A 71,256-nucleotide genomic window follows, 5' to 3' on the forward strand; every position below is an offset into this window, starting at 1 on the left:
CAATTCCACAGTTTAGAAAGACCAACTTTACACAGAAGAGCAAGGCAAGAAAGCCTGCTCTGAGGGTGGATGCCATGCTAATTACACAATATGCACTGCAGATCACTTCCTATTTGTTGGAAGAAAGAAGAACTGTAAAAGTTGGTAATTGCTGAAGCTAGTGGCCCAGTGAAGCTGTTCAGTTCCTTGCTTAAGAAATAAACCTTCTTTACTTCTAGTATCAAATACTTGGCTTGGCAAGCTACTAACAAGCCAGCGGTTCTCCCACTAGCTGAAAAAACAAAACAGAACAAATGAAACAAAAGCAAAAAATGCCCAAGCCTTTAAGTGCTAGATCTGTTTTGCTGCTACTGAAAAAGCTTACAGTTAAAAAAAGAGAAGTCAATTTTCATCATGATTTCACTATCAATTTTTAGAGAAGACTGATCTCCCCACACACTCCTGCTATTCTGCGGCAATGTGGTCTCCATTACCTAATCACAGCATTAAGACCTGTTACAGAAAAGTTTCCCACATAATAGCGGAAAAGATTGAGGAAACCACAGGGGATGGAGAGCTGGTTGTTCTGCTGTTTTTTTGTTTTTGTTTTTTGTTTTTTGTTTTTTTTTGCATTCACACTTTGAAGAAGCAGACAGTCATATCTCAAAGGCTCTCTGCTTCGTTCTTAGCACTGCAAGTACTGAAATAATTGAATTGAGCTTTGGTCAAAAGTTTTGACTTCATATTCAAACAAATATATACTAATTAAAACAAGAAAACTCCAAGAACTAAAGACCCTATATCCTTCTGATTCTATCCTGGTGCACATAGGGACTATAGATAGTCACAGTTCAGAGAAGATGACAGGAACAAGAAAGTCATACTACTTAAATGCCCAATTACAGTTCTAGTATCTTGCTTTACTCATCAAGTGTGTCATTTGGTGTTTTCTTCACTCACCATATACTTTTCTTAAAGCCTGCAGTGCTAGGCTCCTGAGAAAAGATCAAGTATTACGTATGCAGAGACTGCTTTCTCAGAATGATGCAGCAGGCCTGCAGTACATTCATTTTAGTCAGAATGTGCTTTTTAGCCTAGCAAAAGCCAGTATTTATCCTGTGAGTATGGTGATGACAAATTGTACGAGGATTTACCAAAGTTTAGGAACCTCATGAGCATTAGTCTTATTTGCCCATGAGTTATACTCAGCTCTTTGGACAAAGCTATCCAAAGCCATCCAAAGCCCTGTGTCACTACTGAGAAACCCACTTATACCTTGAACTGGCAGTAAGTAACTCATAGTGTTCTAATCTTCAACACAAGCAGGAATTTTGTCCTTACTCATTTATGTATAACAAACTATCTAGAAGGATTTCTTTATCACTTCTAACAGCAACTAGGTGCACTTTTTTATCTGTAAAGGAAGAAAAGAGCAAATTTTACCTTCTTACTTCCTAGCCACTTCTGCATAATTTTAGATTTTAAAGTCTGCAAATGGCATAATGTACAACAACTCGGTGATAAATTCTAGCTTCCCCTAGGCTTTGCTATTTCATGCCCACTTTCAATAATACAGGGCAGAGGGAACAACAGTGGTACCAGTGCAGACTGAATGGCACTCCATGCTCACAGCCTTCCCTTCTCTTGTCATGCACACACTTTTCCTTCCTGCACCACAATATATGTTGCAGCACGCTCATCCCAAGCAATACGGGCAGGAGCATCTTGCTGTGGAGGGCACTAAGGAAAATTTCCTTTAGATTTGGCTCACTGTCAGGAGCCAGAAGGGAAAATGTGGTACAAACAAGTAGCTGGGACAGAACACAATGGCTAGTTTCCAAGGCTGGTTCCCTGTGGAAGCTCAGATCACCAGCTACATGTGCTCATGGTGAAGATCTCTAACACTTTTAGAGATGCTGCACTAACAAAACAAACAAAAAAAAGCAACAAAAAAACCCCAAACATAACAAAACAAAACAAAACAAAAAAATTAAAAAAAAGATTCAACCCAAAATAAGGTAAAAACTCACTGCATACCTGTTAAGCTGGCATTTAACCACCCTCTCTTCTGCTACAATAAGGCTCACTAGAGTGGGCAGAACAGGGCAGGAGAGAGTCCGAGCCAGCAGTGCCTGCTTGGTTCCATGTGGATATCATGACAGCTCTGCTGCATGCGCAGCTCCCACACAAAGTGTGGAAGCAAAGGGCAAATTCTGCTCCATTACTTTTACAAGGTGAAGGGAACAGGGAGTGAGGCAAGTGAGGAACAGTCCAAAACATTCATTACAGACACAGTTATAGCCCAAAAAGAAACTGTACCTCTGCATTTAAACACAAAACAAGCACAACAAGAAATAAAAACCATACATACCCTTCCCCCCAAACACTCACACCTCTCCCACCTGAAAAGCTACAGTGAACAGAAATGATATTCAAAAAAATCTTTGTTAACAGACACAGTCCCTGAAGTTTTAAGATGCTGTCTTACTGTAGTCATACCACCTCATCTGACTCCAAACCATGTACTTCATAGAGAGTGTCCAAGATATTTAGCTGCTTTTCCATGGCTGGTAAGTAAATGTTGAGGTCCCTCTGCATTGCTTTGTAAAATGTTTCCTCCTGAGGATCACAGTCTTCTACAGACAGAGCTGCTACGAAGTCTTCGTACGTTGGAGCTGCCCTTAAAGCTAACTGGGAAAGGAAAAAAAGCTTTTAGATTTACCAAACAGAACAGGAAAATAAACCCAAGTGAAACTGTGACACCTAGATTGCCTAGATTTAATACACTGACACATATATGGATATGTTAAGTCTATTAATTGATAAAAGAGACTAAACTGTTTATTATCTCTGTGTAGATCCTCATTTTAAGACATCCTCAGAGGTGCCAGATTTATAGGAAGTGTCAGTTTATCGTATTTTGTACAAAGAACATCAGAAGTTACTTAAACAGAAAATCCAACTAAGTCTAGATTGTTAGGGAAGCTCCCAACCCGCTTCAGCACTGAAGTCCCATTCTCAAAATGCTTTTTAGAAAACTCTCCTCACTATTCCTGTTTCTCCCAATCCCAGTTGTGATCAGCTGGCTGAGGCATTCCTTTTTCTTTTTATAGTCTCACTAATAATTTCCAGAGAAAGACACAAGGGGGAGCTGGCAGACAGGACAAAAAATAAACTACTGGAGCCTATACATTCAACTCTGTCACACTGCATCAGCCCTTCTCAAATGCTCATACACAAAGAAAGATGAATCCTCAAACAAGCAATCTCAAAAGTTCGCTTATTTTAACAGGCCTGCAAGACTGAAGTGCAAAACACACGATAAAAAACAATATACATGCAAAAATAATCCATTTCAGGTCCAGAAAACAAGTTCTATCCTGAAAGCTCAGCACTAAATACCTTGATAGCTACAGTGTGCACTCTGAGAATAAGATTCTAAGAAAGGAATCTACTTATTTTAATGTTTCAATTTTTAATACCACATTAATTAAAAATAATAGAAGCTCTCAATAACAAGACCCTCAAGTTTAACAGTAGCTAAGAGAAGCACTTACCGCAAACACCCCACGGACAACCCAACCATGGTGCTGCCGTAATGTCTTTCCATAAGCATTGTCTTAAAGTAAAACAAACAGAACAAGATACATGTATGGCATTTAGTTTTGCATCACCAAAGGATATTGCAGCTTAGGAACAACTAGTCAAGGATATATTATCGCTACCTGATGCAAATGATTGCTTTAAGCATTAAAGTTATGACTCAAAGGAAAGAAAAAAGGAGAGACAGATCAGGATTCTGCACTGGGGTCTCAGCTCAGCTGTCAGTCTCCTATAATGGCAAGTTAGTGTTCTAGCAGACAGGAAGGCAAAGGCAATTACTTGATTAGCTGTGCTTCATGACTAACTTTTCCTCTATTATCTAGTCCTTAGTTCAGTGTAAGTCTGAGAAAATATTGCATGGGATAGAACTATACTGTGAGCAGATCATTAGCCAGCTTCAGCCTACATGGTTAACTCAGATATTGAACGAGAACTTTCTCTTCACATTTGAGAGCCAAGTTTAAGAACCCTCGAAACAGAAAGCAGAGTCTTATTTAAAAAAAAAAAAAACACAAAACAAAACACACAAACTCCGTGCCTCTCTTGTGAGTGCTCCCAAGTGTAGCCTTGGATGAAGGTCCTAATGTTCCTAGATGGCTCCACTTTCATATAGAAAATATTTTATATACAAAATGAACACCTTTGAGCCTCATTTTCCAAGTTTGTTACTGTCAATGTTCAATATCTTTGGCTTTTACTTTAATTTTAAGTATCTGGTGTTGTGTTACAGATTCCCTGAGCTGCATCAAGAAATTATCTCTTTTGCTGCATTTGGATCTTTGCTCAGAGAATTGCAGACAGTTATTCTTACAGAGCATATAAAATCAGTAAAAGCTAGCCACAGTATCTGCTCCAATATGAAATACTCCACAGCTACCAGTCTAATGACTGGCAAATATATCCTTTTTATCTTTACAGTAAGAGATGTATGTGGAAGGTATACAGCAGTAAGAGCAAAGAAATAAGGAGGAAGTAAGTACTGTGTAGCAAATAGTATTGACAAGTCTATTCTCAGCCTTAACAACAAATATAGAGGCAAACTTCTCAAGGAACTGAAGAAATAGAACAGCAACTGTGAATTTGGGAATGCTCTCACTGCATATCAGCGGAGAAAATGGGTTGAGACAAAGAACTTCTCTCCTAAGATATGTCTGCTCCCTTGCCAGAAGTATTCCTATTAAGCAAATATTTATGTGGCACTAAATCATTATTTAGCAATCTGCTTGATGATTGCCACTTTTAAAAAACAGACATTTTCAGAAAAAGTTGTGTCTTGGAGGTTATTCATATTATTAATCACCAAAGAAAAGAAAACACATTCAAAACAAGAAGGAAAATAGCTATGTAAATTCACAAGCACATGAAGAATAAAGCAACTGGTACTTACTCAGAGCTGTTTGGATATTCTTTTCTCCATTCTTCACTTCTGTCAAAAACCCTTTCAAGAACTTTAAGCCTCTTCCAGAATGAAACAACAAAACAAAGAGAAATCATATTTATAACAAAGTAAGTCCCACAGAGTTCAGTACAGTTCTGGAGGTTTTGTAATGTCAGTATACACTCAATTTCTCATTTCCACATATCAGAGGGATATTCTGGAGCCAACTCAACACCCATTGCTTACAAAACTCAGAATTACAGAATCATTTTCAATCTGAACAAAGAAATGGAGCCATGTCCTCCAACCTCACTTCCAGCTTAAGGAAAAAAAATACTGCTGAAACATTTGTGCTGAAGACTGAAATGATCTGCATGATGTACTGTCCCAGCAGGAACAGTCATTCCCTATAACTTGTTCTGTTGTTTGTTTTTTTTTTAATAGAAAAAAAGACTGTCTGTGATTACTTTCTCAGGTCTTTTGGTAAAGTTGCTGTGACACAACTACAGATCATACATTAATCTTGAGCTTAGTCAACTTAGATGGAGCCTGTGAAAGTAACTAGTTTGTCCCATATACATAAGCTTCTGCTGATTCTTTGTTGCACTTGATCGTTTAGAGTTGAAATAGTTATAAAACTGTTACCTTTTCAGCCATAGGAGTGCCTCTGTAGCAGAATTTCTAACTTGAGCTACACCTGCACTGACTTCATGCAGTACTATCTTCTGCAGGGTATCAAACTCTTCTTTGTTGGTTATAAATTTCTGATTTATTTTCTGGAGGAAAGAAAAACAAGAGGCAAAGCTTTGTTTTTGAGATTAAACAACAACTTGTCCCATGCATGCCACTTATTTATCATAATTTTTTCCCACAGAGAGATATTACAGATCCCCCTCCACAATCAGTTCCATCCTCTTATGCTCATTACGTGTCATTTAGATGCTGTACTGAGGGATGTGGTTTAGTGTGAAATACTGCTGATAGGTGGGCACTTGAGCTGGATGACCTTAGAGGTCTTTTCCAACGTTGGAGATTCTGTGATTATGTGGTTGGGCAACTGACAGGCTTATGTCATGCATTCCCCATGGCTGCACACAGCTCCATATACACCTGGCTAGTCACGAGGGGCCACAGATTTGCTGGATCAGCCTTGCACCACAGCACTGCCTGGTTCTACCTGCACCAGGACTTGGCTCCTACTGTGAACCCACCACAAAACGCAAACGAAAGCAAGTGGCTCAGTCAAAGATCTGCATTTTTTTTTTTAAACTGCATTCTTCCAGTGTTTGTTATCATACACTCAGGAGATATGCTTTGCTTTTTCTGTTTTCAGCCTTGAAAGAAAAGCTATGAAGAGTCTCACTCTGAATACATCTTATCTCACAAGTAGCAAACCTTTTCAGACTTAGAACTGGAAGAACTTTCAGGAGAATCTAAGTTGAAGGATTTGTTCCCAATTTGCAGCTGCTGAGAAACTGGTTCTTAGTGAGCTAATTTGCTCCTTCTTGGGTGAGGAAAGGTGTTTATTTCCTGTTTGACCAGCAGTCTAAAGTTAATATTGATATCACCACATTATAACTTATGATCTTTTCAGCCCAGAATCAAAGTCATATAAATTATGTAATAGACTTTTTACTTGGCAGTCAGTTAAGTATTTTTCAAGTTTGCTCATACACGACAGTTGGATTTACTAAATACATGACATCTGTAAGAACAGAATTAGAAATATTTCAGCATTCTGATCAGGCAGATAGCAAAATTATCAAATGTTATAAAGCCTTCCAGAATTGATCACTACGACAAAAATTCTTGGGGTCTGGCAGCTAACGCAGATATTTTGTTTAAAAGGCAGCGTTAAAAAATCAACAGTTACCTTGATGTTACCTACAAAATCCATTTTAACAGGAGCAAAAACAGTTGGTCCCAACTTATCTAGAGGAAAAAAAGGGATACATACTTTAAAATTATTACTCTTTTCAGTCCTCCTGTCCTAGTAACAATTTTATTTACTGTCTTAACAATATCTCTAAAAAGCAGGAGAAGCTAGAAGAACAACATAAACTGAAGTCTTTCTTTGGTGCAGAACAAATCTGTATTGGCTGGAACAAATGTTAAAATACGCAGACTTCCAAATGCTAAGTCCTCAAGATGCACACTTAAAAGGACTTTATACCCACTGTTAGATTTAGGGACAATGGAGGTGAAGGACTGCACCAGCTGGAAACAGAAGTTATTTGGGGCACGGGGGAGAATCAAAGAGTGACAATAGATAGTACAGCTGATGGTACAGCAGACAGCTGTACTGGATGCATAAGGAATTACGTGCTGTTCTTTTGAGGAGAAAAAAAATTACTGTTCCAGACATAGCCATGGATTTCCAGACAGCTTATACACAGGTCCTATCTAATGAGAGAGGATCCTCTATAAAGAGCAAGAATGAGAAACATCTCCTAGTACCAGTCACATTAATTCTGCTGGCAGGAACTACTTACATTACCTTGATTCAGGGAAGTAAACAATTTGCCAGAACAACTGATCCACCTTTTCTCCCAGCTGGTGGCAGATAAAAGGACTCAGAGGCACCACAGCATGAAAAAAAGCTGCTTACCCAGAACGGGCACAATTGCATAACATGACTCCAGAAACTCTTCTGTTGGTATGCCCTCTTCCTCCTGAAGTTCAATATCACTGAACCTGGTATCCAAGACAAGCAGAAAAAATTGTTACTTTAACAATGCCTTTTCTGTAACTACTAAAAACCAGAGCTGTTTCATGCTTACTTAATTTGAACAGAATTAAAATTTATACAGATTAATCCACCAGTATAGCTTTTGTTTTGATAATTTAATGACTGCAGAAAATACACATCTGGTGGCATGTGAAGCATGTAATTACAAACAAGGGAAAAACCCTCCCACTCCTCTCTGTACAACTGATTTTACAAAGGGCATCTTTATCCATTTCTGTGCTTTATGAATTCTTGCTACATATTATTTCAGCAAATTAAGCTTTGCAGACAGAACAGACTTGAAAATGAGTCAATTAAAGGCTTAAAAAGTTTTATCATCCTCATGATTTAAATCTGCAACATGTACTACCTATTGCTCATGACACTGAAGAAAGTAGGAAACCCATTTTCATTTTCATCTTCCTCACACAGAGTCAATCCACTTAAAGAATTTGTTTCTGACTGCAGCAACTTCTGGGCATCAAGGTTTTCTACAGCTTGCAGCTTGTTCTCTCCATCTTCCTTCATGCCTTAAAATTCAAAGGAAACAAAAGAATAAATAAATAGAAAAAGAAAAGCCACATACCCATACTATTACTACTATTCCTCAAGATGTGTCCTATTTGAAGGAAGGCATTAGGATAACTGGTCATGTAAGTTTTCTCTGCCAGCACCATGACACACTTCTACTGCTCTCAGCTACACTAAGACAACATTTAGACCAGTCTCCTTCCCACTATTTTTAATCAGCCAAACGAAGTACCAGGCTGCAATGTCACCAAACTCATGCATCCTCAACAAGGACAGCCTTAAGTAGAGAAGAGCTTTGAAAAAGCTGTTATATGCAGGTCAGTACAGATTGATCTGTTTGAAGGAAAATAGTTCTCACCCAGCTGTAGCTTCCCCAGTACTGGTAAGCAGCACTGCCCATTCTCAGAAGCTGACTTGTTTGCTTTTCTTGGTAAGTAAAGTGCCTGTTTAGGTGGGCAGTGCTATGATATTAAAGGTTGCTGCATTCTCATGATTTGAAATAATAACCTTCAAGTTTCCCAGAAAAAGATCCTGTTCTCTTTTCCCCCAGTGCAGTTTGTTTTATTTCTCCTCTAGGGACAAGTACATCTGCTTAATGTGGAGGACTACAAAATCACTTCCAAAGCCAAACTTATCTAAGTTTTATATACCCAAAGAAAGGTCACATCCATGCATGGCAAGACCACCTGACCTCATAGGAAACTGCAGGCCAAAGCACATCCTACTGCCACACTATTAAATAAACATCCAGAATTTCTCAGGGAACTTGTCTTTCCAGAAAAGGAATATTTGCCAATGCCACTGAAGATTTATAGACCCGAAGTGAAACTGAACTTCTGGCAGAAAAGATTCAGCTGCAACAAACTTTCTTCCTCTGAAGATAGCCTGAAAGCAATTTTGCAGCAATCCCAATCATTTGCAGAACCACTGAATAAGCCTGGAATGTGTGCTGGGTGAAAAGAACCATTCACATCTGGTAACAGCAGCAGCAATGAGACTTCACCCATGATCCCCAGGGCAAAAAAAAAAACCCCAAAAAACCCCCCAAAAACCAACAAACCAACACCACAAAAAAAAAAAAAAAAACAAAAAAAAAACCCAAACAAACAAACAAAAAAAAACAGAGAAAAATGGCCTCAGCCATCACTATATCCCTGCCTTGTTTCCAAGCAAATAAACTCTGGTAAGGAACAAGAGTTTGGAGGATGTCACTGATTTGTCCTGCAAAAAGACAGAGGACTCAGAGAGTAAAGAAACAGCCCGTGTCCACTGTGAGTGCCATGCATCAAGACCAGGGACTTCTGAAATATCTAATTCAAATAGTAAACCCTAAGTGACAAAAGAGCAAAAGCTCTGAGATGAAGACATGTTAAAGTACTTCAAACCTATAGAGAAACCAAATCCACTGAAAAGATTTTAATAGGTTTGATTTCAGGACAGCTGGGAAAAATACTGGGGGTAAACACCTCTTGTCAGGCCAGGAAGTATAAGAGGTGCTTTTAACATACTCTGTTGGAAGGAAAAAAGCTTTAGTTTTCCATAAATATTTGTCAGAACAATCATTAGCAACTACAAGGTCAACCACTCTGACACAGGCACCTAAAACTTCAATATTCTGACACTGCAACCCTATATACTCGCAGAGGTGCTGATTTTCTCAGCAGAGAGCCTCTGGGAATTAAATACTTGTTCACAGATCAAGAAGATCCCATGCTCTGCCAGAACATATTGGTGCTCATGTCTATCAGCATCTAGAGAAGCCTGCACCTGTCTAAAAAAAAAAAAGAGAACATCTTATTTGTTCCCCATTCAGTCCTAAGACCAACAAGGGAAAGAACTAAGCTGAGAAGACTTGACAACAGGCAGGTATCAGACTGAACTACACTGACATTCCCTTTCCCAGGAAGCAAAACATCAGCAGCACTCTCACAGGCAGCCTACAGAGCCCTCCACTTACACTACAAGAATGACAATGCTGGATAAAGATGGTACTCATACTTACCTGCTGAATCTTCTGCAATATGATCCTCAACAGAAACAACACTGCTGCCCTCGTTTGTTTCCAAGTTTAAACATGCTAGACTTTTTATAAAGGTTTGCTCTTGCTGGTTAATTTCTGCTTTTACAGAGCCGTTTTCACAGGGGTTCAATTCCATCTGTCTGAAGAGAGTGAAGGCATGATGGTTAGTATGAAACAGTACTTCTTCCTGAGAAAACACACAAATAACAATACGGGAAAAACAGTTGTCACAAATTACATGCTGTCACAGACTGCTCTGACAAAAATAACTTCTCTACAATAACAAAAGGAACAAGGCCATTTATCCACAGCAAGTATGATATATATGTCAGTTTTCAGAATATCAAATGTACTGACAATAATCTATTAAAAAGAGATGCAATCAAAGAAGTTCAACTGATTACAAAAAATGGAAATCACAGGAGGTATTGTAACCAAAAATCATCCCTGTGTTAGTGCTTTTAAATACTATGCACATAATATATATAGACACTTCTTGCCATTTCATAATATTTCTTGCCATAAATAATATAGCTTGCTCTCCATCAATGATTTAATGAGCTTATGCAGTGGAACCTAAGATGTAGGGAAGAGCATCGAGGTAAAAAGAGATGGCTGGTGACTGGCCAGGAAGTCACATGGTGGATGGCTGGGGAGGAGAAAAATAAAGGGGAAAAGGCTGAGAAAGAAAAGATATGAAGTGGGAAGAGCTAGCTCCTTTTCATTGCATCTGTTCCCAAGTATATGGCTCAGAGCAATATAATTCTACCTGTACTCACTACTGGTAATATCAGAGAAAAATATGGAAAGAACAGACTATCAGAAACAGATTAGAAAAAGATTTATAGTAAAGATCTATTATACCTTTCTGTTGAGGTGTGACTGGACAAGACTGAGTGTTTTATCTGTAAGATAAGAGGGGGTGGGTGGGGAGACGCTCTCTATAATAAGACTGTATTGTGTTTCAGAACTTTGCATTTTAACAAATCCAAACTGCAGCCAGCAGAAAAGCTAGGCACAGACCCAAAAATAATATACAGAGAAATATGAAAAATATGACAACATTATTATAGAAAAAAAAAAAAAAATTACTTCTTTCAGAAGCTAGCTACCTAGCAAGTACCAAGTGAGATGCCATATAGCACATGTACAAAACTAGGGCAAAGTGTTTTCCTTGCAGTGATATTTTTTTTACTTAAAAAAAAAAAACAAAAACAAAAACTGAAAAACCAGGATGAGAAACATGGAGCCAGGCACCAGATAGACTGGAGTGAATTCACTTCCCAGGTGCAGTGAAGAATCTACATTCCTACGTACACCTTAACCAGCTGTTTGCCAGAGATGCTTCAATTTTACACCTGTAGCTATGGATTCAAGATTAAAGAAAGCCATTAAGAAGATAAGCTCATCAGCCCCTGGTGGCACATTAAGACAGATGTGATACTGGTAACTCAGGAGTATTAATTGCTGTGAGCTCCTACAATGGACCATCCTGGGCACACAGTCAGGATATTTTAAACACCTGTAGCTGGATCAGGCCCTGAAAGTTAATGGTTAATAGCTTCTACCTATAATTAAGAGTTAAGAGATTGGCCACCAAAAAAAAAAAAAAAAAAAAAATTCATTATCTGCTTCCACAAATGCTACTTTAAGAAACAGCGCCTTCCACACCAAGACTGATAGAAAAGGGTACTGGTCCCTACCCTGTTTGTTCTGAGAACTGCTAAATGTGGGGATCCTGGAGGGGTCTGATGTAATAACTCAGAAGTAAAGGCAGTATTTGCAATCTGCATACATTCTTCAAGAGTCTTCAGGAAGGTGTCACATGTTGATTTCAACAGAGCTCCCACATCAATCCCACTCTGTAGGAATAAACCAATTGGAACACACAGACACACCACAGAAGATCAGCTTGGATCAACTAACATCTACAAATCCCATAACTGCTACAGACATGATTGTTGCTTGACAAAGCTGTTGTTTGACAAAGTGTCAGCTGCTGAGAGAACTGGCATCCCATATTACTGGCCCTATGCCCCTTTATAGCATTGCTGCTTTCGTCAGTTTTTCTCTACAACAAGCAGAGTAGATTTGTATTATAATATATATATATGTATGTATATTTAATATATATAATATATGCCTTTTAAATTACACATCTCTGATGTTAAAAATACATTAACTGTAAGCTTTGCTGTATTCAATAGCGGTACTCCAGTGGTATCACTGACAAGGGAAACGAAAGTAAACAAACGAGACAGAATAATCTGAAGATAACTTTTGAAGTAACTTCAAAAATCCCACAAGCAAAACAAAAAAATTACACAGAATGAAGTAACACATTGCTAACAACAATACAGTATTACTTCATTTAAACAAGAACTGTTGTGTGGGTATGCAACTTCCCACAGGTCCTCAGCAGAAAGGCAGTGCAACAGTAAGCGTGAACAAATACTGCACTGGCTAACCAGAAGAGTTCAGAAAGCTTAAGTCTTTATTGAAGAGGTCTACACCAAAAATAGAGCTGTACCTCTGGTTCTGATACAGCAGAAATGCTGGCTTCCTTAGTTTTATGCACTTGCTGAACAAGAAGGTTACAGTATAGTCTAAGTTCAGACATTTTAGTCTTCAAGGCTTCTGTGTTTTCAGTGAACTCTAAAAATGAAAAAAATAGTAATGTTGAATTCAGTGTATCCATCTTGCAGTATGTGATTTTGTAAAGCTGCTGAGACATTACTATCCAATCTAATTCAATGAATACTACTATGTTTCAAAGCATTTTCTATAAATTCAAAAAGATGAGCAGGGTTGGCCAAAGATTACACTTGTGACAGGTAAATACGTTTCACTATTTGCTGCCATAGGCTCAGAATGTTCCTAGGCTTACAGCACAGAAAAAAACAAAGAAACAAGTAGACAACATTTGACCTCAAAGGACCTTATGAATAAGACAAAATCCCTACATACTGTATTTTTGTTTGCTTGTTTTCACTAAGTAGCAAACAATTACACTGAGTTAAAGAACTGGGATTCTACCTTCTGAGCAGAAAACACTGGAGGGAAAAGACATTTACTTTCAAGTACAAAACTTAATGTATATCTTTGAGTCATAGAATGGTTGAGGCTAGAAGAGATCAGCAAGTCTGACTCCTCTGTTTAAAGCAGGGACAGCTAGAGCAGGTTGCTCAGGATCAAGTCCAGACAGATCTTGAATACTGCCAATGCTGGACTCTACAACCTCTCTGTGCCACCTGTTCCAGCGCTCCACCATCCTTAAATAAAGACATTTTGTCTTGTATTAATGGCATTTTGTGTACTCTTGTACTCATGGAAGCCATCAGCATAGTTTTCAAAATATTCATACACAGCATGTCTTAAGGAGAAGTATTCAAATCCCTGCAGTGAGAGCTAATGCCTGACATCGCTATCTAGAGCTCCCACATCTTGGTGTTTATCAGCACCAAAGGCCTGAAGCACAGGTTGGACACAGAGATCAAATACTGATTTTGTCATCTTTGTGTTTCATCTACTAGGGGTCGGGGAAATAAAATGCAAACATGTGTGACAGCAGAAGGGATTTCTTGCCTTTTTCCTTTTGTGTCCTGCTGTCTGTCAGACAAGCTTTCGCTGTTCCTAGTGCAACCAGCCACTTTTGCCTCTCAACTGCATTTCTTGCTTTCAGATAGAAGTACTGTTCCCCTGGGATGATCAGGTCCATTCGTGTGTTATCTGCAGGATGAACTAGAAGCAACATAGATTTCAGGCCAGCTCCTCCACCCTTCCCAGCCCAACTGAATATCTCAGCAGATATGCTAGCCTCAAAACTCCCCCACTGCCATTTTGTTACTTCTGAGCAAGGGAATAGACAGGACACGTATACAGCTGTGGGACAAAAGGCTATGAAAAACAGCTTCACAATCAGTACAGTAGCATTCAGGAGCTGTGCCTCCCATGGCAAGTAAACCCATTTGAGAGAGCAGTATCAAAGTTTATTACTCATAATTTTAGTTTTAGCACTTTGTGCATAGGAAGAGTCACTGGAAGCTCTGTGTTCCTCCACTATGGCTCATGAAAGAACAGCGACACACCTCCATGTAGAATACCCACTGTATGAGACTTGCAGCTCTTCTAATATTTTCAAAATACCACCTTGTACATAAATCAAGTTCTTTATTTACTAGAAATACATAGCATCAAGATAAGAGCACAAACAGCTCTCGTGACCCAAAATTTCACCTAAAATGCAATATATGCTTATTAGCCAAACCTTGTGCAATTGCGTCACTGCATCTGACTTACCTTGAATTTCACACACAGCCATTTGGATGCTTCCTTTGCAACCCTTCCAGGCATCTTCCTGAGAATCATAGTAGGACAAGATACCACCACAGAGAAGAAACCAACGAGGCTGCCAGCCTAAGAGACAAAATTGCATTTCTCCGTTACTGCATCCCCTGCAGTTCCACCACCTCTCTAATTCAAGACTTGCTGCAAATAAGGCCCCAAAGATTCTCGGTTCCCCCAGGAAAAATAAATCATTCCAACAGGTAAGATTGTGACAGGTCTGGATGTTGTACTCTACAACCACTGCTTGCCAGCAATTACACATCCTTCCTGCAGGCAGATGGACTTGAAGGCTGTCAGCTACACTCCGGAGGTATATTCCTGAGATGCCACATGTCATTTTCAGTAGTTATACTAGCAAGGTATAACGGACTCTTTCTCTCCTTATAGCACATTCTCAGAACACCATCTTCAGTTTCATCCACTGCTTCTCAATCCACCCCTTCATTCTCTCCAGAAGTCAGCACAGCTGTCTTGCCTTATGTACCTACCTTCCTTCAGAAAGGCCCATTCCAACTACCTTCAGAAACAAAAGGCAAGAAGATCTTATATCAAGGGAAAGAGGGGGAATACAGTGATTTCTGAAAGTTGTCTTTTAACAAAGCTTTTCTCAATAGCTCATGAAACTCCCATGCTGTCCCTATAAAAAGCAGCCTGTAATTAATAACTTGCACTTCTGGATCCATTCCAGGAAAACAATGAAAACACCAGGCTAGACCAAAACAAATCGTTTTGAGCATTGCTTTTGTCCACCCTGCTGCCCAACTTCAGAACTAAACTATCCCTTCCGTTTTCTTCTTTTGGAAGCACTTCTTAGCATGAAAGGATACAAATAAACAAGACCGAGTAGCCACCATTTATTTCTAATTAAAAACTAAAAGCTCGTTAACCTAAGAAGTAAGACAGCAACGTCACTGGAGCAAATCAGCTTTCATTCCTGAGCTGCAACATGCTTCTCTGGACAGGGCCAGAGCTGAGATACCCATATTCCACACTGGGTCAGCAATCTTACATGAAAAAAACATGGCCATGATGCATACAGCACCCCAAGAACCTGAGCACATCTCTTTGGAGGAGTGACTGCTCTTAACCAGCTGGCTTTAAGCCAGTGCTGTAGCCAAGCATTGCTCGGTTCACCCCTAGAAAGCCCTACAGCCCCAGACAAACAGTAGGAGATGGGTTTTGTTTTGTGTATAAGCAGTACCACAGCACGAAGGACAGCTTGGTCTATACATTACCAAACCTTTGGGGAAAGGGGAAAACAAATTAAACATAAAGCCTTCTTCATATTCTTCTAGAGCTCCTCCACTGTTTTCTAGAAGAATATAAAAGCGTTGTAAATGCCGAAGCATTCTCAAAGGTTCTTTATTTTCTTTATTTGCTTGAATGGCAAAAACTACAAAGATTGAAACTTCTAGAGGAAAAAAAAAGAAAAAAAGAGAACAACAAGTTTGGTTCTTATTAGTCTTGTCACCAAAATACAGTAAGTATCCTAAAATCATTATTTGTATGGAGGAGCTCACAAAAAAAAAGGAGATGATTGTTGAGCAGAGAGAAGCAGTTCATTGCTTCAGACACTTGATGGCACAGATCCAATCCCTTAAATAACACAGTGTCACAGTCAATACAGGCCTCTAATTCAGTCTGGAGATCCAGCTGGTGCACGCAAACTATTTCAGCTTTGCTCATGCAGCTGATGCTCTACTAAATTGCATCTCATCAATCAAAGGCTAAGCTATCAATTAGCCAACATGCAAAGCACTCTGCCCCTGTCATTTCAGATGCTGGTTAAAAATGTCATGAGTCAATACATTTTGTGGAGGCTTTTGTTTGTTTGGGGTTCATCTGCAGTATCAGCAATTATCTGTCTTGCTTTGCAGAACCTAAGTCTTCTTTATTAAGAAGGCATTAAAAGTACAGAGATAGACAACTGTTAACTTGAACAGCAGATATTTTCTGAACACAATCATCACTACTCTAATAAAAAATGCATTTTGGTGAAAGTAAACAATTTTAAAAAACCCCAATCACAGCAGGATTCTGCCAGAAGATGCAGTAACCACCTGGTTCTCAATGCCACAGGAAGGTTATCCTAAACAACCAGCTAAAAATAGTGCATGGCTGACAAATCCCGGACAGTGCAACAGGGTTACAATCTTCAATTACAGGCACTTCACATTCACAAACAAAGAGCAGAGAAAGAAAACAACGAAGAGAAAGCAGCAAAAAGATACTTTGATAAGCACAAATCCTGGCTTTATTTGGTTTTATTTTCTACCCATAAACTCCAGTAGGAAGACTGCAACTGCTGGAATGCAGGCTTCATCTGAGATAGAAAGCTAAAGCCAAACCTCTGGCGAGAGCACTAACACAACAGCAGCATTTACTGAGTCCATTCATATTGCTGGTGCACAGGCAGGACAAAATGTAGCACCTGCCTCCACAGCTTGTCTTAGAGGCACAGAGCCATTAACAATAAACACCCAACAGACACTGGTTACTGGTCCTAATAAATACAGCACTTCTTTGTGAAACTTGAAGTTAGTACCTGCAGAGCCTGGAAGACCAAATATTGTCCAGCACAGAAACAAACATTTAAGCAGTTTCCCCAGTCTGAGAGATCTGCCTACTTTCATCACTACCCTTCAGGAAGTCTGGATGTGGCTGTTGCTGAGTAAACTTGACATTTCTTGATAACACCGCTGAAATTTGGACATAATTCAAATTTTAATGTTACACAATTCAGACTCCAGAAAGCTCTGGTTGCAAAGTACCAAGCCTGGAGAAACAAAAAAACAAAAAAACTCCACATTTGAAGACATGTAGATCATGTCAGACATCCATAACGCCAAACCATCTGGGAGAATTACATACTCAAGAAGTCAAACTGATGACCTGGAAAACAAGCTGCAATTAAGAGATGCCAGTTCCAGTTGCATTTCTCAAAGGCACAAAGGCAAGACACATAGGCTTTTATTACTACTTGCTTCCCAGGAGAATTTTCTAAAACTTTATGCTTACTAATTTCTTGAGCTTCAACATAAGTCTTTAGAAAAACATATACAATAAATAAATAATTCTTGGATTTCTTGGACCTGAATTCAGATTTTAAGTGTGGATAGGAGATAACTACAAACCTTCCACATTACAGCAACATCCACCTAATAGGAGCCTACACCACACCCCCATCCCCACTGCTAATATCCCAGCAACATGACTCTGTGGCAGGCCTTTGCACTTCTTCTTTGCAAAGTCACAAGAGACATCTCACAGCAAGTGCAAGCAACATCCATCTCTTCATCCCACCATGGGTAGGGTAAGCAGTGTTCAACATACTTCCACCCATCATTTTATCTCCCAGCACCCAAGGTATCATGTCCATGACTGATAGCCTGATGAGAGCTGCTGGAAAAGTTCAAACAAGCCCAAGGCAGTGCTGTTAGCTTGCAAAACCTAAGTGAAATGCTAAGTTGCCAGTGCTAATGCAAGCCTATGAATGTAATATAAAATTTGGATCTTTGCTAAACCCAGCCTACCCCTCGTTGTTCAGATAGTAGCTATTACCCAGAATACACCATCTTCTTATCATGTAACAGTTACTTACAAAATGCCTGCCTTCCAATGATGAAGAAAACTAGGTTTTCCAGTAAAAGGATGCATCTTCAATGGTCACATTGAATGGTCACATTCAATGGTCACGGATTTGACAACAACACAGGACTGAGTCAAGAGATCTTATTTCCAGCTGCCTGACACCTTGCTGAGCTGCCCCAGGCTGTGCTGATAAACTTCCTCCTCCACTGAGCTCCCTGCACTTCCTCAGCTGCACAACACAAATAACACAAATACTCCATGTCAGCCCACAAGCAACCCTATTGATTTTAACATACTAATATCTGAAGGACATGGCATGGATTTTTCTGTCAAAGAAAGGCAATAAAAATCTCCATGCTGCAAAATGACAAAATGTTTTCAAAACCCCAACTTGTTTGCAATCTCAAATATTAGGAGCATACATGGTAAATCTTAAAGTTCTGATCTTAAGAATTAATTTCTTTTACCTCTTATGAGATTAAATTCAGTTCTCATGTCCAAATATTTAATGTTATCACTCAGGAACAGTATTCAGAGGAAGAGCATTTTGCATAGACAAAGCTTGAAAGTTTCCCTTTTCCCCTGCAGAAACAACGCAGGAATGGGCTATCCTGACAGAGAATCCTGTTGCATTTCCAAACCACCTTACAAAGCTATGAAAGGATTTTGTGAAGGTGCAACCTGAGGCATTGGAATGCATTTTGCAACCTTAACTCTGTAGTGAAACAATTTGCCAGGATAAAAATCCACTCATGAGGGACAGCAGAAATGCTGCAAATGAACCGGTCACGATTCATACAACAACCTTTGAGTTGTTATCCTCTCACCTAGAGAGCAGCTGCCAGGAATGCCTGCAGACTACTTTACTAGGGAGGATGTGCATGGTAACAAAAGGAAGCCATAACAATAGCCTCTAAAAGCCTTGAAATTAACAGACATAGCACTTGAACCATTGTATCACTTTTTGTCATGAATTCATCACTCTTTTGAGGGAGAAAAGTGGTGCAAGTGAAGTACACAGCAGCTAGAACTGGCTTAAATACCCTTTCCCAAATGTTTTTTCCCCCAGAAGTCTCACAAAATCTAGCCCCATTCCAAATATAACTGTTAGCACAATACTTGCAGCACTGGAAAAGCAACCTGCCTTCACAGAGCAACTGTCTGTATGTTTGCAAATGAGCTGGCAAATGCATGGCCAGCTACCCTTAAGAGGAATGGAGAGCATCATCCCAGTAACCAGGCATTTTTAAAAGGGATGGTGAAAGGACAAAGGGCAGAGAAGGGATTGATTGCTGACAGTGATGGAGGCAAAAGTGCAGCAAATCAGCTCACTGCTCAGACACACTAATTTGAGTCTTCTAAGCAACAAAACATTCACCTATCAAAATTCCCCTCCTCTGTTCGCACTTCCCCAGCTTCTGTCTGTGACCTGCACTGTGGTTAACCTGCTAACCGCAGTCAACACAATGACTTTACCAGAACACACAAGACAATCTCTACCGCCATTCTGCCCCACCTTCTGCTTGTGTTCCCTGTGATCGCTTATTTCCGTGCAGAAGGGCAGAATGAAGAGGCACCGGTACTGCAGCATACCTGCTGGGAAGTGCTGTGCTGCTCTGCAGCTCCCTCACCTACAGAGGAGAGAGGGGACACTGCCGGCCTTTCCTGCAGCCTTATCCAACTTCTTTGCTGCAAAGCACGGTGCTCATTTCCAAAAAGGCATGACAGAAGCAAGACTGCTGTGTGAAGGAAAAGCAGGGGAGTGAGAGAGGTGTGCTTGCAGAGAATGGATGGGAAAGGTCAAATCACACAAACAATTACACAAAATGCAAAGACTAACAGCCAGTCTGACAGCAGACATGGTCAGTAATGCTGGTCAGACCACTGCCCTTCTCATTTTATGCAGTCACAAGCTGGACTATAACCAGAGCCTAAAAGAGGGAGAAATATGATAAACAGAAGCTTTTGGGAACCAAATGTTTACTTAATGTGCAGTTTTCAATTACTTCCTCCATCTAAGAAATAGAGGACTTTACTTCCCAGAGCTTCATATCGAATAGATGTGTACATATCCCCCATCCTGAAAGGTCAGATTTCTTAAACTCTGAAATCAAAAACTCATTCTAAGCAATAGCATCCAAATATCCGCAGATCTATGTACCCATAGCTACAAACATTTGAAAGAGCGTCAGTTTTCTTTAAAGTTTCCCCTCAAGTTGTTTAAGGAAGTCTGAATCATTAGAGACATGAGTAACTTCAAGCTCTACATGAAGCCTAAAATCTACTGCTTGGTGCTGGCTCTTGGCATCTTGGAACAAACTGCAAAGAATTCAGAGTGTAATAATAAAATTACAGGGAACAAACCATAAAGGCAGATGAGAGGAGCCAGCTGTGGTATGTGGTGCGATGCAGCCTCACAAGCAGTGGCATGAATGTGAGGTGCCTTAAGGAAGATGAACTTGGTAGGGTTAGAGTTACTCAGCAAAGGGAATATTTAAACACCAGGAAAAGGTTAGAAAAAATAAAACCAATCAAAGCCACTTCCCTAAGCACATAAAGAATGCTAGGCAAATCAGTGGAGGCAGTCAGCATTTTTCTTTCTAATGACTAAGCTGCCTTTGATCCACAAGCCAAGACCTGATACATCCCACCCCTTCCAGAGTCAGCCTCAGTCCTGCCTGGGGCTAGTTAACCCAGGTAAAGCATGCCTTATGCTGAAGATCTGAACTTAATTCAATTTCAGAAGTAAAATTGTAGAAAAATCAATCAGAGTGCCAAGCTGATACACACATAACACATACACACATAAGAAAGTATTCCTTGTCTCCACCCTATTTCCTTTTGGATAATAATAGCTTGCTCATTCTATAAACCTTGTGAGGAATCAAAATCCCAGCTTATTTTTACAAGGCAATCTCTGAAGAGTAAAGAAATGTATTTTATTAATCACAGAGATGATAAACAAGAAGTGTGACTTGCAGCCTGAGTTCAGCAGAAGCATCACATGGAGGCAGCTTCCAAGCAGAAGTGAGCAGCTTGTGTGTGCAATCCATCTCTGCTCTCTACTTTTCTTTGTTCTGCAATCAGCATCCCCCCTGTTTGGGAACAGTTACATTACAGCACCGCAGCCAAAAGTCTGCTTTGACACTGTACATGTCAGAGAGCTCTCAGCTGGCCTGGGCCACGGGGCAGCAGCACAATAGACCAAAGAGGCATAGGGAAGGTACAGGGTGATGCTCTTAGCACTCAGACTGCTGGCTACAATAGGCCTCACAACTTTCACCAAGCAATGCTGAAATACAGTTTTGGCGAAGGATGAAATGTAGGAATTTTTAAGATCAAATTGCATGCTCTGATCACAGACTTGGCGGAGGCTATCTAACTTGCATGCCTCCAAGATTTAAGATAACAAGAGTTTAAGGATTTGTAATTGGAAGCTTGCTGATGCATCGTATTTGCCAAGTGAAAAAGTTCTACCACATTTAATACTTCAGCAATGATTCTTACAAAGGGTCCCATTCTCTTTAATCTGCTTCAGAGGATGAGACACAGAAAAGAGTATCTGATCCCTACTCTAGGGAATGTTTTTTAGCAGAGGGGTTGGACCGGATGTCTCTGGTCTCCCAGTCTCTGCACCTCTGTAACTCCATGAAAGTTTACATGACCATTAAAAAAATAGTAGTAATAATGACATAAAGAGAAACCACTGTCTGGTGACCATTGTATTGGGGATAAAACAACTGAGTTCTAAAGCCCAAACTCTCTACACTCGGATTTCATGGGCTGCTTGGAGGACCTGTGTGTAGAAATCACAACACAAACTGAGGCTTAACACCAGAGGAAAACCTATCTCCAAGCAGAAATCAATCAACACTAACTCACATCATCCTAATCTATAATAAAGCAAACAAATGTGTTTATTGTGAAACGAGGTAACTTGTTTGAGCAGTAAGAAAAGTTCATCTGTGTTTCAGTAGGCAATCTGAACATTCCAACCTTTGCCCATGGTAAATCCAATTCATTTCCTACTTCTGAAACGTTCTTGCTATCAAGTAAACATGTAGGTCATAACAAAGATGTAGCTTCCTGCCCCAGGGCTGTGGGGAAATACACCACTGTATTTTTTTCTGCATGATCGCATAAAGTTATAACCCAGTGGCCTCAGGGCAGAAAATATATGCCTAAAGAAAGCACATGCAACATTGCTAGTTTGCAGAACAGCCAATTTACTGTTCTCAAACACAACACAGACAGCCCTTCAACAACCTGGGAAAAGACAGGGTAACCCTGGCCACTACGTTCACTAGCAGAAACAAGAAATAAGAAAGATACTTCAATCATCCATTACATGGTTTCTCCCTGTGAAGAAGAAAGCTTATCTAGCTTTCACTTGTGGCAAACCTCATGCACCCAGATAAATCAGATTATTTCGCCCTGCATTAATTCAGATTGACGTTTGCACAGCGTCATCCTTCTTCATAAGGGTCGATTGAAAGGGAATCACGGAATCATTAAAGTTGGAAAAGACCTCTAAGGTCACGGAGTCCAAGCACCGACCCATTCCCTTCATGCCCACTGATCACATCCCTCAGTGCCACATCCACGCGGTGCTCGAACACCTCCAGAGACGGTGACTGCACCATCTCCCCGGGCAGCCTGTGCCACTTTGCAACTCTTCTGGAGAAGAGTTGTTTTCCTAACGTCAGCGTGGTTACCAAAAGATAAAGCGCTGACGGAGACGGACCATTTCTAGCAGAGCAGCTGCTGAGCCCACCACAGCCGCGCGCCCGGCGGTGCCAAAGGCGCTCGCTCAGCTGCAGCGGCACGGGGACACGGAGCTCAGAGCTCACGGCATGAAAGCAAGCGTGAGGTTTCAAAATACGCCCCAGCACCTACGTGAAACGGGTGAAAACAAACAGACACAACTTTAGATCAAACGGACCCAGGACTTGATTTCTTACCGACGATGGGGAAATGACTAATAACACTGCAACCCGCACGGAAAGCCGAGAACGGCTGCACCCGCTGCACAGATACCACAACATAAGGGTATTTACTAACGAAGAAACCCACGCCTGGTGCCTCACTGTCTGATTCCCCTCAGAGCCCCCGAGGCGTGAAGGGGAAGAGCGGCAGGAATGCCCCCGCACATTCGACCCCTCCGCCTGGCTCGCGCTCGCCGCCCGGCCGCACCTCGCTCAGCCCTAACTGGGATCGCCAGCGCCCTCCCACCCGCACAGCAAGGCGCGGCTGACACGGTGCCTCCCCAGAGGACCAGACCCCGCCGCTGGCGAGGGACAGCGACTCACCGCTCAGGTAGTTGGTCCACTTGTACAGCACGCCCTCCATGGCGACCGGGCCCCTGCCCCCATGCAGCGCAGCCGGCCCCCGGCGCGCTCACGCCGTTCGCCGCTGCCTCCCGCTGCCGCTTCTGCCGGCACCCAGGGCCATAGCGGGGCGCCGCCCGCCCTGCGCGGCCCGGCCCCCGCCGCCGTGCCGGCCCTCTGCCACGCTTCTGGCGCAGGGTGCGCCCAAAGAACCACCCCTCAGCGCTACGGTTGCGTAAAACATTCCAAGAATAGCAACTCCGCCTGACGAGCACGCGAAAGGGGGAGGGAACGGGCGCAGCACGCCCGAAGCAGGTGGCCTCCCGCAGCCTATAGGAACGCCTTCTTGGTGACGGCGCTGTCCAATCGGAGGCCGGCAGGAGCCGGCTCTATTGTGCAGACTCTCCGGCGCGCTAGCGTTCGCTTCCTGGAGCTCAGGTCCCGCCCCCTTCGCTTAGCGACCCTCTCGCAAAACGCCGCTTCCGATTGGGCAAACCGGAAAAGGCAGCCAATGGGCCAACGCTTCTGCTTGAGCTGAACCAATCAGAGGACGTGGTTCCCCCTAGTCCCGGCCGGCACGAAGTCGAGGGCTGCTGGCCGTGAGGGCAGCTGCCACGTCTGCGGGTTGGCCGGGCCGAGGGGCCGCCGTGCTGCCAGCAGCTGGTGGGCCATGGTGGGCTCGCGGCGCTGAGGTGAGCGCTGGGTCTGGCGGCGGGGCGGGATGGCTGCGCTGCGGGCCGCCCTGCTGAGCGTCCTGCTGGGCTGCGCGGCCGCGGCCCTCATCCCCGCGGCCGACGTGAAGGTGGAGGTGCTGCAGAAGCCGTTCCTGTGCCACCGGAGGACCAAGTGGGGGGACATGATGCTGGTGCACTACGAGGGCTTCCTGCAGAGCGACGGCTCCATGTTCCACTCCACGTGAGTTTCCCGGGGCGCGGGGCCAGCTTTGTGGATAGGATGTATATATGTGTGTGTGTGCGTGTAAGTGTGTGGTGCAAGAGGATGAAACAAGCTAGACGAGAGCTTTGCTATCACCTCAGAGCTGGCAGCCAGGAAGCTTGCATCGCTGGCAGACGCTGCTGCCTTTTATATTCTGATGTGCTGTAAGTGGTGTTCCGTACCCGGCCCAGACACATCGCATTCTGAGGGCAGCTGCGATGCAAATACGAGGAGGAGCCTGCAAATCCCTTGCTAATGGTGCCTTTCCTGTGAAGCGATGGGGTGCTAATAGTGGGAGACAGCGAGATGCTTACGAGGCCGCAGGCTGCACTGGAATCACTTGTGGAAGTCATTTTAAATAGCAGCCAAAACAGACAACGCTTTGCATGTTCACGGTCCTGCAGACGCAAATTAAAATCTCACTAATTTTCTCTTGTAGCTAACCCGTCTCTCTCAAAGGAGTTGTAGTGACGCTTTAAGATTTTGCTGCTGACTAACTCCTGTAAGTGCTCTTATGTCGTGTTCAGCACCTTTCTTGCATGACTAGAAATGGAGCTTTGGGCTGTAGTTAAAATTCTGTGCCTGTCAATAGATTGGAAGTGGTTGTGTTGTACCACCTGGTTATATTTGAAAAGGGGGTCGTCTGCCTGTTTTAAGTGTTCTGCATGCATTTATTTCTCTTTTTCTAGGTATCTGTTGTGTAGTCGTTTTTTCTTCCGCTGGCTTTTTCAGGAGAGATGTGACTGACTCTTCTAAGCATGTTACAAGGTATACTGCAGTCATGGCCAAGCTGATTTGTGACTTGCGATTTACAAAGAGCTTACATAGCCTTGAGCATAACTTCCAAGCATAAATGCCTTTCTAGTCTGATCAGTTTCAAAGCAAAATAAATGATCAGGAAAGTGAAGATGAGGATCCAGGTTTCTCAGCGTTGTCTTGAGTGCACCCTGTATGTGCTGTTTCATTCCTTTGCAGTTCTTAAGGCGCCTTGTCATGCAAGACATAACTTCTAAGGACTTCAAAAGTTTAGAACTTTCATTTGAGAAATACCAAGATACCATATAGGCTTTTATTTTTTTATTGCATAAGTGTGAGTGTTTTTGGTCTGTCCCATTTGCCTTTTATGGAACTTGCTGTTTAAAGATTGTGTTTTATTCCATTCTTTTCCAGTCACAAACATAACAATGGGCAACCTATGTGGTTTACACTTGGCATAAGAGAAGCCATCAAAGGCTGGGACAAAGGTTTGAAGGACATGTGTGTGGGGGAGAAGCGGAAGCTAACTATTCCACCAGCCCTTGCTTATGGAAAAGAAGGGAAAGGTAAAATGCCTAAACTCCTCTTGCTTAAATTGTTTTTAATCTCTATTAATTTTACTGATTTTGACTGAAGAGGTTAGCAAGTTTTCCGTGTTGATATCATTAATTAAGGGAAATTATTGGAGTGGGGTGCTGTTTCTCGAAAACTTGTTTTCTGCAGAAAATACTCATTAAGTGTCTTAAGTGGTGAATGCAGGAGAGGAATTTGTGACAGCAGCTGTGCTGTACATTCTGAGTGTTACTTCTGTTAGTGCTGAGCTCAGCAGTGCTCTGCTTTATTACTTATTTTCAGTCAAGCTTGAAGTGGTTACTATAGTTAACACTTTGGTTGTTGCATCTGTGTTTGTGATAATAATTCCATGAATGTGCATGTGCAAGCCTTGTTCTTTTTTGTGGGTTTCTTCTAGGAAGCTGAAGAACCTCAAGTTCTGTTCATCCTCTTATGTTCTTAAATGTTACAATGAAAACTCACCATTTATTTCTCCATATAGGGGCACTTCATTCTTTCCTTCTTACAACTTTGGGCAGCTGTGCCTGTTACCCAAAATAAGATATGTGGGAACATTAACAAGCAAGCTGATATCTACCAAAAACGTACTGAATGATGTGCAGGCAGATAAAAGCATGGCTTGTAATGTTTTCTCTCAACCTGTGTGCTGCTGGCAGTACTTTTCTCCCCTTTCAAACATTTTCAGACAAACCTTCTTTTAATGAGAAGGTCAAGACTGGAATGTGTGGTTAAATGAGTGACAGTTTAAATGATGCAGGAATGTTACTTTTTCTGCTTTATGCACGGCACAGCTGTAAGTCTTTTTCTACAAAAAAAAACCACCACCATTAAATGCTGTAGAGCTCACCTGGTAATTACAGGCCTAATTGCTTTGACTGAAGGCAACTGTAGTGCTTTACATATTAAAGGCTTGCAAGCCTCACTTATGCATTTAATGCAAGAAGGCTGAACTAGTAAACGCTGCTAGCTGCGTGCTTTGGGAAAACACTGAAGTATTTGAACGTATGAACCTTATGTTGCTGTGCTGTTGAAGAATTCTGTTTTCTTCATACTTTCCACTGAACACTCAGTTCACTAGCTTCCCACCTGGTGCCTTTCTTGCTCTCTGTCCTGAATGATGAGTCACATGCCTTATTCTGCAACCCTCAGGAAAAAAATTTACCTATGTTCCAAACCCCATGCAGGCCACCGTGGCCTATATTTCCAGAAGATTCTGTACATTTTTTCATTCTGGAGATCTATTAGCTTGTTAAATATATTCTGAACTGCAGAAATAAACATCACAGCTTCCAAACTGTTAAGTGAGGATTAATTTTCTCCTTATTTCAAGGCATGCACGTATTTTTGGAGTGCCTCTATCCAATATAGAAATAGAGAGGTTAAATAGGACCAAATGGCAGAGGAGCAAAGTTCAGAGCTAAATAGTCTTTGACAGTAGCATCAGCCATTAGGGTGAGGATGTATCATGCTATTGAAAAAGCCAGAGACTGATAAACTCTAGAGATGGTAATAATGAAATGTTCTCTGGCACTATCAGAAAATTATTAATGTATTGACTTGCATCAAAATGGAATGATGTTAATAACATTATGTGCAGGCTTATGTGTCCAGTTTCTGCTGTGTGTTTGGAAGTAGTTCAGTGCTTTTTGTGCTACAATTCAGAGACAGCCATAGGATACTGACAGCATTGCTGCCCTTCTGCTTTTCTTGTCAAGAAGTGCCAGGATACCACTGACAGAGGTAGCATTCAGTCCATCTGATGCACTACTTGCCTTGCTGTCCATTGGTCTGAGCTGTGTACTGAAACAGTAGCCACCTAACTTTATGGTCTATTTCACTGCTTTCTGCTCAGACTTGGTCTGGCTCAAAAAGTGGTTCAAGAATCTTGTCTCATAAGTCTGTGATGAGTTACTGAATAGGAGCTCACAAGAGTACACGCTAGCTTTCAACGAAGCTGGTTGCATCTGAACTTGCACATGTGTTGCAAGGGCTGCTCAGGGTCTGAGCTACAATCTAAAATAGTTGTACTTAACACTGTTACAGATGCTTATTCATTTTGGCTCAAAATGCAAGTTGCTTTGAAATAATGGGATTACTCTGAAGCATGTGGCTTTCATGGTGCACTAAACGTGTATCTTTCTAACTTCGTTCTGTACAGGAAAAATTCCACCTGAGAGCACATTGATCTTCAATATTGACCTTCTAGAAATTAGGAATGGACCCAGGTCTCATGAGTCGTTTCAAGAGATGGATCTTAATGATGACTGGAAGCTGTCCAAGCAAGAGGTGAGTGGGTTACTTTTCTTGCAAGCAAATTTAACAGAATTATGTAGTAAAAATGAAAAGATAAGGTAAAGCTTGGAAGCTTAGCTTTCAATAAAAGCTGAAGATGCACGGCTATGCTGTACCAAGCTGAGCCTTGGATCTTGAGCTGCTGAATTGAGGAGTCTACAAGTGGATTTTGCAAGCTGCGGCATAGGCATGTGATGGAAGTGCACCCCACACTTATGGAAAACTTCATGAAGTAGAACATCTTAGAAATAAAACTTCAAGGTTTGGTTGTTTGTTTTTTTTTTGAGTTAGTTGCTGCTTAACTAATAAACTAGATTTTGAAGATCACCTACTGTAAAGCAGTCCTGTTTTGTAGCTTTTACTGCCTGAAGAACATTTATGGAGCACTATTCTGCATTATTCTTGTTGCCTTTTATTTTCAGGCTTCTGTTTTTACGCTGTGTGTATGTTATCCATGAGAAGTTAGGATAAACCACTAAGTTCATAGAATTACCAAGACTGGGAAGGATCTCCAAGGTCTTCTAGTCCAACTGTCCACCTACCACCAATATTTCTCCACTAAACCATGTCCTTAAGTACTATGTCTAAAGATTTCTTGAGAACTTCCAGGGATAGTGACTTAACCACCTCCCTGGGCAGCCTGTTCCAGCATCATTTTTTATTTAGGGACTGGTTCAGTTTGTCAGTCCTTAGGAGGGTTATCTTTTTGTAATGCACAGCAGCTAGGCAGTGTCAGTGTTTCCAACATGCATATTAGAAACATGAGTAATGACCACAACACACACTGGAATGTGAAATGAATAAAACAGACCTGAAGCGTGACCCATTTATCTTTCTGTTAACAGTCCACTCTTGCAGTTTCTGTTAAACAGGTTCTGTCTATTTAACAAAGGGATGTGTTGCTATTAATATTCTGGAGATGCATTGCTATTAATACTCTGATAGAAAGCTTTGTGATTCAGAACACTTAGGCTCTTGGTAGTTAAACTCAGTAAAAATTGCTTGCCGTTAGTAAATGGCTTGGTGTACGTAACTGTTCTAGCTCTCCATTCAAAAACTGCCTTGAATCTATTTGTCCTTCAGAGCCTTGAGATTTCTAGTAAGACATTGTAATGTGTTGCCATTAGAGCAGTAAATGTAAAGATTATGGATAGATTTCTGTATCATTTTGGGGTTGCTGTTTGGGTTTACATCTGCTAGTTTGACAAATTGCTAAGACATGAGAATGCTGTTTTAGTTCTGACCAATTGGTAGCTATAATTTCTGCCTACCCGTTCATACTTTACTATATAGACATCAGATGACATACTTTCTTGGCACAGTTTTCAGTCGTACAATAAAGCCATGGCAACTAGTTTGCTAGCTTTATTTTCTTTCATCACCAAGCAGGGCCAAAGAATCTAGTTAGACAAGTTTCCTTCTGTTGTGGCGTAGGAAGGAAGATAACTATTAATAGTTTAATACTACCATCCCAACTCTGTCTCTTACATTCCAGTAATCAATTATCTTAAATATGAAGATGTTAACTCTCATCTTTTATCTAATAGGTGAAAATTTACTTGAAGAAAGAATTTGAGAAGCATGGAGCAATGGTAAATGATACCCAGCATGATGCTTTGGTTGAAGACATATTTGATAAAGAAGATGAAGACAGTGATGGGTTTATATCTGCAAGGGAATTCACATACAAGCATGATGAGCTGTAGAAAAGGATGACATAATTTTTTTGACACAAATGGCAATGACTTAGACTGTCTGGTTCTCTTGTCGTCTTGGTTCTGTGTTTTGGAGTTGACAGCTGCCATTGGCAGAAGAGAAATGACAAAAAAACAAACCCACGCTTTTTTATATTAAAAGAGAATTTCAGTTGTTTACGTTAAAAATATATATATATTTTAAACTATTTGTAAGATTGAAATTGTACTTTTGTGCAATGAAGACTTGCACATTTTGTTTTTTAATTTTGTATTAACTTATTTTTTCAGAAATGAAACAAGGTTTCCAGGTATCGAACATCTTGAAAATCAAAATCCAGTACAGTGCCTTTCTGTGCTTTATTTCTTCAGATCACATTCAGTGACTTTTACATATGACTTCTAGTCTGACTTAATCAATTATTTGACCTTCTTTTTTGTACCTTGCTGCTTGTAAAGCGGTGTGCTGGCATTGCTTGCTTTCTGCAGATTTTGAAATATCCACTAGAAAGCATCAACACCTTGTAAGACAGCTGAGAAACTCATACGAAGCTGAATGAGAAGAATGGCTGTCCTATGCTGATTCTGCTTTTCTAAAGGAGAATACTAAAATAACCGTTTGCATCACTGAAGGAAAACAAACAAACAAAAAAATAGGAGTTAAATATCAGACCTTCTCATTTTTATATTAGCAGTGTTCTAGAAGATAAGGTACTATTTTCCAAATAGTTTTGTTGTTCTGCAGAGGTAGCGTCCTTCACTTCCTTACATGCATTGGTTTGTGAAGAGATTGCATTTTCTTCACCTCAGGTGTTGAGAGACATCTAAAGAAAAAAATTTAGCAAATTTTTTTTCCCCATTTTCAGAAAGGAAGGAAGGAGCATGCTAACATGCAGGTCAGTATGTCCTAAAGAACATTTTGTGTTACTTGCCAGCTTTGCTACTGCCTGAATTGTAGAATTTGTCTTATTTTTTTTGCACCTTTGCTGTATTTTCACAGGTAGCACAAAAGTTATCTGAGTCTTAAGTAATAAAGTGACTTTTAAAAAAAGAAAAAAGAAATGTGAGGTAAACATTCTGCTGCTGAATCTTTATGGTGTGGAGATGATGAGGATTTCAGCTCTGTCTTGTGTGTTTGAACCCTCTCTAAAGAGGAAGAAGCTTAGTCATCATCCATGGGCCTGAATGAGTGGGTGAGGTATCTCTTAGAAGGATTTAGCCTTTATTCTTCCAGCACTAAAATGGGTTTCTGTACAGAATACTTGGATTTAAAAATACTGCCATAGGTTTTGTAGGGATATGAGGTAAACCAAATTGTATAAAATCAGTATTGCTGTAATGTGCTAAGGAGGGGTGGGGGAGCTTGGGGAGAGTTGCGTTCAAGATCCTCAATTAGCTTGATGAAAATCTTCTCTGCAATCTAGCGTTGCGTGTAAGTATTAGAAGACTGCTTTATTATAGACAGCAAGGATTTCTGTACAGTGATTGTGCTACGTGAAGATATGCACGGGTGGAGTTTTTGCGTTCCAGCATTTGGTATTTTATGGCATGTGGCTTACATGATGTGTAGTTTTTCATATTTTGTTTTAAACTGTTTTTTTTTTTTTTTTTTTTTTTTTACCCTTCTTCACAATGTCTAGTTTTCTTGAACCTATTTATTCTTTAGTTCTGTGGCAGTCACAGTAGAATGGCATAGGATGCTACTTCCATTTGTTCTTCTGCTTGTTGCCTGTCCTGGTTATTGTGAGGAAATAATTAACAAGTCATCTTACCAGTCAGTCATGAGTTTACATAAACTTTTTTTTCCTTTTTGCTCTAGAAAATTTGTCTTGCCTGACATTGTTTGTGTGCTGAGCATCTTGATTTCTCCTACAGTCACCAGAGCACAAGGCACTTTAGAGTAATTCATCATATTTATATAGTTCATGTTCTGTTAGGGTGGATGCCTTATCAGTCAGAGGTGCCTATCTTCCCCCATTAACTACGTGGGGAGCATAGACAATTCTTGCATCCAAGGCCAAGAATGTCTAATGGGTTATAAAGTTGACCCTTGAGGCATTACTGCTTAAGATTCAGGATCTGGTTGGTAACAGCCAACCAAATAGAATTACAATGTGAATGCTGCTGGGAAGAGTAGAATTGAGACTTGGAATGGGTATATCAGGTTTTAAAATCATTTGCAGTATTTAGCATGCTCACTGAACATCTGGCTGGGAAATGAAAGCATAAAAGCATGAAATAAAACTTGACCCTGATTACTGGCCAAATACTTCAAATTTAAGCTTTTTTTAATGGATACCAACCTACTTCTAAAGTGAAGGCCAAATGTTTTGCTTGTATTCAGTAGGAGTTTGGAGTCGGTGAATACTGTGAAATATGCATTATCTTCTGTTTAGATTTTGAAAATATTTCATAAAAATAACTTCAAGTAAACATACTGTAGACAATTAATGCCAGCAGAGTATTAAAGCTGCAAGGCCAAGATGATTTATTTGGTGTGCTGTGCGTAGATTTACACGGAGTGAATTCGTTTTAATGCTTTTCTTGGTAGCTATGTTACATTTCTGAAATTGAACTTAAAAATTTCTTAAAAGTGCAAAATCAGCAGCAGATTTCAGAAGCTGCTGCAACCTCATTACCATTTGCTGTCATTCAAGTTCTTCTGTGAAAATGAAGAAATTTCTTAGGAAATAACTGCCTGTCTTACCCTCAGCTGGTTGTTAGTCCCTGGGGCGTGCTTCTGCAGTGTCAGCAGGAGCCAGCTAGCTACTTACAGGGGAGCAGACATGAGCAGCTGCTCCTCCTCTGATGGGAGAAGAGGTATTGGAACTTCAGTAGCACTCAGCAACCGGCTTCTGTGCAAACTGCAAGCTCTATTTCCATGAAGAAACAAACCTTTGCTGCTTGTCTGTAAGATGCTGCACTTGAAAAAGTGGAGATGGCTCAACGGTGTTGTGAGCACGTACTGGATTGTTCCTCTTGCAGCTTGTAGCCTTCTCCCCACATTTCTTGTTTTCTGGTTACAGATGAAAACACTTTTTTTTTTTTTTTTTTTTTTTTACATACAGCAGTCTGTCATTCAGAGCTATGACCTAGCAATTACAATAGGAGTTGCTGTTTTGTGTACTTCAGAGCTCCTTTTATTTGAGAATCCTTGATAAGCATTGCAGTGACACAAGAAGGCTTTTGGCAAAGCTTCAGGAACAGTGTTTACAATCTTAAGTGTTTTCTGAAGCTTTCTTCTCTGAAATCAACTGACACAGCAAATGGTGTTGAAGCTAAAGGAAATTGCTTTACTGGGTTTCAAGTCTTTGCTTTATAATATTTTACGTCTGCTATCAACAATGTTTCTGGTATTGAGGTGTTTATGATGGGATCATAAAACTGCAGTGTGAAGTACGTATTGCACTGCTATGATAATTATTGTTCATGATACTTAGGACAAAAATGATCTATGGCATGTTTGAGAATTCCACATAAAAATTGGTGTTACAGGTCAACCATTAAATTACAAGTGCCTTTGTCATATGTGCTCTCCAAACCACAGTCTCTGTTGCTGAAGAGTCTACCTCTTAATCCAGAGATCTCAGCCTGAAATGGCAGCTATGAGCAGGGTGGAGAGAGCTCACTGCTTTGGGATGTTTCTGGGAAAAGGAGTGAAGCTAGGGCAAGTGCAGTAAGGCACAGAAGAGTGATTTGAGAAATGCAGAAGGCTTTGTTGTCTCAATCCTTTGGCATCTGATTCCTTGGCAGAAAACTGGCAGCCACTGCTACAGGTACTGCACATCGTAAGACAGCGGGTTCTTGGTCTGACTTGGGTTAGAAATCGCTGCTTCAGCTGATTCTTTTTGTGGGTTCTCCTCTTGTCACAAAGTTAATTCACACTTTCAAGGTTCATTAAAGAATATTCAGAATAGTTATTCTGAGTTTAATGTTGTCCTAAAATATCTCAGCCTCACTGTAAAGCTTTTGCAAAAAACAAAAACAAACCATGAAATAAACCCAAAACAGCTTCATTATTTTCATATAATCCTGGATAATTTTAGCTTTTCCTGAAAGCCAATCATAATGCTTACGTTCTGTGCCCTACTTTTCTCCTGGTGTTCAAGAAAAACAACTGTGACATAATGATCTTTCTTTAGCTATCCTGGTTCTGCTCTTACATCTGTGCATGATTATGTCCACAGTTTTACTCAGGAAGTTAACTAAGAAGATCAGTAAGAAGCTGCAGGGACAAACACATCCTTGCTTAGCTTTCCCAACCTGCAGTGAGCTCAGATGGGAAACACCTTTCATTGCATAATTTTAATTCCCAGAGCTTCAGATCCAAAAGTAGAGTGGTTTAGCTTTTACTTGATTTGGAAGCCTTGTGTTATTTTCTATCTTGGATGATATTAAAAAAAAAAAAAAAACAAACAAACAAACAAAAAAACCTTAGTTTAGCTGAGAAATTTGCCACTGAAGTGTAAGATAAACTGAAACTTCAGCATGTCAGGCAGATTTTGTGCAAGGTTTCTGAATACCCTGTTCTTGATGGAGGGTGAGAGTTTGTACAGAGGGACGTGTTCTCTATTAGAGAAACAAAATCTTTGAAGGCTTACATTAAAAGCTTGCTGGCTTTTTATTTACTGACTGAAATACTTTTCATAATGTTGTTAGTAACACATCATGTACGTGGGAGGGATTTTAAGCATATGTGCTGTCTATTCCTTATCCCTGTCCTTGCGAAGGGCTGGACTGAGCCATAAGTGGAAACCAGGGAAAATGATGTTCTGAGGCTTTTGCACATGTATGCATGTTTGTTGTGGAGGTGGTGCTTTGTTTTCTTGTAACTGCTCTGCATCTTGACTAGGTAAATAATGAACAAAGACCTTTGAAAAAATATTAGGTTTATTTGGCTGCTGAAATCTGGTGTAGCCAACTCTTCAGAGCTCCTCAAATCTCTTTTATGCTTTCCTCTAATTTAAAAATTCTGAGGCTGTTCCTACTACTGAGAGCTGCTCTTTGTATTAGGTATGATGCTTCTAATTTCTAGTTTGTGTTGTGACCTGCTTAAGGAGATTAAATGATGCAGGATAATTGATTTCTCATCTGAGAGTCAGACTGAAAGCATTAAATCAATTCTGTCCTCTTACATTTTGTTGCCATTGAAATTTCTTTAAAGGAGCTGATGTTTCTTCTTTCCCAGACTACTAAACTAGGTAATACCCATTTCTTTTGCACATGTGGCTTGCTGTCTCTCTGGAAGTAAACAGCTCAGCTTAGCTCTGGTATCTCTAATCTGCTGGGCTATGATTTCAGAGCAGGTTTTCATTCCGTAAATGCAAAGCAGAATGCATTAGTGACTCTGTGCCCAACTCTGGGTATGGAATCCATGTAGTTATACCTAGCAGACTAACAGTAGCTTAAAGAAAATCCTGACTTTCTGGATTACTCTTAGCAGCTTTGAAAATACTGTTTTGTGCTCCTTCCTTTTAACAGAAGGATGCAAATGCAAATTGTTACTATTATTCCAGCCCTTAGCTGGAATCCCATCTTGTCCTCATTGCTATTGTCACTAGTTGGGTTAAAATCTGGGAAACAGAAACAGCCAGTGTTAATTTGTTAGCAAGTTCCTCCTATGGCAGGGCTTTACAGCCTCAAGCTGCCATTCACAAAGCAGTGGGGCACTGTGAAGGCAGCCATAACCTCTGCACCTTGCCTTTTCAGTAGGCAGCTGTGGGAGAGCAGTACAGAGGCAATAATGTCTCTAGATAACTAACTGAAGTGCTGTCAGCCAGGTCCTGCTGTCACACTGCAGCCCTAGGGTGTAAAGCTAAGCACAAGCCTGGGGAAAATACCCCTGGCAATGGGGGGAAATAGAAGAGAAAATAGAAAGGCAGGGGGACAGCTTGTTGTACCAGCCCCCTTTTCTTGTCTGATAACTTCAGCCAAGGAAGCTTAAACACTTTTAGGTGACTGATTGCTGATGTTTCTTCGTTAAAATAAGTACATAGCATGCAACCAGTGTGAAATAGCAGAATTCGAACTGTGTACTATCTTCCCCACCACCTCTTCTCCGCCATTTTCCAGACATACATTCTGGACGAATGTATGTAGATGTATGTAATGTAAAGTCCTAGGGGCTCTTTTATGAGTGAGAAATTCTGACTTGGGAATATTTGTCCAAAACTTAAGCCCCCTGATGTGCAGAATAATAACAAAGGCTGCAAAAAAAAAACGTGCATAGATGGGACGTGCCACTGTTCAGTGTCCCAGCTTATGATGTGTATGGAGTGGTGAAAAGTGGTTGCTGACACATGTTTGACTTGGAAGTGTACTTGGCAGACCTGTTGCTGTGGTAACTAATCAGAAGGCTAACCTCCTCCGAATGAGTGCTGTTTGCATTGCACCAGATGGCTCATACATCACGTAGTGGCATTTTCTGTCCCTTTCATTACTGTTCAATCTTTTCTCTAAGTGCTGTGATTTAATTTGCAGCAATTTAGACACAAATTATTCAGATTTGTGACATGCTAAAATACAATACAAAGCTGCTTGGGTGGATGCAACCGAAGATCTACTGTTTCAATAATGATATATATAGAGCACAGGGTTACCATAGCATATTTCTTGCAGATAAAGTGAGACCATTTTTTCAATTCGTTGCTCTGCTACAAGCAGTTCTGCCCAGGCAGCGTGCTAGCAATGAGAATATGGATGAAAGCTAAGGATAATTTCATTAAAAATTCTGTATTTGTATTTTCTGATTTTTATCTGTTGGGGTTTTTTTATTTTTTTGTTTGTTTGTTTGTTTGTTTGTTTTTATTACTGGCTTATTTTCTCAGAATGACAGATCTATTTCTTTCACCTACTTTGACTATTTATTATTGTGAGCTACTGTCAAGAGATTCAGCCTAATTGTTACAGATTCTGTTACAACTCACCTATAAAGCCATAGACCTAGAGTTTTTTCTTAAGTCAGTAATAATAAATGTCTCATGATAACTTTAGAATTACGAAAATAAGTATGCTGTCACAGATCATTATACATCATCAATGTTCTAGTTTTCCTGCTTTAAAAATCAAGTGATAGACAATGCTTTTTTGGTAAATGTAATCATCACTCCAGGGAAAGGCAACCTTCTTGAATGGGTGTTTAGTTGTGTAGTTCAGTGCTGAGTCTGACAGGTCTCTAGACGTCAAGCACACCCTGAATCCTTGTGGTGTGCTGGCTTCTTCTGTCCCTGTGACTCTGGTTAGCAGTTGTGCTTTGTTGTGTCACTTCTACAATGGAGAAATGAATTACTTTCTGTGTGCATGAGTAAGAACTGGGCATCTAAGCATACCATTGTGCCTGCGATGGCATCTTACGTACAGCTGCAGCCATTTACATAGCTTAATCTTCAATGGTTTAATTGGATAAAGGGGGTGCACCCAGGATTTCTCCTATCTTTGTAATTCAAACAATCACTGAGCCCAGCAGATGTGATCTCTGTGTGTCAGAATATTGCACCTGCTGCACTCTGCCTTTGTTATGGACAAAACTCCCAGAGTGTGGGAGAAGTACTCTCAACTATCTGCACCGATCTCCTGACTATAAAAAAGGAACCAACACCAAAGTATCATTGATGATTTCTGCTCTTTTAATTTATGACATCACAGCTCATCTGAATTTACTGGCCTATGATATGACTATTATCCTAGGGGCTTCAGGGGTTTTTCAGTGTTGCACAGAGTTAGCTCTTCTGTGCTTAGGATTTTTGCTTCTGTAACTCACTGCAAATGGAGTCCATTAAGTTTAGTAGAATGCCTTTATAGCTACAGGTTTAGAATTCTGACTTAGCAGTAGGCAGCTAATTTTTCTCTGTACAACACTAACTCATCTGATTATTATGTGCTCTGAAACAATGCTCCACCAGAGAGGACAAGGCTAAGATAGTTGCTTGAAATATCAGAAAAGCATACCAACAAAAGGGATTTACTGGCTGAACTCACCTTTCACAAAAACATATATGACTTAAAAACCTAAGTGGTCTTTTTTGTTGTCTGAATTAAGCTAATTTGTTTCCTTCTAAACAGTGCTGAAAAAAAAGTCATTTGATTGACTGTATGTGTGTCTGCATGTCTGCTGTCTTAGATTTCCAGAGGAAAATAGTTTGGAACGGAGGAATCAAATTTATTAGTACTAAGGATGCTGGATACTAGTTCTGCTGAATAGGCTTTGATCTCCAACTGAGGAGGTGTTGAAAGGACAAACACACAGTGACTTAAACTGTGTGTTGCTCTGGTTGATTAGTTTTTCCACACATTAAATAAATAAATAAATAAAACCAAGGAGAACAAGGGTTCTTTAAATTTCTGTTCTGTGAAGATGTGTCCTTCCTGTGTTCCTTCAATGTTGCATTTTTTACATATCCATAAATTCTGATGTCATTATATTAAATGTGATGAACAAATAATAGATGAACATCATGGTTTTGTCCTAACCATAATAGTTTTGTATTTTTTGTTTATGCAGCAATCTCCGTTCAGAGGTTTCAAAGATGCAGCTGTAACTGAGAGCTCTCTCCATTTCATTTTCTCCATCTCATTTATAAGGCAATTTAATTGCCATGAGGTTAACAAGCAGTAGGCTTATGGCAGAACAGCTCCCCTGATTGCTGGGACTGTGCTCTAACCACTCGTCTTTGCTGCTTTACACAGGTCGTGACAGCTTACACAGAAAAGAAGCATCAAGGATTTCTGTGAAGCCAGTGTTCAGTCATTCAGTAGACAGTAATAATTCTTAGGTAGATTATACTTAGCCATAATCATCTCTAGAGTAATTAGGAGAACAGACTTAGTCATGTAAGTGAGCATAATAGGGCAATGAAAGTAGTGTGTTATAGGATATAATTTAAAATTCCTTTTAAATTGCACCTGCTCTTTTCTTTTGCTATCTTTCTGCTTCTGAGAAGCGAGCTGACTCTGACATGGTTCATCCTTGCTGTAATGCCAGAGCAAGGAATTTGGATTGCTATTTTTAAACAAAGTTATTACAATTAAACTGGTATAAACTCCTCAGCTTTTCAGTATTGATTCAAACGATTCAAATCACCTTACAGTCAGGTATTTCAAGTACAAAGTATCCAGCCTTTTTTTTCTATTGCACAGCATCTTACACTGTAATTCTGATCACAGCAAACAGTTCAGCGCAGAAAAATCAAAGGTCTTACCTAAAATACAGGATGGAAGATCTTAGAGTATCAAGAACTGCACGAAGCTATTGATCAGCCCTGTATTTTAACCAAGAGCACTGAGCCTAAGTGGTGACTTCTATTAGTCTCTATTCAGGTTGCTGATATACTCAAAGAAATGTACAGATGGCACAGCATTTTTCATTCACTGAAATTTAAAGTGTGAACAGCAATTATTTTTTATTTGTACTAACTATTTATTTGTTGCGAATGAAGATGTAACTTCTGGTCTGTGATGGTGTCCAAAGCTTACTCATAATTTCTGAACCTATGCAGTCTCATGGATCCATGTTGTTTAAGGTGGTGAGAGGAAATCACTGCCTCCATATATGGTTCCAGAATTTTTCCTTCTAAATTTTCTTTTCATATGGGATGCTGTATACAGAGCCTTTTCATATGGGATGCTGTCTACCTTTTTGACTTTCCTTTGTCAGGTTATTAAACTAGATCTAGTGAGCAATGTAATATTCAAGTGTCTTGATTCCTACCTTGAAGAGGCGAGTGACTTGTACTTATTCAAGCTGAAAGTGACTTTTGGTCCTGTGGCTTTTGTGATTCATTCTGCAGATCTGTTAGGCTAGCCTGGCTAAGCCTAATAATTCTGGTGACTGAAAAGGGATAGGAACTGCTTTAGCAGGGGAATTGGACTAGATGAACTCCAGAGGTACCTTCCAACCGATATGATTCTGTGAAATGCCTTGAGGAATTCAGCTCTGACCACAAAACTATGCAGCAGTAGGGAGCACATCATGATAAGGAACTTGTCGGCATTAAATTCTGCTTGCTGAACACATAAAACCTGCGATAGGAGACAATCATTGAGAATAAACCTCTTGATCTGGGGCATAAAGCTTTTCTATAAATTTCTGTATTTTCTCGGCCTTCCTCAGATTCTACATGCTTGCTTCTTTACCTCTTTCTGTTCTTTGGCTGGAAAGCTCTGGTTGTTAATGCTCTTTTTTTTTCCTGCCTTTTGGTTCATCCTTGTCTTTCTGTCCTTCTTTCCAACTTTCTTTCAGCCTTTCCATCCTCCTAGCAGACATGGCAGCCTCTTCTGCACACTGAATGTCTGGGCTGGAGATGATGTTGGCAGAGCAATGCGGCTCCTACTGCCTCAGTCGGGGCTGGTACGGCACATAGGGCAAGCTATCTGATTCCTGCACTGAGGATTAGGCAGGATGTGCCCTGTACTGGGCCTCAGAGGGATGGATGCTCAGGACCATGGAGCTGGCAGGTCCTCGGGGTTCAGCCAATGGAGGGGTGACAGCTTACTGTGCCACGTCCCTTGAGACCAGCCAAGAAGCCCCGATCTCGAGGCCATCCTCCATCTTCATCAAGGCTGGGAGCCGCAGGACGGGCGAGGCCTCGTGGGCCGCTCTGTACCCAAGCACGCCAAACGCGGCCACCTCTTCCAGCCGCCATTTTCGTGGCCCCTGCGTGGCGTCGGTGGGACCCCCCGGCGGCGGCCGCGAGGAGCCGCTGCGCTCCCTCACACGGGGGCGTGGGGAGACCGCCGTTATCGCAGAGCCGGTGTTGAGGACGGAGCCGACGGGCCTGGCTGCCGGGACAGCGAGTCGCAGAGCCGAGACCGCCGCGGGGCCGCACAACCGCCGCGTCCTCCGCAGAGCCGCAGCGGCCGGGACTCGCAGCGCGGAGCGGTTCGGGCGGCGGCTGCGCGCGCAGGGGAGGGGGGAGACCGACAGGGACCGCAGCCAGCGCCGGGCTGAGGGGAGCGGAGCGCAGCGCCAGGTGCGTAACGGTGCGGGATCGCCGCGGGCAGCGCTCGATGGAGCGGGGCGGTGGCGGGCAGCGACCTGCCGGCCGCGGCGGTGAGACGGATAGAGGTGGCGGTCCCGCTTCCCCCCGGCCCATCGCCGTTCCCGGCGGCTCCGCGCACCTGCCGCGGGGCTGCGGAACATGGCTGCCTCGGCCACCCCTCGCCGTCCCCTCGGTGCCGCCCGCCGCCCCTCGCCCTCTGGTTGACGGCAGGGCTCTCCGGTGCCCGCTTTCCTCGGGCTGCCCTCTCTGCTGGCTGCTTCCCTTCTGCTTTTGAAGCGAGCAGTGCTTGCCGTTTCCCCTGTTCCTCTTCCACCGCCCCCCACCGCCCCCCCCCCCCCCCCCCCCCCCCCCCCCGTTATCTGAAGGTGCCTTTTCGCGTAGTCACCTTGGAATGCGGCCGCCCCGGTGCCGTTTCCAGGCGCTGCTGGTCTCAGGTGGGTGCGCGATGCTTTTGCTTGCACGAACGGCTCCGTGCGGAGTCTGCGAAGCTGAGCTCTTGATTTATGCTGCTCTATGATCGACCTGCCTAAAATGAAGTCGTTTTCTCCGGTACTGATAATTAGGGAAGAGAAAAAGATCTTATTGCAGCAGCATCCCAAGCAGAAGGGAGCTTTACTGGGCCTGAGCCTGTGAGTGTGCAAGTGTATAAATCCATCAGTGTGAAAAATTTCCTTAGTGCTGTGGGTGAAGCCGTCCATACCTGTAAAATGTGGAACTTTAAATGCAGCAGTCTCGGATTGTATTGCAGTGGAGTGGGTTAGTTCTGAAATGCAAGCTCATTATGTGTGTTGGATTTACTCAGCAGTTCAGGAGGTAATAACTACGTGAACCTGTGAGAAGTTGCATCCATTATAGGCTATTACCATTTATACTGTTGGTCTAAAAGCTGTTATGGATTTATGGACTTAAAGCACCTCTAGGCATGCAGTTTGGTTCATGACATGCACCCCGAACCCTCCAAACAAACAACCTCAGAACAAACCCTCTCATATGTATTTAGGAACCTTGTTCCTGTGAACACAGAACTTTAGCTTTGATTCATCTCAAATCAGAGAAAATTAAACCATTCATAGTGCTATAAACTTTCCCAAGCAGTTTAGGTCCCAGAGTTTGTATGGACAGTCTGAAAACAGATGTCACATTGAAGAAAATGTGGTGAATGAAAAGAAATCCTTTATTGACATGAGTAGGGTTTATCTTACCCAAAATAGCATTTGTGGCGCTTGGAGTTTGAGATTTTTTTGAAAGATATTTGTAACTTTTGTTTTCCTGCGATGGCAGGGCATGGTTTAAATTGCTTTTGCTTACTCTTGCTAAGTGTATTTTTGGTAGAGGTACCAATTTGTTCCATCTAACCTCTCTTCAGAAGTCAGCCATGCAGATTGCATGTGGGAAGGTGTGCTAGTTAGTGCTAGGAGCTTCCAGTGAGAATTCCCTTGTTCATTATGGACTTACAGATTTGTGGAACTGGAGCTGTCCTGGTTATGTATTAGCTTTTTCTTCATGTAAAGTCATTAAATTAAGAAACAGAATGAAACTGAGGTCCATGACTGTCACTAAGATACCCAGGTGGCTGGCTTCTGATGCTAGGTATTTTATTATGTGGTGACTTTTGCAAACTCTGTTGCTAGCATTGCAACATTTACTCTTGTTTGGAGTTATATTTTAATCAAAAGTGAGACTTCCGACAAGGCACTTGGATGCTTTTTATTTTACCCCTTGTTAACACCACAGCGTTGCTGATTTGAATGGACTGCCAGTCAGTGCACATCAGCCAGTTCTGTGTGCAGGTGGGCATCCCTTCCTGTACCAGATCAGGGCTTCACTGTACAGCACAACTGGATTGTATAAAGATGGAGAAGTACCCTGATAAAAACTGTGCAGCAGTAACACCATCTCACAATGAACTTTTGTGCTGTACAGATACTTTGGATGCCAGTAAGTCCTGACTACAGTCCCTGCCCAAGTGGCAGAAGCTGAGAACTTGTGCAAGAAAACAAATCCTTCCCTACCAAAAGCAGAGGCACAAATATGACCCTAGGTCTCAAGGTGGAATAGCATCTACAGAAGGAATATAGTTCTGTGTCCGCTTGGAGACTTAATTAAGTGCGCTGACATCCACTCAGTGAAGAGTTGGTGGTATAAATAATGAATTTTCCCTGTGTACACAGCCTGTAATGGAAGTGAGATTGAAATCTGTTGTCTTCTGGATGGCTGACCCTAATTTGTTTTTAAATAGAACTAGTTTTCATCAATGTAATGTGAACTACTTGAGGCAAAAAATTATTTCCCATTTGCTTTTGAAAGATGTCTGCTAGGACAGGATGGTAGAGGGCTTGTTAGACAATGAAAATAGAACTGGTTGATCAGAGGACTGCAGACTTTCTAAATGGCTGAAATCTTACCTTATGTTAAGACTGTAAATGCTGAAGAGTTATGCCAGTATCTAATTTGCTACACAGATGCAAAAAATCTATCAGCAGTCTTCAGGATCATCCCAAATTTTCCCCACATGCAGCAAGAGAAATATTTTCAGTTCCTTTCAGTCCTATTATGCATTTGTTCAGTAAAATGACCGAAGGGGGTGTGCTGTGTGGGAAAGCTTTGAAATGTTTTTATCCTTGTGTAGGGAACTGCTACATCTTATAAGTAATAAAAGTGAAGCTACTGGAGAAAATGGCCATCCCAAACATATAGCTAGAAATGTTGAGGTTTTGCTCTTATTCTCCAAAATGCAGTAATTCCTTCTGATGTAATTAGTGTTCAAGGAGAGCGACTGACTTGAGAGAGAGAGAGAGAGAAGTTGAGCTTGGTTTGTGAAATTTCAGCTGCTGCTAACTCTTCTTAGATAGCTTCTCAGACAATTGGAGAGAGAGACAATCAAAACTGAGTTACAGTTCTGTAGGATGTGGCACCTTTGAATGGTGAATTTGTGCCACTGTTCTTGAATGGTAAGGAAAGAGTCAAACAGATTAATAATGAAACGTCCAAACCATAGGAACACACATCTGGCACAGTTTTGTGCTTTACGTTCAGGGACAGCCTCTGCTTTTCTAATTTTTTTAATTAATGCAAACTTCCTCTTTTCTGCTAAGTCAGTCTTTAAAACTGTCCAAATTGTCAATTTAAAAAAAAAAAAAAAAAAACAAACCAAACAACCTTTCAGTGTCTCCTAAGTTGGGAACAGTATTATTATTGTGCCTTTCAGATTGCTATCTTTGTTCTGAGCCTGAAGCTGAATGAATTTTGCTCTTCATTTCTGTTTTTGGAAATGTTGCTTTTCTGCAGGATGCAGAGATCACATGTCTCTGTGCATAAGATGCTAGACTTGATTTGTAATGGAAAGACAAGCTTGTCTCAGGCACAGGAAGCGTTTTATTTTGAAGGTTAAAGCATTGTTCAAAACCAATGGCTAAACTACAGTTTTCACAGTTGAGATTCCTTCCTCTCTCCCTATTAAGAACACGGGAGAGGTAAGAGGGTATGTATGGCCCAGTTGATGTAGTCTTTCCTTCCTAACGAGAGAGCATCTATCCAAATTTGAGGAATGTTGTTCAGGTGCTGCCTCTGAGTTCTTAATTGCAGAAGTTTGCTGCAGATTAGGCGACTTGTCCTTTCTGGTAGCAATGAAAACAGACTTACTGGAATCTTTAAACATTACTGAATAGTTCAGAAGTATTAGCACAGCTGGGATTCTGTTTTGTAAAAGCACAAAATAAAGTGAGGAAAAGTCATACTTTTATACACAGAAACAAGCTGCGTGTCTTTGTAAAAGGCTTAATGTGCTCTCTGGAGTTTAGAGGCACCTTTTGCAATATAAAAATTAAAGAAAACATTGACATAACCAGAAAGCATTCAAAACTTATCAGCAAAAGTTTAGCAGCCTCTGTATTTCTGGTATCCAAAGCACTTGTCCCAGACCAACTTCAATTCCAAGAAACTGTAGAAGTGAGAGTGGGGAAAAATAATGTATATGGTTATTGAAACTGCTGTGAAGGTCTGAGATGAAACCCTAATGCTAACCCTCTCAGCCTTGTGTTTGTGGGTACAGGCTTGAAAAGATGTGGACCGTTTCTGGAGATGACAGTAAATAACCAAGGACAATCACCAGCGTGCTTGAAAAACAGGGCATTAAGTGGAGTTTAGACTTCACCCTGTACAGCATAATAATTGTATCAACAAAACTCTTGGAGACAAACAGAAAATGTTCAAAGAGTGTCTGTGGTAGTGTCTGTGATTGTTTGAAGAGCATCTTGTGCTGCCAAGGTGGTAAAGGGATGGGAGCATCTCTCCTGTGAGGAGAGACTGAGAGCTGGGACTGCTCAGACTGAAGAACAGGAGGCTGAGGGGGATCTCATCAGTGCATACAAATATGTGCAGGGAGGGTGTGAAGAGGACTGAGCCTTGCTGTTTTCAGTGGTGCCCAGTGCCAGTACAAGGCTCAGTGGGCACAAAGTGGAATACAGAAGGCAGCATCTGGACATCGGGAAGCATGTCTGCACTGCGTGGGTGACAGAGCACTGGCACAGACTGCCCAGAGGCTTGAGGTGTCCTAGGAGAGCTCCAAAAGCCATCTGGACGTGGCCTGGGCACCCTGCTCTGGGCATCCCTGCTGGAGCACAGGTTGGACAGATGGACACAGAGGTGTGTGCCAACCTCAGGCGTTCTGTGAAATGCGTGACAACGAGAACGAGGGCAGCCTGACGATGAACTAAGAAAAGGGGAAAGAGCAGGAAAGTGGAAGTCTCCTGCTTAGATACGTAGCTGCTAACAAACTGCTTCAGTTGTGTGATGAAGGAAGATCAGTGGTGTTCTGAACAAACTTGGGCTGTGGTGTATTCGAGAAACTGCTGTCCTTGTTGTATTTAAAATTAACCTGGTGAGATTGTAGGAAAAACTGCTACCTAGCAAAGTGAGCAGATTTAAGTTGTAGCTGACTGCTAACTGGCTTCCCTCTTTAGAAACAGAATTTAAGATCTCAGGGGGGACTTCTAGGATAATTGTGTGTTCAGTACAAGGCTGTAACATTTAACTTGTGGTGTGTGACTGTTATATGCAGCCCTGTGCCAAGTGTAGTGTTGTGGAGTGTTACAAAGTAGCTTACTCCTGTGTTCATCCTTAGTGTTACCAAATTGGCAATTTGTTTTTTGTTTCAGTAACTGTTGGTAAATCTAAAGAAACAAATCAAGAACCTAACAGATAGAAGTGACCCCATTTTATGCCAAGGAGGACTTCACGATTCTATACAGCATTAGATACCTACAGATTTTTAATTATTTTCCTCAACTACTCAGTCTGCAGGTACATAGAAGTCTGCCTTGAATACCTTAAATATTCCTTTGCTTCTTTTTAAGCATGCCTGGCCATGTATTTGGTGTGTAGATAGAAGAACGTCCAGCAGCATAGAAAGAAGGTTAGTGTCTGTCAGTTGCCTCAATGCATTTCAAGTAGACCCACTTGTGTTTAGAATAGAAAAAAAAAAAATCTTTTGCTTACTGATATCTACTGTAAGGCTGAAGTTATTCAAGATTTTGGCTGGTCTGGCAAAACATCAGAATAAAATTTAGAGCTCTGAGCAATGATTTATCTAAGTGTAGATGTGAACTCTTAGTGTTTGTTGGAAAGCAGCTAAATTGACATCACCAATGTAGCAAAAGAAATGTATGTTCCTGGAATAATTCATGGTTTACACCGAGCAAAATACTAAATTGCTTCATTAGGGAAGCAGTTTGGGCAAATCACCGACAAGTTGTATTTTAGTTTAATCGTAATGCTCAGATGGCTCACAATGGGTGAGAATGGCAATTAAAGTGGAACTTTGTCTCCATGTCCACCTGCAAGACATCTATGTGCAACTCAAAATGTATGCTGTGCTAGTAAGTCCTCCAATAGGTGTCCTCCACCAGGTGCATTTTTACCAGCTGAACTCACTCTGGCTTACAGCTGCTCAGCCTTCATCAGTGGTCTAAACTATGCCTGCAAAGAGGGGCTTGTGAGTATAACGTAGTGTGTTTTCATCTTAGCTGGCTTGTTATTTTGTGTAAAACCTTACCTAAATTAAATTGTTACGTGAGTTCCCTACAGTTTGTCAGCCCTCATTGTGTTGTCAGGGGACACCTTTAGCACATTGTCTCTTGGTGATTTATTTTTTTTAAGTTGAGCAAATCTATGACCTGTTCATGGTTTATAGATGAACTCGGGTGTTTTCTTCATAGCCCACTGAAGGGAAGTCATTCATAGCCCACTGAAGGGAAGCCTTTACATAAAATGGTTTAACATTGGAAGCCTGCTATTCTGTCTCAAAAATGTGTTCTCAAGTGGTACTATTTAAAAGAAAATGTCAAATTTGAATAGTGTACAAAAACAGCTTTGCACATCTCCCTCCCTGTACACATAGTGCTCTTTCAAAGAACTTAGTAGCCATTTTGTGGAAAGTTTTGATTGTGTATGTTGTGTCTAATGCATTGAAACATGTGCATCTGTTTTTACCTGTTCAGAATATGATGGAAGGAGAAGAGGAATATACACATTCGTTTTTGCAGCAGGGAACTTCTGATAAATTCTGATGCAATGATCTGTGAAATGATCTCAGGAATTGATGCTGAGTGCTATTTTAACAAGCACTGCACCTTTTTCTTCTGGTGTGTGTCAGAAGGTTCAGTGAAGGGAGAAAAACTCAGTTATAGCAATGTACACAAGATGAGCTACAGGGGTGTCATAGTCCTGAAGCCATTTACACTTTTTATGAATAACTGGCATTAAGAACACCTACAATGTTTGTGCTACCATGCAAGCGTTTTAAAGAATATTCATATTAGCCTGCATAAACAACTAAACTGCAATCAATTAACTTTAGGTAAGAGCAACAATGCAGACAAACCGCAGAGGAAATAAAGTGCCATTAGTGCTTCAGTCTCCCTGATCTGAGTGGATAAATTGACAGGCAGTTGTTGTTATAACTGTGCTATATCTTTGTTCTGTTTCCAGTTACACCATTGTCCTCCCTCAGGAATCCCTCAAACGTGTTTTCTCTCTCTCTCTCTCTCACTTTCTCTCTCTCTCTCTCTTTTCTTTTTCAATTTTAATTTATTATTTTTTAATTTTGAACTGCATGAGAGCAGTGAGAGTAAATTAAAATTCTTCTATGTCTCTGCACTTGTCTGAGTCAGCAGTATACAATCTAGGTCATGTGTTCCCAAACAGCTCTGATGCAGAATATTTTCTTTCCTTCTATGGCGACTAAGTAGTTTCATTAAGGTACAGTCATCTTGTCTTCTTTCTTCCTCTGTGTGCCTTCACAAGGCCTGGGTAAAACATGTCTGAAAATCTCTACAGTTCTTTTTATTAAACCCAGATGAGCCTCCTCTGAGCTGATATCATCTTCCACTATCATTACATAATCAATTAGAGGTGATATGTTGTCTCTAAGATGCAACAAATCACAGTAGAATTAATGATTCTTTATTGCATGAAATTACAAATTAGACAAACATCAGTTTTAACTTTTTTCTTTTTTAGGATGGCTGAAGCTCCTCCAAGTTACTGTTTTGTAGCCTTTCCCCCATGTTCCAAAGATGGGCTGGTGGTGTTTGGAAAGAACTCTGCACGGCCTAGGGATGAAGTACAGGAGGTGGTCTACTTTGCTTCTGCAACTCACAATCCAGGAAGTAAAGTTGAGGTAAGGGTGAACCGTTACGTTTCAGCAATGAGAAATGAGTATTATTAAAATAAATGAATGATGCTTGTTTTCTTCTCAGATCTTGAAATCCTTGTTCCCTTCATTCAAACCTCTCTTGAGTAGGGGAATATGACATTTCTGAAAGTTCTAAAAGTGAAATTTGGAATGTAACATTTTTGTTGTTATTGTGTAATTGAGGAAATTTCCATGAGCTGCACTTTTTCCAGCAGACAGGCTGACTTGTTCACATCCCAGGAAACTGCACTATGTAGCCTACATGAGAGGAGGTTAAGAAAGGGGAGAACGAACTGGAAAGGAGGAGGAGCAAGTGTGTAGTGAAGGTGAAATGAAGAAACTGAGGTAGCAGAAGGAAAGACAAGGATTAGTGGGGGTGGTCATTTGAGCGCCTGCATCCATCTCTGTGGCTGTGCAGAAAGCAGAAGACACTAGGTGGGATGCACGAGGAGTGTATCACCAATCCCTACGGATCATTTATGGATATCAGAGTTGATACTTCCCCAGAAGAGATCCTAACACCAGTGCCAGTTTTATTCTGTCCTTGAAGTGGGACCACTTCCAAATTTTAGAGACTGTGGTGCTGTTTGTCTTTGCAGCAGTTAATGTTCTCCTGATTTGTTTCACTACTCACATGTAATGGTTTAATCTTGGATGTAAAGTAATCCCATCCCCCTTCTGAAAAGCACAAACTGCTGCTTACTGCAGTGCTGAGTAAGTCGCACTGCAGTAGACCTGTGCTAGTAACAGAACACAAGTGTGACGATAAGACAGGAAGAAAACTGCAAAGTAGTTTTTTAGACAGCTTCTCATCACCAAACTGAAGATGAAAAAAAGTGTGTATGTGGAGGAAAAAAAAAATTAAGCCTTTGTCTCCTCAAAGGAGAATAATTCTAAGAGCTTAAAGAGTTAGAGTAGTTGTTTATTTTGGAGTCTTTTCCCCATATCTCGTCCTTCTCCTTAAATCATAGAAACTTTTTTTTTTAATGGAGGTAAAGTTTGTTGCAGTGTGGTGCAGGTGCAGCATTAGACAAGAGACTGAAGTGGACAAATACCTTAATTGTATGTAGTTTTATTTCTCTGAAGTTTGGGCTTAAGCCCTAATTATGTGGTTACTTTGGCCTCTGCTAGACTATGCTATTGTATAATTCTACATTACCTTAAGAGTACTGTGATTTACAAAATGTGTGGGCTCCAGCTGCTTGCCTAAATTCTTCCCATTTCCTCTTAGCAGAGAATAAAAACGTGTTCAGTTGCTCTGGGATTGATGTTAAGTGACTGCTTGCACTGCATCTTTATCACACTCAGCACTAAGTATTGTTAATGAGTGGGACTTTTTGCTGTTTAAACTAATGTGTGTTAGAGTAAGCTTAAAACAGTTACTGGCTTTAATTATTTTATGAGGTCTGAAGATTCTCTGGTGGCTTTGCAGACTCCTTTAGCTGCTTTCTTTCAGACAGACCTAAGCACGTATTTACTTGCCAGTTTGAGATGTTTTTCCTGCTTTCATAGACAAGTAATGTTTATTTTCATGGAAACTACAACAGATAGAGCACAATAACGCTGTTTGATAGAGCAAATTGTCAGCTACAAAATGCTATTTTTCAACATAGACACCACCAATAGCTGTGTGTTTCTCCAGCAATGAACAAGGGCCTGCATACAGCACTGAAACATCTGTATAGCCGTCTGGAACATGACCTGTCTTTCATGCTGTTGCCACTGCTGAAACGCAGCGCCCATCACCTCACTGTGCTCACATTCCCTGCCTCCATAAATGTTCAATGTCTCCAGCGAATGTCAAGGGGTGCAATTTTTTTCTGTATGGAGGAATTCAGTGACATCCCTTTGCTTCATACACGCTTCTGTGCCAGCCGCACAGTTCAATCCCTACTGCCATACCACCAACATCTGCCTCTGACGCTGTGGGCTGACATGATGAAATAGGAGGCATCGCTTTTTGGAGCAGCCCTTGTATATTAAGTTCAGTCAAATGAATGAGTCTAGCAAATATCAATGTTGGAGAGTGATTCTCTTCAGATTTTGCTGTTTTTGTAAACTAGTCACTTCAAAGGTCTTCCAAAAAGCCTTATAGTAATTAATTTGGTAGGAATTGTGACTGACTGAGTGGATTAATGAAAGCTCTACAAAAAGAGTTTCAGGCTGCTAGGTTTGATTCTAGGTTTTGCTGTTGTATAAACTAAAGGAATATGATTAATAAGAAGATTGCAATTTTAAGCATGCTAGCTCTTCTTGACATCAGAAGAAGAATATGATCTTCAGTTTTTGCTAATTAGCCAAAATGTATGTGGTGTTCTCCTAATGCAGAAACATGTCTAATGCTCTGCTCATCTCAGGATAAATGCATACTTACCTATATGCAGAATTTGTGCAAAACTCATTAATTTCCTGTGTACTGTTAATTGGATCCTTACAAGTTAAGAAAAGCTTTGGAGGCCTTGAATTCAGTTGCTTCATATTTTTAAACTAGCAGCTATGTGAGACTCTATCTACCTTCCAAGAAAATTTATTGAGCTGTCAGAGATAATAAGCTAATATGGGGAGTATAGAGGAATTTCAAAGCTTCTAGATGTATCCTTTGACATCACTTTTATCTTTTTCTTTAAAATGTTCATTTTCTGGGGTTTTGCTTTGGGTTGCTATAGATTCTCTTTTGCCCTATAAAATTAACTGAACAGGTATGAGAGTGTTAAACGCAGGTTTTACAAAATGAAAAGTGTGATTAACCTGTTTTATGCTACTGTTTTTCCTAAGCCAATAATCCTTTGTGCCTCTGACTAATACTTCTCTCTCATCCATACATTTTTTTTCTCCCAGATGAATAGTTGTACCTTTTTATTGGCTTATGCTAGATACACATCCTTTAGTGTCACTGGGCAAGGATGATGGGCTTGCTTTTTGTTATGTTCTACTCTTTACATGTAGTGTACTCCAATGCCTAACCCATTTTGAATACTTTTCCATAACTCTGTCACTCTTTTTTTACAAACTTTTACAAGGTCAAGACTCTCAAGAACTCTGTGTCCTGTTTGTTCTGTGCTGCTCATTTTTCCAACTGTGATAATGTACAATATAACAAAAAAATGGAATAGTAGTTCAGCTAGATTATTGCTGTAAAGAAATCTAGCAGGCTTTGTTACATAGCTATCAGCCAGTGTGTGACAGCACCTTAAACAAGGGAAGATGGATGCTCAGTGAATACTGCAAGTCATTTTAAGTTAGATGTTTGTGGCACAACCAACCAGACAGTAACCCTGCAGCTAACTCATCAGCATAATTCCTTCCCTCTATGTCAGCAGGTTCCCAAGACCCCGAACAAAGGGGCTTTTCATTATGGTCTGTTCTGTGCCTGTGTGACAACCTTTCCAAACTTTGTTCACGTTTTGCATTGTTATTTTGCAGTGGCAAATGCTGATCATTGCTCGTTGTAGTGGGCAGTATAGCAAATTTGCGTGCACAGGTTAAAATATTGCTTCCTTAAACATAAATAAGGCCCTTTTTGGAATCCCTGTACTAAAAGTAAGTATTCTATCTTTTCCCAGTTTTGGATTGTCTTGTGCATTAGTGAGAATTTGTGGTGTATGAGTGTTGAGATGCAAAACTTTTATTTTTAGGGCAGATTTTACTGACTAGATTTCTCTTGTTCTCTTGTAACCTGCCACTTTGCTGTGATTTTCTTTCTCCTGAAGAATCCTTGGGCTGATAACCTTTCTTGTAGCTTAGTTTTCTAGATCTTTTTTTTCTCTTTTAGCTCAACCTCCCTTCCTTATAATCTTCCCTTTTACCCATGATTTAATGGGTTGCTTGCCTTGCTAGAACAAAGAGCAATACAAACTCTGTCTTCATAGCATGCAATATCTTATGAGAGGAACAGAATGAAGAAATTACAAAGAATGGTCCACAATAAAGTCTATTGCATTGTGGAATAAGCACAGTTTTCTAGTAAATTGGTATTAAACAGTCTTCTGGGCTTAAAGCCAGCCCTCTGTGGGGTAGGAGGAATTCCATGTTCTCTAAAAGTTTTTGGCACAGTTACGCCTTAGAGATGTGGGGTTCTTTTTGGTGTGGGGTTACAGTAGTCTAAAGGGTTACAGTTCGGACACAGTTTAGGAAGCTGTCTTTTCTTGCTTTTTAGCTGAAATCCAGTGACTGTATAAGCAGCCCATCATGGCATGCAGTCAGACAGCTTAGCTCAACCCACCCTGTTTAAGCTAACCTTTAGACTTCAGAGGGGAAGCACTATGCAGGCAGACAGCAACTGATGAAAGAGAGAAAGTGGTTTCTGCCTTCAGCAGGCTCTGTTGCTTGGCTAATCTAAGCTTTTTCTCATTTCTACTCCATTGCAAGCCACTGGCCTTTAAACTAATGTGTTTGACTTTGCTTTGTAACACCATGCATGAGCCAGCAGTAATTCAGAGTTAGAAGTCAATCTCTTGGATGTTTCTGCTTCTTCAAAGCCTGTGTTTTGACTGTAGGGAAGTGCTGCTGCTTTGCTTCCATTTGCCACAAAGCAAAACTAGTTAGCTCGAGCTATGCATTTGTGTTAGAGGAGCAGAAAAAACTTATATCCTCTTTTGGCTCAGTGTTTACTTGTGGCCAAAAAATATGAGTGTTTCAAAGTGGCCAAACTTAGAAATTAATTTTAAGGTATCTGTGAATTCTAAAAAATCTCTCACAGTTTTTTGTGACTTTATTGAAATCTTTCTTATCAGTTTTTAAAAATGAACTTAATAAGTTTCATCCTGCTTTCAGTTTTATGTTTGTTTAGAATGCATGAGAGTGCTAGATTTGTAACTCACAAAGCAAGAGATGAATTCTTGATTGCTAAATCACTTCTGATATGTAATGGCACCCAAGGCTGAGAGCGTGCTGGAGATGTGCTGCACTCAGAGGTTTGTTTAACAACTTATGTATTTTATTTTGTTAAGTTCAATTCGTAGTGTGGGATAATGCTGGAGGCTCTCTGGTGGCTTGGTGGAATAGGTCAGAGTTCTCCTCTGTATGTAGTTCTCCTCTCCGCATGTAGTTCTCCTATCAGAGAACAGTTCATCTTCTAGCTCTCTTGAGCACCCATATACTATCTTCCCAGTCCTCCCCTTCACATGTGTGGGAATGCCCATGGTGCCCATGTCATCTGTGGAATCACCTCCTGCAGCTGTATTGCAGTGCAGTAGAAGATGCACAAACGAGTTTCTTTTCATAATGAAAGGAGAAGTCTCTTGTGCTTATGACTTCCATATTTACTTTTGGAATACCTCCGATGTACCTGTATGCTGTAGCTGTAGCTAGGATGGGAGGTGCATTTGTGCTTTGTGCTAAGTTTAGAATTGCCTTGTTAAGACTTTTATTTTTAATATACTGTGAAATAAAGGAAACATTATTAGTTTTCAGCCTGCTCAACTCTTCTCAAAGATGTTGGCTGCATCTCTTGCATGTGAAGACCCTATTGTTTACTTTGAGATGTGCCATTGGAAATTCACTGTCACAGCACGTGGTCCAGTTGTGCTGCTTTCAGGACTGGAGTTCTAGCAAATCAGCAGAGCCTGACCATTGACTCACCAGCAGCCAGTGCCATCAGCTGTGTCACTAGTCTTGTGGTTATTAGCATTCATGCTGTAAGAAAATTATTAGGGTTTGGAAGAAAATTATTCGGGTTGCAGGCAGACTCAGAGCAGTACCTTCTGTCTGTTGTATTTGTCATTGTCCAGTTTGGCACAACTTTCATTATGACAGGCTGCTATGCCACTGTGCTGGAAGGATTTGCCAGATCAGAAGGGCTCAGGGTGGGGGGATAGGGAGGTTGTGACTAATGCTTGTTCTTGAAATCTTGTCTTCACCTGAGCTCCAAGTTCTGGAGATCTAGTAGCTGCTGAGTTTCTGTGCATACTGTTATCCTCTCTTAATACTTTCTTCCATTTGTCAGCTGTTAGGAACACATGTTCTGATATGTGTGGAATAGAATGGTTTGTTGTACTGCAAATCCAGCAACTAGTTTTAACTGACCTACCTTTACGATTGATGCATCTTGGATTGAGGTGGATAACCTGGTTCCTCTGCTTCTTGCACCTTGTTTCTACCGTGAAGATATTATTTTATCCAGGAAATAGTTTTCTGATGTTATCTTAAGGGGTAATTTGAGTTAGAAAGGGTTAAAGTATTTCAGCTTAAAATGAACAACCTATTGTTGTATCTGGACCTAGATGCTCTTGGCCTTCTTGGCCACCTGTGCACACTGCTGGTTCATGTTTTGGCCAAAATTTGACCAATATCCCCAGGTCTATTTCCTCTACACAGTTTTCTGCCCCAAGCTTGTAGTGTTCCCTTGGGTTGCCTTAGATCTTCTAAGATGGTTTATACAAATAAGATGTGAATGTTGTGTACGTGTGTTGATTTTTTTTTGAAGCTGAAATAACGCAGAGGTATGGCCTGTGTTTGCTTGGTGGGGGAGGGAAGGAGGTGGAGAATCAATGTAGAAAGTGTCAGATGTATTTTGTTTGCTGTTTCAAATGCTCTCCTCTGCACTTAGCCTACTGCCTTCCTTACAGACTGGAATATTTCTAAAGGAAGGAGGTGCCTGGAGAGGCACCTGATTACACAGTTACAAAGCAGAGGCACTTTCTCTTTTTTTTAGGATTCTCTGTATCCTTCCAACAGAAGCACACAACTTCCTCTTTCTCCTTCTCTGGCTGCTACTGCTGATAATAATCTTCTTAATGAATTGCAACTTTAGAAATGCTTGGTTTTGGGATGAAGCCCAAATTAGTAAGTGTTTGGTGACAGGGATATGCAGTAGATGATGGTTTGCGAAGAAAAAATTGCAGCATTTTTCTCAGTGTATCACTTCTCACAGTGTTCATCATTTTTTTTCTCCTAGAAAATTAAAGCTCCAGTGTGTTCAAGGTTGTATAAGAGGCTATTTGATCAGGGAATGCTCACAAGGATGGGCTTACAGAGTACTGACATCTTCTCCGTACTGCCTCAGGTTTTTTGCTTTCTCCTCCAGAGTTGAGATGGTTGATATACTGTATGGCTCTGCAGGATGGCTTCAACTTGCTGATGGAGCACCTATGAGATTTAGGGAGCCAGAAATCACCCTGTGGAGGGGTTGAGGTTTCCCTGTCTGCAGACTGCCTGAAATTTGCTCATCATGTCTGTGTGTGTTGTATAGGAAGGTGCTTGACCCAGCCCCTTTTCATACTGAAGCAACTCCTTTGCATATATCCAGAAGATGCAGCTGCTCTCTATTCATTCTCACACATATACAAAGTGCTTTTCCAAATAGTGGTGACCTGTAGCTCTGGACAAAATAAAAATTAAAAAAAAAATAAAAAAAATTGCACAGCATGCCAAAAATATATATATTTGTTGGATGGTTCTTAGTTCCAGGCTAATGCCAGATGTTGTTGCACTCCAATAGATTGATTCTGTATCTACTAAATGATAGTCTGTTACTATGTAAGCAATATGTATGTCAGCTTGGTCAAATATTAGGGATTTTTCCCTGTCAGAATCATATTGCCTAAACTAAATATCAAAATCAAACACATGGCTAAAAGGAAAAATTTTTAAATATTCCTGCAAAATGGTACAGATTACTTCCATCAGGGAAGGTGTTGCACCAGGAATGCTAGACATTAAGAGCTGTCTCATAAATATGACAGTTTCAGTTTCCTCAGTCAAAAAATCTGTGGTCCTTGAGGAACTTGATGTGAGCTCAGGAATAAAATATAAAACCCACTTCTTTGGTTTGTCCAAGCCAACGATCTAATGATGGATCAAGCTTTCTTCCACGCTGCTTGGGAAAACAGGGCTTGTTTTTATATTCCAAAACAAGAGAAAAGTAATTATATGTGAAAGATAATGAATGATTTCTTTCTTCTTTGCAGTGTCAATGACTTCTGTACAGCCTTCCTCTGCATCTTTGACTTGTTAGAATGTATCCATAGAACTCAGATTACAGTAAACCATTTAAAATAGCTGAAACATCAATTTAAGCAAAAACAATGCCTGTGCTTTTCTTTCTGTGGCTGTTTATCCACCGAACACTTTCAAGTCTTGATTTTTCTTTCTATCAGCAGACTTAGACTTGGTGCAGGGAAAGCACTAAGGAAGAGGGGGAAACTTTCAGGGGGTAACTTTCCAATGTGCTTTGTCCAATTATTGTTATCACACCATTTACATAAAATACAGGAGATGGTTTTTAAGTGAGATGAGAGATTGTTTTGATGCTGTTATGCAGAGAACATGAACTGTACTGCTAACACTGAGAAACAGACCACTTAATTCTGCTTTCTACTGCATCTAGCACTTGGGTTCTGCATGACTAACTGAAGCCTTCACCTGTTGAAATAGATGTCTTCTCCCAGTCTTCTGTAATATCAAGACATAAAGGTTCAAACCTAACAATATTGTTTTAAAAAAATTCCCCAGCTCATACTCAAGAGGTGTTTTTTTGGTTGTTTTTTTTTTTTTCATGATGTGTATCTTGTCTCCACGTTAAATCTTGTGCTAAAGACTGAAGTCTATGTTAGAGTCGGAAGATTAAATCCAGTGCTTGCAGCTGTTTTACATTTTCTCTTCCTATTTTCTCTGCCAATGCAGTGCACATATATTGAGATTGAGCAGGTGCCAAAGACTCATGCTGTTGTGCTGAGCAGGCCTTCCTGGCTTTGGGGAGCAGAAATGGGAGCCAATGAGCATGGAGTCTGTATAGCTAATGAAGCTGTCGTGACCAGAGAACCAGCTTCTGAATCTGAAGCCTTGCTTGGAATGGATCTTGTCAGGTGGGTGGCTTGCTGAGCTGTGAACATCTTTTTAAAGGCCAAACATTTAGTTGATGAGAATGGGTAATGGCTTTAGTGGTGTTGGTGTTAGAAGATTTTAAAACAAAAGGCACCAGAAGCTTTAAAGCACTTGGAATCTGAAGTTGGCTACTGTTTATGTGCTACTTGTGCCTAATATGAGTTTACTGAACCTACCCTGTCTACCTACTATACAGTCTAGTGACTATTTCTTTACATTGTTAGTTAGGAACTCCTAATTTGTAGCATCAGATTGCTGATGCACCCTTCATTCTCCACTGCTTTAGAACAGCTTACTCTGACCTAAAAAGCTTATCCTGGGCTTGTAGCCAACTGTAGGCATAAACAAACTACTATGCTGCACTTCAGCCCATGCATTCCAACACAAACCATTGCCCTTTTTTTAAATTCTGGCAAACAAAACTCCATGGAAGTCTGTTCATTGAAGGCTGTCTGCCTGGAACACTTGTGCTGCATTGCGTGTCTCAGTCTGCATGCTGATGCTACAGTGAAGAGAATTTAAAGAAGAGTTACGTGGAGGAAGAAAGCTGAAAACGAAAGGACAAGAGAATATGGTGCAAATCCATCACAAAGAAAGGAGAGCGAATATTCAATTTAATTAAAAGATAACACAGGACAACTGCTAGTTATGTAAGCAAATCAATTTCAGATTGTGATCCAGTGATCCTGCTGAAATTTTTACTCGGATACCTAATGAGCAGGCTGAACCAATTTCAAGAGCATACTTGATCTAGTGAAAGATAGGAGAGATTCTGGATAGCTGGAAAAGGTTAAATGTTGTGGTGTACCTAAAAGCATTGAGAAGAGCTGTGGGAATAGACCAACATAACTCAAGGGAGAAAAGGCAATTAAATATCAAGGAGATGACAAATGTTCAGTACTGACTTTTAGTCATGAAGAATCCTGTCAAACGCTTTGTTTGCCCCTGTAATGAGTCAACAAGTTTTAATGCTAAGGAGTAGGAAATAGATACTTTGACTTTCACAAGGTCATTAAAACCTTGGAAGGTATTCTCATAAGTAAGCTGGGAATTGTAGTCATGGGAAATTGCTGTAAGATGTACAGTGCCTGACACTGTAGATGTTCTGACCCTAATGTCTCTGCAGAAATACAGTATTGGGTTCCAGCTGTCACAGTCAAGAATAATGTGAGCGAGCTGGAGGGCAGACAATGAAAATTGGGAAATATGATCTAGAGAATCTGATCAATGGGAAGTTCATGCGGGGACTGGTGTTACTTTCCTCTTTGGTACTTTTTCTAATTCTGGTGTTGCTGAAGGAATCTACAGAGAAGCTGTACATAGGAGAGCTTGTGAGTTTGATTGCATTAAGGGAAATAAAATAGACTGGGGAGCTTTTTTAAGAAGAAGTAGGACAAGCTTTTATCAAGATGAGGGATGTGGTAGGTGATTTTCCAAGGTCCACCTTTATTTTACCCCTCCTACTATCATTCTCCAATTTTAATAAACCGTTGTTTTAGGTGCACAGTTATGTTTTTTTTGTTTGTTTTGTTTTGTTATTGTTGTTGTTTGAGGTTATTGCATTCTCGAAATACTGTTTAACATTGAAGTATATATGTTATCCAGTAGCTCTAGATTTATTGACACTAAAATATTAGGAGATACCAAAATATGGAGAAATGACACAGCCTACCAGTGGTCACCACCTGGAGATATTACTCTCCCTCTCTTCCTTCTTATCTGCAGAGGAAATTGTTTGTAGCTGTAAGGCAGAGAGCATCTGAGGTAAAGAGAGGTAGGGATTTTGCAGTCTACCATCTGTCTCTTGTTGCAGCCGGAGTGGTTCTTTCTTACTGCAAAGACTTGGCTGGTAGCATTAAGCTTAACTGTTTTGGATGATCTCATAGAATAAAGAGAGCCATCAAATGCAAAATCAATCATATAGGCTGCAATGAAGCAGCTGGCACCAGCTCTTCCTCTTGGTACCCATCTGCAAAAATGGTTATCTCTGTCACTCAGGATTTATTGGAATGAAAATTAGAGGAGGAATTTTAAGCTCAATTAAGAAATGCACACGTCTGCTAGTCCTCTCCCCTGCCCTTCCCTCTCAATGGAAACCCTATTGGATATCTGTGAAGTTGCACTTCATGGAGTTCTTAGCTTGTTTAGTGCGTGGCTGCTTATATAATAGCCAAAAAAATATTTCCTCACATATGGCAGCATAGTAGGTTTAAGACATATCTGCAGATTTTTGTCTTGATAGCATATGACAGAGCAGCAGATCAGAACATCAGAATGATTCTTAAGAAGGGGTGGTGTTTGTGCAGTTGATCTGGGGCTTAGAGGTCGGTTGTTAACACAGGCCTATCCCCATCCCAGTTTTATCTAAGTGAAAGACGTAATGGTAGTTTTGACAGATGGAAATATTGGGAGAAAACTGATTCCAGCATAACTTCTGAAGAGATAGAGTAAATGAGAATAGAAATTGAAAAGCTTAAGATAATTTTTGATAATCTTATGGTTTTTCAGAATAGCACTGAGGCAGTAGGCTGTATTAAGTCACAGAAAATTTCTTAATGGATAATTCAAGCTGTCCAATCTCAGTGCAAAATTACGTTAAGCTTTTCTCACAATGTCCCTTAACAAGTGCTCTGAAATGTGTTAGTGAGAAGGTTATGCTAAGTTATGCTAGAGTCAGCCAGCAAGTTGATGCCAAGATAAGTGGCAAGACCAATGTTTTTGTAGAGATGTGTGGTTGCTGTGTTGCTTTTTGTTTTTTATTTTCCCTGTCCCTTGCAACTGACAAATAGGAGCACACAAACAAAAGCAGAGCCTAAGCCTTAGTAAAGTGGAAGTAAATGTAATATTGAAGCTATTTGCCATACAGTGATCTAAAAGAGATTTCTATAGCCTAAATCTCTGCTGGAGTTTTTGAAGAGAAAGCTTGATTAACCATCTCAGAGAGAAAATTGCAGGGAGAAGTAAAACGTTTAGTGTGATCTTGTGTCTCTTGCCAGGTTTTGATCTAATTATAACCTAATGCTTTTGATCATAAGACGAGGAGAGGAGAATAGATTATTGTTGAACTGGGTGACTATATGGCCATCAAAGTAGTAGTTATCAATCCATTAATTTACATGGACCAAGGAAAGTTTGTGGAGTTGTTCTTAGAAAATAAGTAAGACTTGCTTTTGGGCTGTTTTTTAGTAGATGATGTATATAGTGTATGGTGACGAGTGAGGAAAAGAATGAAGGAGTAATACAAATGCATAGAGACTGAAAATAGAGACAACAACGCAAAATGAATTTCAGCTAATATGACGAACAAAATGAGAGGGATATAAATATGAAGTCAAAGGATGATAGGGGAGGAATCGTCAGTTTTAAAGCCAGTATCTAAAATTTTAGTAGGCTCTCATTTGTCACCAAGTAAATGCTGCTGAAAGAGATGAAATTGTTGCTTTCAATAACTGAGACTAAAACAAGGCTAACAGTAGACTATGCACAAATGCCTCTGTCCTGTGTGTAATAAACATCAAAAGATAACATACACTTAGCTTCCATGGCTGATTAAAAATTTGTGCATTCAGGAAGAGAGGTTGCAGGCAGGTAAAACTGATTACAGACTCTTATCTCCTGTAATAATCACTTCTAATTTTTCCACTGTTCTGTACAGAGCAGAGCAAACTTGTATATAGCTGTTACATTAAAAAGGCCATTTAAAATTATTCTTCATTACATTCTGTCTGAGTGGGATAGAGTATTGAAAGGTTACAGGGCTTATAGTGCAGCTAAGGTCGTTGGTTGGTGGTTTGAATTCTTTGGCTAGCTCTGATACTGAAAATAAAGACAGCAGAGAAGAAAATAAAAGCTTGAAGCAATATGTATTTTGTCTTACAGTTCTAGTAACTCATTAAAGTGAGAACTCTTACACCAGGCAGACTTGGCACTTCTGTGTTTTAATACCAGATCAGTGCTGCTGTTCAAAATGAATAACTTAGACATCTCACTGTTATACATCTGCTTGAAAATGTTTTGCTCTTTTCATACAGACTTGGCCTAGAAAGAGGTTCAACAGCCAAGGAAGCATTGGATGTAATAGTTGCTTTGTTGGAAGAGCATGGGCAAGGAGGAAATTACTATGAAGATGCAAGTTCATGCCATGCTTTCCAAAGTGCATTTTTGATTGTGGACAGAAATGAAGCCTGGGTACTGGAGACATCTGGAAAGTACTGGGCAGCTGAAAAAATCACAGGTCAGTTCATCACTCACAGCAAGCCTAGTTCATAATAAATGTTTATTATTGTTTTGGAAGAATTGTCTTAAAGTATCTGATTTTAAGTAACTAATTTATGCAAGTGTTCAATGAAACGATCAGTTTTAATCTTGTTTTTATATACATATTTATACTACTTTCAGCTTTTAAGCATTGATTTACATTGGTTAATGTAACGGCATTTTCTGTCAGGTTGGAGAATATGTTGCCTGTATCCAAAAGCTTTATAATCATTATGTTTACACTTTTATGTTTGATAAGTGTTGTGCTTTCCCAGATTTATTTACTGCTTGGAATGTGTCAAGAATCTTTTCACTGTAGTTAATGTAGAAATTATTGCTTACTAATCTGAAATATTAAGAGGCTAGGATAAGCATTAGTAGCTTGAGAAAAGGGCTTACGTGTAGGTGGTTGTCTTAATTTCAGGTGGGACAGAATTGTTTTCCTCAGTGTTTGGTATGATGCTATGTTTTGGTTCTCAGAGAAAAACAATGTTGATAACACACTGATGTTTATAGTTGCTGCTAAGTAGCATTGTACAGAGCCAAGGCCATTCCATTCACAGCGAAGGACCCTAGGAAATGGGATTGAACAGAATTAGGATAGCTGACTTAAACTGACTGAAGAGATATTCCATACCATATGACATCATGCAGAAGGAGTTCTGAAGGGGAACTGGGCTCTCTTCCACCTCTCAGGGTCTAGCTGGGCAATGGTTGGCAGGTGACGAGCAATTCTTTGTGCATCACTTGTTAGGTACATTTATACATATATATGTATATATATATGTGTGTATATATATATAATAATTATTTTCCTTTTTCTTCTCTCTATCTTAGTAAATAGTTTTATCTCAGCCCATAAGTTGTACTTAGCTTTTTTGATTATCTCCCCCATTCCACTGGGAGGGGGCAGAATGAGTGAATGGCTGTGTGGTTATGAGCCACCTGCTGGGCTAAAGCACAACAGTGGTAAATGGAATGGTCTGCTTCTGTTTGCTTTACTGCAATAGATATAGGCCCCTCATATTCCCATTTCTTACCTAACAGTGCAGGATAAAGGATTTCTTTTTTTTTCTCTTTAATAGATCACTTGTTTTTCTCTGTGTGTGAAGCCAGACCTTCCAAAGTGACTTCTAAATTTCATTAATTTTGTGGCTGCACTTACTTAAAACTCTGTGGAATATATGTGCTGCTGTAAGATTGTCTAAGGCATATATTTTTTGTGATCTGGTTTATCGTTCTTAGTATTGAAGGGATTTCTATTTTTGTAAGAGAAGAACTTTATAAAAATTACACATACATTTGAACGAATTAAAAAAAATTACTAGACAACCATCTTCTATTGACCTGCCTGGCTGCTGTTTGAAGTGTTTTTCACTTAACCTTTTTAGCTACATTAGCAGTATATAACCTTCGTGTGCTACTTCCCAGCAAGTAAACTGTTGACTTCATCTGCAGCTTGTATCTTTTTGAAGTGATACTGCAACTCTGTTCTCACTTTTACCAGCACATTTCTCTTCCAGGGGTCCTTGTGAGCAGCAGATTAAATTGACTAGTTTCCATCTCCTTCCTGTAGCCTGCTGTGGCTGACAGGATGAAAGTGGATGGCTGCTGGCTATTGAAGAACTGTGTATTTCATACTTGTTCAGGAGGATCTTTTCTGCAGCCATATTTATGCCTTGAAAAATGAATGTGTGGATGCTGTTAAAACAGGGAAAATGTGTCATTTCTCAGCAGTGGGAAGAGAACTCTCAGAATTATTCTTTTCTCATTGCTGTAGTTCTGTAAAGCTTATAGTACATGTTTACAAGCAACTTTTTGACAGTAATTCAAGGATAAACATTTTAAAATTCATCCTGTTGCTATTCTTCAGTCTGAATGGATAAATTAATCTGCATGATAAACTTGTCCCCTTCAAGGGGATCAAAACCATGAAATGCTATTTCACATCAGTTACTAAGTGTAATAATTAAAGACTTTTTAATGAGTAGCTTGGCTAGCTTGATGTGAGCTCAAACATTTTTATCACCGAAGTCAAGCCAGTTCTCTGAAAGGCATGCTGCTTGAAAGCACGAGCACACTGTCAGAGAGCAAGTACAAACCAGAGCTCAATGGCAGTAACTTTCCCAGACTTACACACGTAACTTTCCACTGTAGTTCTTCCTGATTATTTAAATAGAACGTATGTGACATTAGAAAGGTGAGCTTACTTTTGTGAAGGCAATATTAATTAATAACTTTTAGAAATACTGCTTTGGTTTCTGTTTAAGAAAAGTTTGTGCCAAATTCCAGAATCTGATTTATTTTAGTTGACGGATTTGCTTTATCAGCTTTTCCTTTGGCTTCCTATGCATTTACTTTATCCTTTCCAAGGCATATCTGCAGCTGGCACTGTTTGTTAGTCATGCTGTAGATATATGGGTATGAGCACTGCAGTATTTTTGAGGAAAGCAGTTAAGAAAAAAAACAACAAACACTTCAATATTCTTTGAAGGTTGTTTATGCTGCCATTTCATTTCATGGCATTTTAAAATTTAACATTAAAAATGAATTCTTTAACTTCAGCCTATCTTTTGCTGCTTACAATAAAATTATTTTTCAAGTGGGAAGCTTAAAGCAATCAATTAAAATATTTTCCAAATTATGTTTTCAGTTTTAGGGTAGGAGACAAAGAGCATTTATTAATCTAAATGAAGCTTGACCGACATATATTTTTTGAATCAAATTAGACCTCAAGTCTTGTTGCAGCTGTCTTACTGGACAGAAAAATAAGGCTGGCATCTTGTCAGTGTTAAGGTATGCCTTGTGGCATTTGGAGACATCTTTCACTTTATGATCATGTATGTGAAGTTCAGAGGTACTGTGAAACTGCTGTCCGACTGAAAAGCACTATTAATCATGGGGCAGTGTAAATATCTACATAGGGCAGAGAGAACTGAGCTTTGCAACTTGCAGTGAATGGTAACTGCATGTGTAATTATGCAGTTATGTTAAACGTACATCCTGATCGATGCTTTCGTTTCTTTCCTAATTGCAATTACTTTGTCCTTCTAGCAACTCCCATAAGAACTGCATTAATACTCTTGTAATATGTGGCTCTTTCTGTAGAGGGGGTGAAGTGCATTTGCAATCAGCTTTCACTAACTACAAAAATTGATGCTGAGCATCCTGAACTAAGGGATTACGTGAGAAGTCAAGGCTGGTGGAATGGAGACACAGACTTCAATTTTTCTGAAGTGCTTTCTCTCGGTGATGGGCATTTAGCCTGTTGTTCTGGCAGGGAGAGCTTGGAAAAGCAAAGTGGTAAGTGTTGAACTGGGTTTGGTTTTTTTTTTGTTTTTTTTTTTTTTTTTTTGCATATACAGCAGGATTTTTTTCACTACTGCTTACTTTCCGTCATCTGCCAGAACTGCAGGTGACTGAATGTAAACCATGTGGAAAGGAACACCAGAACTGAAGGCTATTCTTAAACTTGCCTCAGTTTAGAATGAAGTCCTTAGTGTTCCTCACAATTTTGTTTTAAGAGAGGGCTGAAATTACAAAATAGTTTGCTTTGCTCTTGTTCTACTGTGCACGATACGCTTTGTTGCAAATACAGTGGCCCTCTTTTATTTTTTTTTAATACTGTATTTATAGTATTAGTCTCTTGTATGAAAGTTTGATCTCAAAGAATGTTGTGTTTGGAATATTTAGGATTTTGGGGTAGGAATTCAGAACGCAGTTTAAGGAAGATAAATGCTATTTAGTTGTGAACTGAAGTTCCTTTTCCACTGTTGAGTGGAACTAAGCTGCCAGGACAGACGATGTGCCAATTGCTTTCAGTCAGATAAAGAGTTTATTTCCAGACTGAAGTTAATGACTGCAGCTGGCCAAAGTAGCTAGAATATGATCAGCCTGTAGCAGTGCAAAGCTGACAGGTATTTGCTTTTTAATGTATGAAAAGTGGTACAGATAAACTTTTTATGAAGATTCCTTTAGTAAGGGTGTGAGTTTACAATATTTTTAGCATTTTCATATATTGACAAATGTCAAGAATTGTGTAGAGATGAAATGCTTATTGCAGCGTAGGCTCCTGCTAACATTATAGAATTACTTGAAGCATAGCTTGCATGTGAGAGGCAAATAAAACAAGTGTGAAGGATCATAGATGAAAGGGATTAATAAACCCAGATAATAGTTCTGAGGATCTTGATGGACAGATGGCCATGGTTGCAAATCTTGCAGCCTTACTAAGCTATCCCATGTCTCCTTGTGGATTGAAGCACTCAAATGCATAAGGGTGAGGCTTGGGAAGTTGCTGTATAAAGAAGCCCTGCTGGCTTCTAGTGCAAAATAGCATGGAGGTGCCATGGGTAAAAAGCTGTGATAAGGCATGTGCAGGAAATAACATGAGAATAGGAGTTTCTTGCAGGTTTGGATAAAAATCTCTGTGTCTAGGCTAGACCTAATGAATGTAAGATGATTGCTCCAAAATTTGACTGAGAACTAAAGGAAATTGATAAGAAGTGGAAAATTAGGATGTTACTATTCTGTCTGAACTTGGACAGGGGTAGCTTCTTAAAGGAAAATTAGGTGTTTCATGCAAGTAATCTTTTCACAGTGATTGCTGAGGCAGTATTACAGACAGGGTAGCTACCTGAAAAAAACCTTTTATATGAGATTTCTCCCTACATAGTAATTGTAATGCCTAATTAATGCTTCCTGCTGTTCTCTTTTACTGATAGGTAAGCTCATTCTGGGTTTACATTGTTAAACTGTTAAGTGGGATTTGGTCATACTGAGTGTCACTGGACAAACTAATTCAAACACCATTCAGACTAAAATCTTTCCATGGGGTCCAAGCCACTGAACACTCAGGAATTTTTTTTCCCCTCATATAGGTGGTGTTTCTGCACAAACTATGATTGATGTCCTGCGTGACAAGGATAGTGGTGTCTGTGTGGACTCTGAATCGTTCCTTACTACAGCTAGCATAGTGTCTGCTCTGCCTCAGGACCCTAGTTTTCCCTGTGTTCATTACTTCACTGGCACGCCAGACCCTTCAAGGTAAGCTACAGCATTGGGAGTCCTCTGGATGCAGAGCAGATGATGGTTTGAAGGATATTAAAGAAGCTTTGTTTTCAGAATTGGAATTGAATAGAGAAGTGTCTGTCTTCCATCCTGTCCTGTGGTTTTTTTGTGGGTTTGTTGTTGTTGTTTTTTTTGTTTTGTTTTTTTTTTCCAGAGACATTTTTAGCCAATAAGATTTCCAAAATGGAAAGCTGAGTGAAACCGTAGGGTTGTTCTGAACACTAGCAGAACCCAAAATTACAGTGACACAAAGTCAGCTTTCAAAATAACTGTCAATTCCTAGTAGCTATTAGGAAGGTACATTTTATTGCGCTTCCTTTCATGAGAAAGTCAATGCAGAGTTATTTCCTTCACTTACAGAACAGGTGAGATGTTTGCTGCCTTTTCTGTATTAGCAGAGCTTCCATTGACTGGAACATTTCCTGCTGCTAAAGGGGCTCTTTCCTGTCTTCCCTACCAGTCATCTGAGGTTGGAAGAGGAAGGGATGTAATGAGAGGAGCACCGGGTCAAGAGATGATAACAGAGAGGCTAATAACACAACTTCCAGGCTAGGCAGGCAGGATTGGAAAGATATTGCAGTGTTACATCTCAGCTTGGACTGCACACAACTGGGACCGATGAATGCTCTCTAGGGACACAGATTTTTTTTGTGGAGGATGTTGAAAGATGAGCTATTATTATATAGCCTTCAATTAACAGAGTCTGTAGGGGACTCTTCAATTTTAAAGCCTTCCTTGTGAAGACGAAGAGAAACATCCCTATACCAGACTGCAGCATGATACTTCTTTCTCTGGCTGTTCTTTCTGTTTCAAAAGAAATTATTTGTGAATAGACCTGTGCATTATTTCACATTGAAAGATTTCTAGGATGGGAGGAGGGAAGAAGTAGTAAGTATTTATGGATAGCAGCTATTAGGAACCATGAGCAGCCTTCTGACAAGACAGAATTGCAGTGAATTAATTCCTCTCAAATCCTCTCAAACACCCTGCCCATCACCTACTATATTCTCATTCTGGTTTCTGGTCAGATTTTGGAATTTATTGATAAAGCTTTTCTGAACATAGAATAAAAAGAAATTTTGAGTAGAGAGTGAAAAATAAAAGGTTTGGTGCATTTCACCCTGTTAGCCTATAGATAACTTTGCACGTGAATTGATATTTCAGCTTGTTTAGTGGGCTGGCTTTGGTGATCAGATCAGATATGCGGTGGAAGCAAGGCCTTTTAGAATGACATCTTCATTATTAAACAGATCCAAGAAAAGAATTTTTTTTCCTCAAGGTATTGATGAGCATCTAAATTACTTCATGTTTATAAACATAAATATAAACATAGTTTATAAAGCAATTAGTTTTTCTAGACTTCAAGGTGTTTCATTCTTAAAGTGAAATGAAAATAACCCGGGCGGTAATTCTGAGTTAGAATTACTTATTTTCTGGTTAATTAATTGTACTTAACTTTTCTTCTTTTGTCAGTTTTGTCAGCATGAAGGCAGTAATACATGTAGAAAGAAAATAATAATGAAAGCTTAGTGTGCAAATAAACTCAAGCACAAGAAACAGACATCTAAGTACAGAATGCTCTTGGATTAATGTGACACTTCAATTAGCCATTTTTGACAGGCCCTTGTTAGAGGGAAGAGATGGATGTCCTTGGAAAGCCTTTAATTTGTATCTGACCTACAGACCAGCCAGTTAGGTCTCTGTGAAAAGGGTGTATTTGTGCCATCAAGTTAAAATCTGAAAATTTCATTATCTGAAAACGAGACAGCACTTTGTTAACAGCTGTTTTTCAAGTCACTTTTTGGTCACTAGGCTGTAAGTGCACCATAGTTACAGCGCTGTTTAGGAATGTTACTGTTTAAAAAGGCAATGCATATCTTCACATACACTTTCTAATGAATACACTGCATGATGTTTGTATTATAGTATATGCAAATGCTTCAAGAGCATGTTCTGACCAGAAATACGATCAGTAGTCAGTCATGTCTGACAGTCCTGTGTTACTGAACTACATCTCGTTGCAAGTTTAAATGGACCCCTGCGTTAAAAGACTGGGTTTGCAGTGGTTACTAGCCAGCTGGATTCTTGTTGAGACAGGAGGTTTGTGGGCCATTTATTGACTCTCTTGAACACATAGGTACTTTTTTCAGTTTTAAACCTAAATAGTGAAGATGGGAGTTTTTGAGATGGTATTGCATGGCATCAAAAGTGAACAGAACATACACAGCACTCGCAAGCTGCTCCCATAAAGTTGCTCCCACATATCTTCCTTATTGGAGGCTGGATTTCCATTGCTTTAACAATGTCTTTTCTAGTTGGATGCACCTGAGAATACAAGGGAACTCGTGGGCTAGATCATTAGAGAAATAATTTATCTTCGGTTATAAACAGAATTCGCCTGGGAATCACAGATATTAAGCTGCATCACTTCAGTTATTCAGAGATTTGCCTCTTGCATTGAGGTAAAGAAGCTATAGGGAGAAATAAATGAAAATGTTGTCCTCGAACAGATGATGGTTGTTCCTGTAAGAGTGGTTAAGCATTATTGTGCTACCAAGTGCTACAGAAATCATCCATGCCAAAGGCACTTTCCATCCACCTTGCATTATGCAACTCAGATGCTAACGTTTAAGAAAATAAATTTAAGCTTGCTTACCAAAACTTTTATTTGACTTGATGCAAATTATTTGGGATTAAAATGAGCAAGGCTTCAAACAGTTTTGATGAGATTTCTTTATTTTGTAAAGAATGAGAGTCTGGCTGTTTAAAAACAAACAAAGAAAAAAACAGTTTAGAGGCCTTTCTTGCTTTCATTTATGCTCCAATGCATTTAAAAAGTGCATTATTTTAACTGTAGGTACTGAGTCAGGCCTCATGACAGTGATGGATAGAGTTGCAGCAATGAACCTGCTGAGTGCATGCAGGCAGCACTATCAGCATTTTTGCATGTCTTGCACTTCTTGCAGCTTCTCTGCAGAATGCAGGATGCTGTTTTGATGTGCATCTAAAGGGAAGGCAGTTTCTCCATGCACGTGAGAATACATTCTCCTCCCAGATTCTCAGGAATTAAGATCCTATTTCTTTTATTTCTCCTCTCCCTGAAGTCAGATCCAAATTAAGCGTTGAAATTGCTTATGATGTGTCACAGTATGGGTAGCCATGTCTTTTTTTTTTTTCCTCCTCACATAAAATTCACCAGTACTGCTGGTCATATGCCAAGTCCTCTGATATTGAACAAGCTGTGTAATTGTCCATGCTACACGTAGACACAAATCACACACACATCTGCATTTGTGTGATTTTAATGGAAATACTGTGTGGGGAGATGAGAGATGGCAGTGTGAACAGAGGAGAACAAGCTGATGTGGAACTGAATGCTGAGATTTTTTTTAACAACTCAATACTACTTTTCTTAAGTAACAACAGAATTGGTGAGAAGGAGACCAGTGAAAGCTGTAGGTAAACCCAGCGAATGAAGTCTTGCAATAATTGGCAAAATTTGCTTTTATTAAAGCATGGAGATTTATTTTGCTTCTGAACTGTGCTGACTCTCTAACCTAGTTTGTGGATGGTGTAGGTGAATTATCTATGCTGTGCCTGGCAAACATTTGAATGATGTATATAAAATCTGTCTGACTGCTGCAAGCAGTAACTCTCATTTCTTTCAGGTCCGTGTTTAAGCCTTTTATTTTTGTTGACGATGTAAAATTAGTACCAAAAGTGCAGTCCCCTTCTTTTGGAGATGATGATCCTGCTAAAAAGATACCTCGATTCCAGGAGAAACCCGATCGCAGGCACGAATTGTACAAGGCACATGAATGGGCCCGGTCTCTCCTTGAGAGTGATCAGGTAAGAGCTGTGGGACCTGGGAACTGTTATAATCTTGTATAGATTTCCTTAAAGCTATCTGTTGATGACTTTGAGTTAGAGCACCATACAAGGTTTATGCTCCACTCTCATCCTTTCTTGAAAACATTCAAGTCTGAATTTAAAATCCTAGCTATCTTTGTATTGTATAGTGGTGTCTAGGTATATAGAGAGAGGGAAGAAAACAGTGGGATCACCAGGGCCTCCCAGTCATGGTGGTATTGGTATTTCAGGCAGTTTGTGCAGACCTGCAATGTCATGCTGTACTTTCACAGAGGACTTGCTTTTCTGCAGTTTTCCTCAGGTCAGAGTCTTGCTAAGATCATTACAGCATTCAAACTTGCTCATTAGGGATTAAGGTACCTATGGTAACCTCTGCTAGTACAAACTATTTAAATGCAGTTTTGGCTAGGTGTGGTTTTAATCCCTTGGAATGGTTTAGTTAAAAGCTGTGGCCTCTGTGGTAACACTGACTCAGTATACTGCTGCTTTCCATAACATTCATTGAAGTCTGTTCTGTGAGATGCTGATTTAGTGAAGATTTAGAAGCAGCGCATTAGTAAGTTTTTATTAAAATAAGAAGTCCCACAGTGTGGCACCAAACGTTCCATTAAGAAGAAAATGAACTTTTAGCCACATTCATGGTAAAATAACTGACTACCTGAAAGCTTAAAGCTTAGCTTAGGTGCACTGTTTTTCTGTACAAATGGCAGTATAAATCCTGGAAACCCTCACTCATGCTAAGCCATTTTTGTTTCTGGAATTCAATTTTGAAAGCTGCAAGCAAAAACAAA

General features: G+C 40.3%; 3 protein-coding genes across 3 annotated transcripts in view; 2 read left to right on the forward strand and 1 right to left on the reverse strand.

Annotated features, from left to right (window-relative positions):
• Positions 1-428: 428 nt before the first annotated feature.
• PLEKHA8 (pleckstrin homology domain containing A8) lies at positions 429-23,564 on the reverse strand. Its single transcript, XM_042888549.1, has 14 exons — positions 23,487-23,564; positions 14,539-14,655; positions 13,825-13,980; positions 12,770-12,894; positions 11,943-12,101; positions 11,104-11,144; positions 10,222-10,379; positions 8,059-8,218; positions 7,569-7,654; positions 6,834-6,892; positions 5,606-5,736; positions 4,970-5,040; positions 3,537-3,598; positions 429-2,670 (listed from the first exon to the last, which is right to left on the reverse strand). Exons 1-14 carry the CDS (start codon positions 23,524-23,526, stop codon positions 2,473-2,475), a joined length of 1,563 nt encoding a protein of 520 aa, XP_042744483.1. The 5' UTR covers positions 23,527-23,564; the 3' UTR covers positions 429-2,472.
• A 661-nt stretch (positions 23,565-24,225) lies between these two features.
• On the forward strand, positions 24,226-31,533 carry FKBP14 (FKBP prolyl isomerase 14). Its single transcript, XM_042888550.1, has 4 exons — positions 24,226-24,419; positions 25,611-25,762; positions 27,928-28,055; positions 29,609-31,533. Exons 1-4 carry the CDS (start codon positions 24,226-24,228, stop codon positions 29,765-29,767), a joined length of 633 nt encoding a protein of 210 aa, XP_042744484.1. The 3' UTR covers positions 29,768-31,533.
• A 9,130-nt stretch (positions 31,534-40,663) lies between these two features.
• The window catches only part of SCRN1 (secernin 1), a 37,523-nt gene continuing 6,930 nt past the window's right edge, over positions 40,664-71,256 (forward strand). Inside the window, exons 1-7 of the mRNA XM_042888466.1 lie at positions 40,664-40,722; positions 48,271-48,430; positions 57,068-57,249; positions 61,300-61,502; positions 64,634-64,828; positions 66,406-66,571; positions 70,264-70,444. Coding sequence (XP_042744400.1) covers positions 48,272-48,430; positions 57,068-57,249; positions 61,300-61,502; positions 64,634-64,828; positions 66,406-66,571; positions 70,264-70,444 — 1,086 coding nt within the window. The 5' untranslated portion in view covers positions 40,664-40,722; position 48,271. The remainder of the gene's footprint in view (positions 40,723-48,270; positions 48,431-57,067; positions 57,250-61,299; positions 61,503-64,633; positions 64,829-66,405; positions 66,572-70,263; positions 70,445-71,256) is intronic.

Source organism: Lagopus leucura, unplaced genomic scaffold, assembly GCF_019238085.1.
Source record: "Lagopus leucura isolate 7727_CA_CO unplaced genomic scaffold, USGS_WTPT01 Super-Scaffold_100157, whole genome shotgun sequence".
In the NCBI taxonomy this organism is placed as follows: Eukaryota; Metazoa; Chordata; class Aves; order Galliformes; family Phasianidae; genus Lagopus; species Lagopus leucura.

What these genes read in the sequence shown, in the direction of transcription:
- PLEKHA8 (XM_042888549.1), bottom strand. Translation starts at nt 23,526, where the DNA reads ATGGAGGGCGTGCTGTACAAGTGGACCAACTACCTGAGCG. An exon ending in GCACTCCTATGGCTGAAAAG is followed by an intron (nt 5,041 to 5,605) that starts GTAACAGTTTTA and finishes TCATTCTGGAAG; the next exon opens with AGGCTTAAAGTTCTTGAAAG. An exon ending in GAATATCCAAACAGCTCTGA is followed by an intron (nt 3,599 to 4,969) that starts GTAAGTACCAGT and finishes TTTTACTTTAAG; the next exon opens with ACAATGCTTATGGAAAGACA.
- FKBP14 (XM_042888550.1), top strand. Translation starts at nt 24,226, where the DNA reads ATGGCTGCGCTGCGGGCCGCCCTGCTGAGCGTCCTGCTGGGCTGCGCG. An exon ending in GGCTCCATGTTCCACTCCAC is followed by an intron (nt 24,420 to 25,610) that starts GTGAGTTTCCCG and finishes ATTCTTTTCCAG; the next exon opens with TCACAAACATAACAATGGGC. An exon ending in GGAAGCTGTCCAAGCAAGAG is followed by an intron (nt 28,056 to 29,608) that starts GTGAGTGGGTTA and finishes TTTATCTAATAG; the next exon opens with GTGAAAATTTACTTGAAGAA.